General features: G+C 43.9%; 1 protein-coding gene across 4 annotated transcripts; it reads right to left on the bottom strand.

Annotated features, from left to right (window-relative positions):
• Nucleotides 1-5,645: 5,645 nt before the first annotated feature.
• On the bottom strand, nt 5,646-43,741 carry LOC132761613 (squalene synthase-like). Of its 4 annotated transcripts, none has more exons than XM_060754640.2 (9): nt 43,570-43,741; nt 32,903-33,032; nt 27,642-27,739; nt 20,602-20,785; nt 18,949-19,077; nt 13,951-14,142; nt 9,170-9,346; nt 7,310-7,462; nt 5,646-6,236 (listed from the first exon to the last, which is right to left on the bottom strand). In XM_060754640.2, the coding sequence occupies exons 2-9, from the start codon at nt 33,002-33,004 to the stop codon at nt 6,015-6,017; spliced, it is 1,257 nt and encodes a 418-aa protein (XP_060610623.2). In that variant the 5' UTR covers nt 33,005-33,032; nt 43,570-43,741; the 3' UTR covers nt 5,646-6,014. The 4 variants fall into 4 exon arrangements, with proteins under 4 accessions (XP_060610623.2, XP_067318849.1, XP_067318850.1 ...); XM_067462748.1 differs by lacking the exon at nt 43,570-43,741 and adding an exon at nt 38,613-38,708; XM_067462749.1 differs by lacking the exon at nt 43,570-43,741 and adding an exon at nt 38,527-38,578.
• Nucleotides 43,742-62,131: the final 18,390 nt, after the last annotated feature.

Here is a 62,131-nt window from a genome sequence, read left to right as displayed (position 1 = left end):
TAATGAGATATCACCAAGATATCTCATGTATATTTTTAAGGGATACGCAAATGTGGAAGGCGGACTGTCTTGTGTATACAATTACCTTGAGGCCATGTGTGTAAGGTGTATAGGAAACATGAGTCTTGTGTTGGACATGGGATCCATCTCTGAGATACTTATAGAAACATAGTTGGAAGAAACCTCATGGGCCATCCAGTCCAACCCCCTGCCAAGAAGCAGGAATATTGCATTCAAAGCACCCCGACAGATGGCCATCCAGCCTCTGTTTAGAAGCCTCCAAAGAAGGAGCCTCCACCACACTCTGGGGCAGAGAGTTCCACTGCTGAATGGCTCTCACAGTCATGGAGTTCTTCCTCATGTTCAGATGGAATCTCCTTTCTTGTAGTTTGAAGCCATTGTTCCATGTCCTAGTCTCCAAGGAAGCAGAAAACAAGCTCCTTGTGACTTCCTCTCACATATTTATACATGGCTACTTCATTTATTCTGTCTTGGTCAGAAAACACTGGAATCACACTGTGTCCAATTCTGGACACAACAATTGAAGGGAGATATTGACAAACTGGATGTGTCCAGAGGAGGGTGACTAGAATGATCAAAGATCTGGAGGACAAGCCCTATGAGGAGCAGCTTAAAGAGCTGGGCATGTTTAGCCTGAAGAAGAAAAGGCTGAGAGGAGTCATGATAGCCATGCATAAATAAGTGAGAGGAAGTCATAGGGAGGAGGGAGCAAGCTTGTTTTCTGCTGCTCTGAAGACTAGGATGCAATGGAACAATGGCTTCAAACTACAGGAAAGGAGATTCCACCTGAATATGAGGAAGGACTTCCCAACTGAGAGCTGTTCAACAGTGGAACTCTCTGCCTCGGAGTGTGGTGGAGGATCCTTCTTTGGAGGCTTTTGAGTCCATCTGTCAGTAGTGCTTTGCAATTTTCCTGCTTCTTTGCAGAATAGAGTTGGTCTGGATGGCCCACGAGGTCTCTTCCAATTCTATGATTCTATGTATATGCAAGGATTAATTAAGGGATACTCAACCTGTATTTAAGTGACTTTGGGCTATCAGCTAGAAAACTGGGTTGTTGTAGGTTTTTTCGGGTTGTATGGCCATGTTCTAGAACAGGGGTCCTCAAACTAAGGCCCGGGGCCCGAGTATGGCCCTCCAAAGTCATTTACCTGGCCCTCGCTCAGGGTTAACCTAAGTTTGAAATGACTTGAAAGCACACAACAGCAACAATCATCTCATCAGCCAAAAGCAGGCCTACACTTCCCATTGAAATGCTAGTAAGTTTATATTGGTTAAAGTTGTTCTTCATTTTAATTATTGTAGTGTTTTTTGCACTACAGATAAGATATGTGCAGTGTGCATAGGAAGTTGAAGTCCAAAACATCTGGAGGGCCCCAGTTTGCCCATGCCTGCATTAAAGCATTCATGTTTTTTTCTCAAATTATAATTCGGTCCTCCAAAAATTTGAGGGACTATGACCTGGCCCTCTGTTTAAAAAGTTTGTGGAACCCTGTTCTAGAAGCAGTCTTTCCTGATGTTCGCCTGCATCTGTTGCAAGCATCCTCAGAAGTTGTAAGCTAGAAAATTAATCGTCCAGAAATGTAACTTTTGCAAGAGGCATGAGGTTTCAGAACTGCTGCAATATAAACCCAGTTACAGGCTGGAAGGCAAACTAACTGTGAAGATGCTAAGTATCTAGCAGTATTGGCTATACAACAAAGTACATGTCACAGGGAACGCTTTTGATAGGTCAACCAAAAAGTTCACAAGACACATTAACTTTTGGAAAAGGCAAAGATGACAAAATCGCACAAAGGTAGAAAGTATGTGTGAATAGGACAGGTGTGTATCTTGCTACATCCCTTATTTGCTTTCATGGCTTGAAGTGTGTGTGCGCGCGCATCTGTATCGTAGAATGAATGCAGTTTGACGCCACTTTTAACTGCCATGGCTCAATGCTATGGAATAGGCATGGTTAGGTAGCGTTGGAATACTTGTAATTCAGAATAAAGTTGGAAAAGCTACCTTTTTGAAGCGATTTTGAAGATATTTTAAAAACGATGTTTTGGAATGGCAGCCATTGCGCTATATAAAGTGCAGCACGTGGCTTAGAGGCTCATTCGGAGCCAGGAAGGGAATGGAAAGGGAAAGAGAAAGGGAAGGGAGGTTGTGAAGGGTGGTTGGAAGAAGAGTGGTTGGAAGAGCAGGGCAAGCAGAGAAGGGTTGTTGCCTGGCTGTGCTGCCTGCTTTGATGCTTGTGTGTTGTTGCTGTTGGGATTTGCGTGGGTGGCCAATGTGTGGGTGGGTAATATTGGGTTGTGAGGGTGTGTGGCATGGGTGGAAGGAAAAGCATGGAGGAAACAAAACACTGTTTGAAAAAGCCCCAGCGTTGTAGCAGGTCTCTCTGGCCTGGCCTCTGTTGTACATTGCTTCAATAGAATTAGATCTCCCATCAATTCAAGCCACTCTTTGAACACAAACTATCCTTCCTAAAGGTGTGAAATCAACTTCCAAAACCACTAAGTCCTCTCTCTCCTGTTTGTTTCCTTTGTTTGCCTTGCGTTGCCAAAAAAGGCACTGCAAATCCCATATAGTCAAAATATTCTTCCTAAAGGTATGTAATCAACTTTAATGAAGCAATTTGGAAATTTTGGAAAGTTCTGAAAATTTTTAAGGAAAAATTTGGAATTTAATTCTGAATCGAACCACCAGCGTCCCCTACATCCGAAAGAGGGTTTTTTTGTGATAAACCAAGCCTACTATGGAATCCTGGGAGAGAAGATGGAAACCCTTGCAAAACTACAGCTCCCAAAATGCTGTTCTTTCTCTTATAATTCCATTCACATTTTACCCATAAAGCCTTTGTGTAAGCCATTTAGGCAGGACAGAAAAAGAACTCTAGTAGGGCTGGGTGCATTTCAAAGCAAAGGGGCACCCAGTCTTAATTCAAGGTGCAGGTGCTTACCTACAAAGCCCTAAACGGTTTAGGACCTGCCTACCTGCGTGACCACATCTCCGTTTATGAACCCACGTGCTCTCTTCGTTCATCCGGAGAGGCTCTGCTCGCGATCCCACCCGCATCGCAGGCGCGTTTGGTGGGGATGAGGGACAGGGCTTTTTCTGTGGTGGCCCCCCGACTCTGGAACACCCTCCCTAAAGACATCAGACAGGCCCTACGTTGGCAGTCTTTAGGAAGAATTTGAAGACCTTGCTGTTCCGATGCGCCTTTCCAGTATAGGAAAACTCCAGTAAGCACTTTATCAGAGTCCCAGAAGCACTTTATTTAGAATTTTAAGTTTTCTGCACATTGCACTTCCTTGAAATTCAATAGACCATCTATCACACCCAGCACTTTTAACCAGTACCCTTTACTTTGGCCCGGCCCTGTTTTTATTGTGATATGGTGTTTGCTTTTGTTGTTTATTGTTATTGCTTTGATGTCTTGATTTTTGTTTGATTTGCTTTGAATTGTTTTGTTATGCTATTGTTTTGTGGAGGCCTTGGCCTTTGTAAGCCACATCGAGTCCTTCGGGAGATGCTAGCGGGGTACAAATAAAGTTTAATAATAATAATAATAATAATAATAATAATAATTGGGATCCAAATCAAATTGGAGAATCGGCTCAACAGGAGCTAGTGTCTGTTTCCAAAGAAAGAACTAGCATAACTGCCTCGGAGTATTCTTTGCCTTGAAAAACCCAGTGAAATTCATAGGGTTGCAGTAAGTCGACGGGCAACTCAAAGGCACGTAACAATGATAAGGGTGAACTAATCTGTGCGGGAACTCTTAAGTATATAGGCTTGAACAAGAGTGTTGTAACAAAGTTGAGCAAAGTCCACACATCTCAGCAATTCTGTCCTTTCAAGAATCCTAGCCGTCAACAACCTATTTAAGACCAAAGGGCAAATCCTTACCCCTCAAGGCCTATCCGAGACGTGACTGCAGAACATAAACAAGGCTGCTCCATAAGCCCCTTTAGATGATATAGAAAATGTTGATCCAAAGGAAATCACACGTATCTTGTGATTTTAAAGTAGGGATAAGAAGGGTGTGATCCTCCAGATCTTGATGGATTAGAACTTCTGAAACATTGATGGGGGCTGTTGAGAGGTGGAGTCCAACACTTCGAAGGCTGTGTCTTGCACAGACAAAAGATTGCATGTACTTGCACAATAGTATGCAATGTGTGATGCACCATTTAACAATGTATAAAGCATGCATAATTCCACTTTCGTAACCTTCAATTGGAGAGCCAGCATGGTGTAATGGTTTGAGTGTTGTATTAGGACACTGGAGACATGGGTTCAAATCCCCACCCAACCACAAACCCATTGGGTACCCTGGAGTAAGCGGCACTCTCTCAGCCTCAGAGGGAAGCCAAGACAAATCTTGCCCAGAAAACCCCATAATAGGATTGTCTTTAGTCAGAAAAGACCAGAAGGTAAACAGCACCCATCTTGCCCCAAAATACAACCAAATACACCTGTGGTTCTCAACCTTCCTAACGTACCCTAGGACAGTCTCCAACCACGCATCCCAAGCTTCCATAGCAGTGGTTCTCCACCTTCTTAATGCCGTGACCCCTTAATACAGTTCCTCATGTTGTGGTGACCCCCAACCATAACATTATTTTCGTTGCTACTTCATAACTAATTTTGCTACTGTTATGAATCGTCATGTAAATATCTGATATGCAGGATGTATTTTCATTCACAGGACCAAAATTGGAACAAATAAGCGATACACCCAAATTTGAATACTGAGGTTGGGGATTTTGTCATTTGGGAGTTGTAGTTGCTGGGATTTATAGTTCACCTACAATCAAAGAACATTCTGAACGCCACCAACGATGGAATTGAGCCAAACTTAGCACACAGAACTCCCATGACCAACAGAAAATACTGGGATGGTTTGGGGGGCACTGACCTTGGGTATTGGAGTTGTAGTTCACCTACATCCAGAGAGCACTGTGAACTCAGACAATGATGTATCAGGACCAAACTTGGCACGAATCCTCAATATGCCCAAATGCGAATACTGGTGGAGTTTGGGGAAAACAGACCTTGACATTGGGGAGTTGTAGTTGCTGGGATTTATAGTTCACCTACAATCAAAGAGCATTGTGAACTCCACCAACGAAGGGATTGAACCAAACTTGGCACACAGAACTCCCATGACCAACAGAAAATACTGGAATTGTCTGGTGGGCATTGACCTTGAGTTTGGGAGTTGTAGTTCATGTACATCCAGAGAGCACTGTGGACTCAAACAATGATGAATCAGGACCAAACTTGGCACGAATCCTCAATATGCCCAAATGTGAATACTGGTGGAGTTTGGGGGAAATAAACCTTGACATTGGGGAGTTATTACTGGGATTTATAGTTCACGTACAATCAAAGAGCATTCTGAACTCCACCAATGATAGAATTGGGCCAAACTTCCAACACAGAACCCACATTGAAAATACAGTGTTTCCTGATGGTCTTTGGTGACCCCTCTGACACCCCCGAGACCCCCTCCCAGGGGTCCCGACCCACAGGTTGGGAAATGATGACATACATCACATACATGACATACATGAAGGAACTTATATAACAGGATGCCGGTCAATGCACCAATTCAACAGCCCACACTTGGGTCACAGCAATTTTGTTTTTTTACTGTCAAAATTAACAAGCAATGAAGAGGCACCTTCCAACTTCCTAGTTAAAAAATATCCTACATCAGAAAAAAAAAGAAAACAAAAACCGCAGATCAAACAGTCTGCAGAAAACAAAACATTAAGACTCAGAAAGAGACAAGTCCATAACCAGTCCGTCCAACAACAGGAAAAGGGAGAGTGAGGGGGTCGTCTCCATTCAGGAACCTCAGTTTGTTAGCAGCTGCTTCTAGAGGTGAAAGCTTCCAGTCCAAACAGGTTTGCACAAATTCAAGGTTTCAAGTCCCGGGACTTTTGTCAAGTCCTCCTAAGTCTGAATGTCTCTCCTTTCCAAAATGCAAATCTGTCTCAGTTCTCTCCCGTGTGAACGAATTCCTCCGCCGCCTGGGACACCGTGCTCAGATACTGCCAGCTCAGGGCCACCAGAAGCATGACGCAGGACAAGTAGATGGGGGAGTAATGGGTCCGAGAGACCAGCTCCCCCCCGGGCAAACTCATCGAGCGGACAGAGGCGACGATTTGCTGGGTTCTGCTGGAGGAAGGGTCTGTGCTGGGGATCTTCTGGTAGATCTGTCAAGAGAAGAGTCAACAACCAGTAATAATGATAATAATAATAATAATAATAATAATAACAACAACAACAACAACAACAAACCTTTATTTATACCCCGCTACCATCTCCCAAAGGACTCGGTGCAGCTTACAATAGGCCGAGACCCAATACAACAATGAAAGACAACAGCAATACATCAGTAATTAAAAAATCAAACAGTAAAAATTAACAATAAACACGACACAATTAAAACCAATGTCAGGGCCAAATGTAGTGGTTAAAAGTTTTTAAAAGCTGGGCATGACCGGGTAAAATGGATAGGTATTTGGCGAATAGGTAGGGCATGCGGACAGACGAGAAACCCAACCTTGCCACCAAAGTAGGAAAGAAACCAATAGCCAGACAACAAGAGATTGAGAACAACAACCTCCATGAACCCTTTACACCTATTGAATTCGACATGGCTCTCAATAAATGTAAAAATGGCAAAGCAGCTGGCCTGAATGATCTACGGATGGAACAAATCAAGAACTTTGGTCCCTAAGCAAGGCGCTGGCTGCTGGAGCTGATGAACAACTGCACTGCATCCTGTCAGATCCCCAAAATCTGGAGGAAAGCAAGAGTCATCGCCATCTTGAAGCCAGGCAAAGACCGTAATGACCCAAAAAGCTACAGACCAATATCCCTGTTGTGCCACCTCTACAAAGTTCTGGAGAGACTTATTTTGCATAGAATTACGGAAAAAATAGACCCCTGTCTGATTCCACAGCAAGCTAGCTTCAGGAAAGGCAAAAGCTGCACATCGCAAGTGCTGAACCTGACTCAGCACATAGAAGACCTAAATCTCTAGTAAAGTGCATTTGGGACAAAGTGCTTGTAGTTTCCTATTCTGGGAAGGCACACTGAATCATACAATCATAATGTTGGAAGAGACCTCATGGGCCATCCAGTCCAACCCCCTGCTAACAAGCAGGAAATCTGCATTTAAAGCACTCCCAACAGATCTACTCTCAAGCAACAGGATTCCGACTGAAGGATTTACTAGAAAGTTTTTTAAAAAACATTATCCTGTCCCTGACATCCAACTCACCTCTTCCACATACTGGTACATGATGGCTTTGACAGCCTGGATGTTGGTGGCATCCATCATCAATGTGACGGCTTGCCCCTTCCGGATCTTCACCACCCCTCGGAAGACCTGCTGGTTGTTGTAACAGGCTGCCAAGGTGGCAATGGCCATTACCTAAAACAGAAAAGAGATGGACATCACATAAAAAAGAGTCCAGCCAGGCATGTAGTTTGGGGGGGGGGGGGGGGCTTTCCCTCCAGCGCCTCCTCAATTACTTCTGGGGACCAAGTCACAGCAAGAGGCCCAGGGGCAACAAGGTGCCTCCTCCGCTGCTTCTGGAGCAGTAGCAGCCGAAGCCCGAAGGAGGAAGGTAAAGAGGGTGAGGAGGGAAGAAGAGCGGCAAGCGGCACCAAGAGGTCCAGGTGGCGACGAGGTGTCCCCTCCGCCGCTTTTGGAGCAGCAGAAGCAGCAAGGAGGAGGAAGGTAAAGAGGGTGAGGAGTCAGTGAGAGGGGGAGGGAGTGTCCCTACTTCGTGGAATTTTACTTATTGCGGGTGGTCCTGGAACGTAAGACCCGCGATAAGTGAGGGAACACTGCATAGGTGTCATGATGTCTAATGATGAGGAACAAAGTTGTAGTCCAGACCATATAAAATGACATGATGGGCTGGATTTCACCCACAAGCCTGGGTTTGAAGGAAGTGGTCTCTAGGCCTTCCAATGTCACTTCAATTCAATACCATTTGTTATTGTCAACAGTCTGCGTATCTATATAAGTCTGGGAATGTATCCTCCCTGGATATGGAGATCATACCATATAGTAGGTTCAAAGCTCCCTTATGATAAGAGTAACTTGATATAAACTTCAGACTGTTGTTGATATTCCTCTTCATTTGGGCATCTCAGAAAGTTAGGAGGACGGGAGATGCCGAGGGAGTGAAAGATAGCTCCAGCTACACCGCCATCTTTCCATCTCCCCACATTGTAAAATGCTTAAACTATTTCTGTTATTTAGACATTGTTCCTCTAATTTAAAATGGTCTGTACTGATTCCACCACAATCCACCCTTGATATGATACAACAAGTGGCATGATATAACTATTTGGCTGACATTGACATATTGCAATTGCAGTGAGATACATATGAGTAACTGCTCTGTATTAAGTAAGATTACATAATCTTATAAAACTATGCAAATTGTCTGGCCCCAGAACCCACCTTAAACAGCCAGCAGCCTGATATGTTCAGGGGCAATCAGGATACAGACAGAAGATGGTATTTCCAAACTGCTCCCACTACCAAGCGAGTCCACAACAATCAGAATAAGAACACCTGAGCTTCCGACCAATTTGTATAGCTTGCTGTCGACCTTTGCAGCCCAAAAGACAGCTGTATCTGTCAAGTAGGAAATTTAGGTACCACTTATGTGGGGAGGCTAATTTACGACACCATAAAAATCTCCAGCAAGCATGCAAAGAATGAGGAAGTGCTTCATCAGTGTCACAAATGGTCAGTGAAGCGACAGCTCCCCTGGTGGCCAGAATACCCTCATGAAAAAGCTGGGATGTTAAATTGCCTGTGTGTCTGTCTATATATGTTGTGTGTCTATGGCATTGAATGTTTGCTATGTATATGTACATTGTAATCTGCCCTGAGTCCCCTGTGGGGTGAGAAGGGAGGAATATAAATACTGTAAATAAATAAATAAATTCATGCCACGAACTTGCTTACTGGCAAGAGTGGGTTGGATCATCGATTCATCCTGAACATACCCTCCTTTGTGTGATCCAGCTCCTGAGTGTTTAGGTAGGAATGGAGGGGAGGGTTGGCAAAGAGGTCTTAACTATGTTGCAAAGACCTTCAGAGAGCACCCCAACCTACCTGGGGGATGGCACAGAAGTTGAAAACGCTCTGGTTCTTCAGTCGGGACAAGTATGTCAAGACGTCAGGGACGTGATGCAAGGCGTTGGTGATGAGCTCATTCATGCACTGGACGGCTTTATCGATGTTCTCGGGCTTGGCCAGATCTGACACCTTCTTTGCGTACTTGCTCCACACCTGGGAACACCCAAAGCATTAGGAACACCTAGCAAGCAAGGGTGGGTGGGATGTGGCAATGCCACACCTAGAAGTTTCCCACTCCACCCCTTCCCAAAAAAGATTTGAGAAATTCAGCCATTCTGATTTGCAGGCATGACTGCTGCAATTGCTGCATTATTCTTATATACATTAAAGCAGATTTATGGTGGATCTTGTGGCGATTTCTTCGGAGGTTTGCCATGCTGAGTTGCTGAGTAAGATTTCAACCCTGGTCCTAGTCCAATGCTCCAACAACTAAACCTGGATGGCCAAAATGCAGCTCTTGGACATGAGCTCCGAAGCCCATGATGGACCCTGCCACTTCCCCAACATCTCACAACTCTCAAGAAACATTTCTTTTTCATAGAATCATAGAGTTGGAAGAGACTTCATGGGCCATCCAGTCCAACCCCCTGCCAAGAAGCAGGAATATTGCATTCAAAGCACCCCTGACAGATGGCCATCCAGCCTCTGTTTAAAAGCCTCCAAAGAAGGAGCCTCAACCACACTCCAGGGCAGAGAGTTCCACTGCTGAACGGCTCTCATTAGAAAGTTCTTTCTAATGTTCAGATGGAATCTCCTCTCTTGTAGTTTGAAGCCATTGCTCCATTGCATCCTAGTCTCCAGGGAAGCAGAAAACAAGCTTGCTCCCCCCTCCCTGTGGCTTCCTCTCACATATTTATACACGGCTATCATATTTCCTCTCAGCCTTCTCTTCAGGCTAAACATGCCCAGCTCTTTAAGCCACTCCTCATAGGGCTTGTTCTCCAGACCCTTTATCATTTTAGTCGCCCTCCTCTGGACACATTCCAGCTTGTCAATATCTCTCTTGAATTGTGGTGCCCAGAATTGGACACAATATTCCACGTGTGGTCTAACCAAGGCGGAATAGAGCATGGGGAGCATGACTAGACACTATGCTCCTATTGATGCAGGCCAAAACCCTATTGGCTTTTTTTGCCGCCACATCACATTGTTGGCTCATGTTTAACTTTACAAAAAACTAACCCAAATATTAGGTTTTTTGCTCCTCCCCCCCCCCCCCCCCGAAATATGAAAAGCCTACTAAATATAATGAAACACTCTTCAGATACTTCTCCTCCCAGCTCAGATACCTCTCAGATACTTCTCCTCCCAGCTTTTCTTCCAAGTGTTCACAGAATGTAAAGAGACCCCAAGGGCAATCTGATTCAGCAACATTCCGATATATCAGTGGTTTCCAACCTGTGGTCCGTGGACCATCAATGATCTGCAAGAATTAAAATATGGTCCGCGGCCTCACCATTACTACACCATTGCAATGAGAGCAACTGGTCTCATGAAACCCTCTTATAGTGCCGAGGCAATAGGGATGTCAGGAGGGGAGAGGCTACCCATGAAAGGCTTGACAACGACCCTCCTAACTGCTGCTTCTCCTCCTCCTTCCTCCACATGGAACCGTTCCATCTGGTCCTAGGCCTGTTCCTGGAGTTATTTGGGGTTCCGATTCAGGAAATTTCATTGGTAAAACTGCTTCAGCTCTAGATTATTTAATATTATTTTGTATTTATTTATTTATTATTCAAACTTATATGCCGCCACTCCCCTGGGGCTCGGAGTGGCTTACAAGAACAGGCTAAAATTGAACACAATTTAAAAACAATCAGAGATCAAAGCCCCGTCGAAATAGATAGGTCTTACATGCCCTGCGGAAAGCTGATAAGTCCCGCAAGGCATGGACTTCAGGTGGCAGAGTATTCCAGAGTCATGGTGCCACTGCTGTGAAGGCTCTGCGTCTGGTTGCTGTTAGACGCAAGGTCTTGACACTGGGAATTTCCAATAGATCTTGGTCCTCAGAACGGAGGGATCTCTGTGGTTGGTAGGGGGTGAGGCGGTCCCTCAGGTACATCAGCCCCAGACCATGCAAGGCCTTAAAGGTGAGTACCATCACTTTGAAAGTGATCCGGTGCTCAATTGGTAACCAATGCAGCTGTAGTAAGATTGGTGTTATGTGGCATCTCATCGGAATTCCCGCAAGAAGCTGAGCAGCTGCATTTTGTACCAGCTTGAGTTTCCAGATCACCGACAGAGGAAGGCCAATATAGAGAGAATTACAGTAGTCCAGTCTTGAGATGACTGTGGCCTGGATCACCGTAGCTAGGTCGTCCCTGGACAGGGAGGGGGCCAGCCGTCTAGCCTGCCGCAGGTGAAAGAAGGCGGTTCTGCTCACAGCGGAGACCTGGGCCTCCATCGTCAGCAGAGGGTCCAAAAGGACTCCCAGACTCTTTACCAACGATGACGGGCGTAGCGCCTCGCCATCCAGGGTAGGCAGCTGGATATCCCCACTGCCTGGTTGACCCAGCCATAGGATCTCCGTCTTTGCTGGATTCACCCTCAACCTGCTGGAATGCAGCCATCCAGTCACGGCCTCGAGGCACTGATGGAAACAATCGGGTACAGAGTCCAGTCGGCCTTCTATCTTCAGCACAAGCTGAGTGTCATCAGCGTACTGGTAACACTCAAGCCCAAAATCTCGAACCAGCTGAGCAAGTGGTCGCATATAGATGTTAAATAACAGAGGGGAGAGAATGGCCCCCTGAGGAACCCCACAAGATAGAGGGGTCCTCTCAGAGACCAGGCCTCCCCTCTCCACTCGCTGTCCACGGTTGTGAAGAAAGGAAATATGGTTTTTTGTGGGCAAGCAGATGGCAACTACTGGATGGCATATATTCCGTATCAGAAACTAGAGCTGATGTGGTTTATCCAATGCAGTTTTCTGAATTAGCACCCCCAGATAACCAAACCAAATCTAAAGTTGACCAAAAACTGATTCGTAACCCTTTTGGTACTAATATTAGAGAGTAGTCCCTGGTCAATGTGGTCACTGGTCAAAAAAAAACTTGGGAACCATTGCTATATATAAAGCCATGGCCAATCCACATCCATCTTTTTCCTGCTCCTCCAAAATCTGCCCTTGCTCCTGGCAATGGCCAAATCCCGACTCCTCTGTGCTCCTATGCACCAAGATCAACGAATTCAGAAGAGGGAACCTGGTTCCGATCCGCATCCTTTCTGAGTGGCTCACCCAGGTGAAATAAATGTATCAAAATAGCAGGTATTGTTTCTGCACTTTTGTAAGGGAGGAAAAAAACAACAGTATTGCTACTAATGCTCAACTGCAAACTATTTTCCTGTACTTTAGTACCTTTAACTTGGTTCTACCCTCTGTGCAGGAAAGAACAAACATGCACCCTCCCTCTTTTTGACAGTCCTTGAGATATTTAAAGAGTAAAGGGTACACTCCGGTTCTGGAAATCCAATGTGACACAAGTGATTGGAATGCTGGACTAAGACTCTGGAGATCCCCCTCAGCTTTGGAAACCTCTGGGCAATTTTGGGAAGGCCACACTCTCAATCCCAGAAAACCACACAAGAGGTTTGCTTGGCTCTCCATAAGTTACAAATGACTTGAAGGCACAACAACAAACTGTGCTATCACTCTGACTTCTTCAGTTTTAGATTGTTTTGTTGTCGAAGGCTGTCATGGCCAGAATCACTGGGATGCTGTGAGTTTTCCGGGCTGTATGGACATGTTCCAGAGACATTCTCTCCTGACGTTTCACCCACATCTATGGGAGGCATCCTTAGAAGTTGTGAAGTCTACTAGAAGCCAGGAAAATGGGGTTTATATATCTGTGAAACATCCAGGGTGGGAGAAAGAACTCTTGTCTGTTGGAGGCAAGTGTGAATGTTGCTAATTAGCCACCTTGAGCAACACTCAAAAAACAGGAATTTCAGACAAGAAACAATCAGGGCCAGCTAACACCTCCCAACAAAGGTTCCCCCCCCCCCCAAGGCAGGAAGCAGACTGATTTTGAAGCTGAAAGGCCATTCAATGCTAACGAAGGTGGCCAATTTGCAACATTCACACTTGCCTCAGGCCAGCCCCCCCCCCCCCCCGAAATTCTCATGGTGGTTCGCGTAAAGGCCTTACTGGTGCATTATTTAAACTGTTATGTTTATTCATATCATGATCTGATCACCATACTCAATATACACCATATGGATGGGGGTATTGGGGTAACGATACAAAAGGTTTGCTAGGGTAGACCCTCTTTCACTCAGACTCACCCCCCCCCCGAAACAAACTCAGCCCCCCCAAAACAAAATACTGGCTACGGATCTGCCTCAGGCAGACAAGAGTTCTTTCTCCCACCCTGGATATTCCCCAGATATATAAACCCCATTTGTATAGTTTCCAACAGACCTCACAACCTCTGAGGATGCCTGCCATAGATGTAGTTGAAACGTCAGGAGAGAGTGCTTCTGGAACATGGCCATACAGCACAGAAAATTCACAGCAACCTTCAATTGTTTTGTCTGACTTTCCCTCCCGGCCTGACTTTTTTCTCCAGCTCAGGTCTTAAATCACTGTCTTCTGGGCAATACCATTGTTTTCAAATTAACCGAATAAGCAAGCCAGCGATTAGAGATGATGGGGACTGAATTCAATCTACCATCTGCCACTCAACGGTGGTCCTTTCCCAGCTCAAATGTCATTTGCCTCTCTTCCCTGGCATTGGTCCAACCCTTACTTTCCTTACCTCCCGAGGCCAAAACTCTCTGCCCACGAGTTGGTCTTCATAGTAATCCCGGATGATGTTGGTTTTCTGCAGGAAAAGCCCCATGGAGTTTGCGAGCTCCGTGTCCTGGCCAACAATAGGGTCCTCCAGCTTGGATGCAGAGAAGAGCTGAGAGAGGCCGATCCCCACCAGGCCGGCCACGTAGTGACAATACTAGAGAGGTTCAAAAATGCCAAGAGTTAAGGTATATAGGCTGGGCAAAGTGAGACCCTAGAAATACTTTTGTTTATAGTTACACCTCCTCACTTGTGGGGTCAACTTTTGCTATTTTGATAGTTCATGGATTTGAGTAATATGATCTTCCTAGGAATCTCTATAGCGCAGGGATGGGCAAAATTCAGCCGCTCGGGTGTTTTGGACGTCAACTCCCACAATTCCTAACAGCCTACCTAAAAATAAAATAAAATACCAAGATACTAATTTTTTTTATGGCTCCGGCCCAGTGTACCTGTCCGAACGTATTTCCTTCTACGTCCCGCCTGGGAATTTAAGATCTTCTGGAGAGGCCCTGCTCTCAGCCCTTGTCACAAACAAGACTGGTGGGGATGAGGGACAGGGCCTTCTCAGTGGTGGCTCCCCGCCTGTGGGGAAATTAGATCATCACAATCCCTCCTCTCTTTTAAGAAGGAAATTAAAAACATGGATATGGGACCAGTCCTTTGGGTGATCTGGCAGACTGACAACGACAATGACGACAAGAGCTATGGAAACGGATTATGATAAGCCGAATGGATTTATGAATTACAGAACTCGGCGAAACGAGGGCCACCAGGCTGGTTTCTTTTCTAGTAGATTTCATTGTATTAACTCAATGTTTTAATTATTTATAATTACTGTTGTTGTGTATTTTATTGTGTTTAATTGTAGGCATCGAATATGTGCCAGCTGGAAGCCACCCTGAGTCCCCCCTAGGGCGTTGAGAAGAGCGGGGTAAAAATACCCAAAATAAATAATCATATCATCATCATATCATATTTAATTCCTTTAACTCCAACGGTGCCGTTTGTGTTTCTGCCTGGCCTGGGTCTTGACATAATTACTATTTAATCGCTCTCCATCCGAGAATGCTCTAGGCAATTTACAGCTAAATTGTAAAAGATAAAATACATACATACAGAAATTAAAAATTTACAGAGATCTAATGCTCTAGTGAAAAGCCAGGTCTTAAGTGCTAGAGTAAAAGGCCCTAAGTCACGCATGGCTCTCATGTAGGGTGGCAAGTAGTTCCATAAGGCAGGGGCAGAAATAGAAAAAGCCCTGCATCTGGTCCTTTCCAAGTGCACTTCTCTAGGACCCGGTATATAGAGTAAGTTGTGCTGAGCTGGTCGTTGCGACCTCCGATGGTGGGAGAAGGAGAGGCGGTCCCTAAGGTACGATGGACCCTGGCCATAAAGAATTTTAAAGGTCAGAACTAACATCTTAGACAGGCCACGGTACTCAGTTGGAAGCCAATGTAAATGTTGGAGCACTGGTGTTATATTTCATGGGCATTCTTGTGAGTAACCTGGCTGCCGGATTCTGAACAATACGGAGCTTTCAGGTCGTAGACATAGGAAGGCCAGCATACAGGGTGTTGCAATAGTCCAGCCTAGACGTGACCGTGGCGTGGATGACAGCTGCCAGAGCCTCATCAGATAGGTAAGGTGCCAGTTGCCTCGCTTGTCGTAGATGGAAAAAGGCCTGTTTGCTGGCAGCAGCAACCTGAGTTTCCATTGTCAGCGGTGAATCCAGGACGACACCTAAGCTCTTAACTGTGGTCGATGGAGATAGGGCAGCACCATCGAAGGTGGGTAGCAAATGGGTCAGACCTGCCGGGCGGCCATGCCAGAGAATCTCAGTCTTCGCCTGGTTCACCTTCAGCACGCAGTCAGTTCGACAGAGCTTCCAGACATAGGGTGAAATTGTCTGGAATTGACGTTGCCCCAGGAGCAGAAGGAGTTGGGTATCGTCCCGCATATTGGTAGCAGTCCAAGCCGAAACTCCAAGCCAAACTAGCAAGGGGTCTAACGTAGATGCTGAAGAGAAGAGGAGAGAGAATTGCACCTTGGGGGACCCCACATAGGAGGGGGGATCTATCGAAGACTTGATCCATGTACTATTACCATCTGGAATATTGTGTCCAATTTTGGGCAGCACAATTCAAGAGAGATATTGACAAGCTGGAATGTGTCCAGAGGAGGGCGACTAAAATGATCAAGGGTCTGGAGAAAAAGGCCCTATGAGGAGCGGCTTAGGGAACTGGGCATGTTTAGCCTGAAGAAGAGAAGGCTGAGAGGAGATATGATAGCCATGTATAAATATGTGAGAGGAAGCCACAGGGAGGAGGGAGCAAGCTTGTTTTCTGCTTCCTTGGAGACTAGGATGCGAAACAATGGCTTCAAACTACAAGAGAGGAGATTCCACCTGAACATGAGGAAGAACTTCCTGACTGTGAGAGCCGTTCAGCAGTGGAACTCTCTGCCCCGGAGTGTGGTGGAGGCTCCTTCTTTGGAAGCTTTTAAGCAGAGGCTGGATGGCCATCTGTCAGGGGTGATTTGAATGCAATATTCCTGCTTCTTGGCAGGGGGTTGGACTGGATGGCCCATGAGGTCTCTTCCAACTCTTTGATTCTATGATTCTATTATTTATTTAATAATAAATAAATGCGTTAATTGAGGTATAATTGTACTAATGTGGGGAAGAAATAAACTAAAAAAGCATCTTTCCTAACGGGTGGCAGGTTTTGAAATCTTTTGGCTTGATCTCTCTGTTTGGATCCTTAACGAATGCTGCTTGGTTGCTGGAAAGTGGTTTGCGATGCAATCTCTTCCCCTTGGCATCGCTTTCAGAAGCCTTGTTTCTCTGGGCGTACAATGGGAGTAGTTTTTCCCCCTGAGGACAGGTGTGTGCAGATAGGCACAGTACCTGCCTGAACCTGCTTGAGAATGCCAGCCCAGGTATTTATTTGCATATATACTTGGCATTCCACAGGTGCTATTGGGTTCGCTGCTCCTGCCTTTCACCCCCTTTTTTCCCCTTTCACTCCCCCTCATTTGTTTTCTCCTTTCCTCCCTCCCTATCTGCTCCTTTTCCTTCTTTTTCTCATTCTTTTCCCCTTCCTTCCCTTTTCTTTCATCTCCAGTTCTGAGACGGCCAACCTCACAATGTCTCGATGGCAACATGACTCTGTTTGTGATTATTTCCTTCCTCTCTCCCTCCCCTTCATACACATGTCACCTTTCTTTCCAAGTGACACCAGCAACAGCCAATCCATTGATATCAAGGTGTTACTTATTTATTTACCATATTCCTGTCCTTCCCTATCTCACCCCAAGAGGGTCTCAGAGCAGTTTACAGCTTGTCACAATTCGATGCCACATCAAAACATAAACATAACAGATTACACATACATTAAACATTAAATCATCTATATAAATAAAAATGTAATGTTCGTTTGTGGGATTAACAGAACTCAAAAACCACTGGACGAATTGACCCCAACACCTAACAACCCAATGTATGTCCTTCACTCCAAAAAATTGATTTTGTAATTTGGGAGTTGTAGTTGCTGGGATTTATAGTTCACCTACAATCAAAGAGCATTCTGAACCCCACCAACGATGGAATTGAACCAAACGTAGCCTAACAGGACTCCCATGACCAACAGGAAGCACAAGAAGGGTTTGGTTAGAATTGACCTTGAGTTTGGGAGTTGTAGTTCACCTACATCCAGAGAGCACTATGGACTCAAAGAATGATGGATCTGGCCCAAACTTGGCACAAATATTCCATATGCCCAAATATGAACACAGATGGAGTTTGGGGAAAATAGACCTTGACATTTGGGAGTTGTAGTTACTGAGATTTGTAGTTCTGCATGTTCCAGAGTGGGCAAACCAGGCAATCACCACATTAACACTGACAAAGAAACAGCAAGAAATAGTATTTACCCACAAGCATCAAGACATTACATATATTAGAAACCAACACTTTCTCATTATTTTCTTTTCCAGAACACCAGACAGGGCCATAGCAACGCGTGGCAGGGGATGGCTAGTTAACCATAAAACAGTAACACATAAATACAAATTAATACAAATTAAAACAGGATTTAAAACAGCAATTAAAACAACCACAGAGTCCGTAATTAGAGCCCATGAGCCGTTCCAGTCTATTCCAGTCAAATTTCAAAAAAAATAAACAATACCTTTCTCAAATAACTCGGGCACCGCCGGGCCCCCAGGTTGGTAAATAATAAGGGAAAGTCCTCTTCTGAGGATTGTGAAGCTTCATTATGTTCACGTAAAGGGAAATAGTATTTCAAATAGGCATGAATTAAGCCAAACTACAAGCCTAATTCTTCTTTTATTCTATCTCATGAGAATTTTTCACTACAGACATAAGTTCGAAGTAAGCTTCCAACCCCATTCTGACCCCATCTACAGTACCATATAGATGAGGTCCAAGTCTTTTCGTCTGGCAGGTGAAGACAAATGTGTTGTCTTCACCTGTAGCTATGACAGCTAGATAGTAGCCAGATGCATTAAATCACTACAGATCGAGAGGTCATGAGTTCGAAGCCAGCCCGTGTCAGAGTGAGCTCCTGACCATTAATAGTCTAGCTTTGCTGTTGACCTATGCAGCCCAAAAGACAGTTGCATCTGTCAAGTAGGAAATTTGGGTACTGCTTTATGTGGAAAGACTAATTTACGACATCATAAAAACCTTCCAGCAGCATGCAGAAGAAAAAAGAAGTGCTCCATGAAAGGACTCAGTGTCACAACTGGATGGTGAAGTGGCAGCTCCCCCTGCGGCCAGAACGGAGCATACCCTCATGAAGCCGGAAAAAGCTGGAATGTTAAATTGCCTCTGTGTCTGTCTATATATGTTGTATGTCTAAATGGCATTGGATGTTTGCCATGTATATGTGCATCAGGAGTTGATATCCACCATGAACATTTTCCTGGGGAAAGCACTGACCTTGTCCCATTCTTTCTCCGATTCCACCTTCTTCTCCAAGAATTCGGCCATCCCGAGGCCCATCTTGTGGCAAATGTCGGCGATCACATCCCGATAGACCTTGGCCAGGTTCCGAAACTCCAAGGAGATCTGGGGCACAAAAGGAAAATAAACTAAATCTCCAAACAGATGCAGGACAAATACAGTTCACGGATGCTGGCTGACACTTTTATCTGCAAAGCCCAAACAGGGCATTTCAAAAAGTTGGAGCCAATTTGAAATCACTGTATCTCTGAAACCATATACCACTCATGAATGAAACTCTTACCACATGAAAGGGTGAGGCATTGAGCTTCAAATGATTATTGCAAGATGCCCAAAGCCATTCACAATATGAGGCATTTTGTGTTTAGCAAGACTGAATCCGTAATTGCAATGCAGCATATGTTGCAAAAATATTTGCTCATTGATCTTGTACCTTTTTGTGGAATTGTATCATGTTTCCATTATGAAATATACTGCTTTGAAATTGGGTCAATCATTTTGAAACACCCTGTATAATCCTAGACTACTTTAATGTTAAGTAGACAAGTCCACTCTGTTGGTGGGGCCAAGTCAGCCTGTTGGACCACCCATGGTCTGTTTGGGCTGTACAAAATCAGGAAAATATAAAATAAAGTGCCTGGAAATCCACTTCTGACTGGGAAACACCCTATCTATCTATCTACCTATATATTCCACAGTACAGTGAGTCTTTGGCACAGGTATCTGCTAGGTTTTGGTTCCAACACACACACACCGCGGACATTGAAGACCAAAAGTATATAATCTATATAAATAAAAATGTAATGTTTGTTTTTGGGATTAACATAACTCAAAAACCATTGGACGAATTGCTGCCAAATTTGGCCAGAAGATACCTACTAACCCAAGGAGTGACCATCACTCAAAAAAATTGATTCTGTCATCTGAGAGGTGTAGTTGTGGGATTTATAGTTCACCTACAATCAAAGAGCATTCTGAACCCCACCATTGATGGAATTGAAGCAATCTTAGCACACAGAACTCCCATGACAAACAGATAAGAGTGGGCCACAGCAACGCGTGGCAGGGGGCGGCTAGTAAATAAATAAATATCCCTGTTTTCCTCTGAAGTTCCTCTTCAGGTGGCAAAAGGAAATAAGACTGTTTCACTTCACTCTAAAAGGGACTGTGGAGGTCAGTGGAGGTATTTGGGCACAGAACACACTAATCCACACAATATCCACAGTATTAAAATACACAACAATAATGCAGAAGAGGAGTGATGCCGCAGCTGTGCCATCGGGACCATTGCACATGAAGCATGACTGTTTCACAAGTTGAGGAAAAGGCTCCCCTAGGATAATGGGAACGCAAGGAAAGAGGGCAAAGGCCCCAGAAAAAGCCATGGCACATTGGTAATCCAGATTGGAGGACATGTGTGCCCCAAGTCAAGCAGGAAATATGTCCCACATTTTGCAGTGCTCTGCTGTGCTGTGCAAACCCCATTACACAACATGGTATCTTGTGTAATGCTCTATTGTGCATTGTTTTACTCCTCCACTCCCAATACAAAAGCATGTGGTGATGATTGGAGAATATGGTAAACAAAGCAAGCATATACACCGAAGATCAGAGCAGGCGATGGCTCACCGTTGGGAAATCTTCCAGCACTTGCTTGTCCTTCTCGTTGCTCTCCATGAACCGCCAATCCGGCTGATAAAGGTAGGAGTGGAAATTGTGCAACATGGGGACCTTGGTTTCCAAGTTGATCGTCATGTCATCCTCCACTGTGTCTAAAGCCCGGAGGACCAAATAGAAGATGCAAACGGCATGGCTGTAGAGACAGGAGAGAAGAAGGTCATTCGTGACTTGGATGCCAATGGGGAGGAAAGAGAATAAGCCTTTCCCTTGAAGCCCAATCCAAGAATTTCAAGCCACTCAAAATACAATGGAACAATTCTTAGTAAGAAGGCCTGTACGACCTGTGGGACAAAGTCTGTATTATTAAACCATGACCCAGTGAAATGTCCTAGGTCTTAATAGAAAGATGGGTTTTCGCTACTGTAGCATCCACTGGGTGAAATAATCTCCCCACTTAAATCACTGCAAAATGTTTCTACAAGTAATAACTTACATTAGAAATTTGAAATTGAACATTTTAATTATTTTATTATGATTTTTTAAAATATTATTTGAATAATAAGATATCTATATTTGGACAAAATTAAAGGAAATAGAATAAGTATGGACAGGACAAGGAAACGCAGGGAACTGACCAAGAGGCCTCTTGAAGCTTTACCCACAAAACATAACGCAAAAAAAATCCAAATAGCAGGCAAAATTACCTGCTCAAGTATGCAGGGAAAGTCAGGACTAAACTGAAAGATACAAACCGAATATATCACCAGTCCAAGATGATATATCAGGTTTCAAAAGTATATCAATAACCAGAACTTCAGATCCTCATGTCCCAGGACAGCGTAGAATCCTAGAGTTAGAAGAGACCTTGTGGGCCATCCAGTCCAACCCCCTGCCAAGAAGCAGGAAAATTGCATTCAAAGCACCCCAGATAGATGGCCATCCAGCCTCTGCTTAAAAGCCTTCAAAGAAGGAGCCTCCACCACACACCAGGACAGAGAGTTCCACTACTGAACAGATCTCACAGCTTGTTTTCTGCTTCCCTGCAGAAATGCAATGGAACAATGGCTTCAAACTACAAAGAGGAGATTCCATCTGAACATGAGGAAGAACTTCCTGACTGTGAGAGCCGTTCAGCAGTGGAACTCTCTGCCCCGGAGTGTGGTGGAGGCTCCTTCTTTGGAAGCTTTTAAGCAGAGGCTGGATGGCCATTTGTCAGGGGTGATTTGAATGCAATATTCCTGCTTCTTGGCAGGGGGATGGACTGGATGGCCCACGAGGTCTCTTCCAACTCTTTGATTCTATGATTCTATGATATTTACACATGGCTATCATATCTCCAGCCTTCTCTTCTTCAGGCTAAACATGCCCAGCTCCTTAAGCCGCTCCTCATAGGGCTTGTTCTCCAGGCCCTTGATCATTTTAGTCGCCCTCCTCTGGTCACATTCCAGCTTGTCAATATCTCTCTTGAATTGTGGTGCCCAGAATTGGACACAATATTCCAGGTGTGGTCTAACTAAAGCAGAATAGAGCATGGGGAGCATTACTTCCCTAGATCTAGACACTATGCTCCTACTGATGCAGGCCAAAATACCATTGGCTTTTTTTGCCTCCACATCACATTATTGTCTCATGTTTAACTTGTTGTCCACGAGGACTCCAAGATCTTTTTCACATGTACTGCTCTCGAGCCAGGCATTGTCCCCCATTCTGATTCTTTGCATTTCGTTTTTTCTGCCAAAGTGGAGTATCTTGCATTTGTCACTGTTGAACTTCATTTTGTTAGTTTTGGCCCATCTCTCTAATCTGTCAAGATCGTTTTGAATTCTGCTCCTGGGGAGAATCACCCTCTGGGTTTTTTCACTTAAGCAATTACAGATCCACTAATCGTAGTTTTGCTTAGCCCACATTTGAATAGTTTGTTTGCCAGAAAGTCGTGGGAGACCTTGTCAAAGGCTTTACTGAAATCCATGCTAACCATGATTAATACCTTGGCTTTGCTATCCTCGAGTCTTGCTTTCTTCTTGCTTTCTTTAAGCCCGCCAAATCACTGCATCTTATTAAGACGCAGTCATGCAGCAGGCTTGCTTTCCAGGATTAGCAGTCAGGGCAGCTCTGCCCGAAGCACCTTTCTCACTTCATTTTAATACAGATTAAGAATCTGGCAAGAGAAATAATTATTTCTCTTGCCAACTTGTTAATCTTCATTAAAATTATCATAATCCAGAAATCTTGCCCTGAGTGTTGTTCTTGGAATATGTAACTGATCCCCTTCGTGGGCCAGATCTAATTTCATTCTTTCGGTTTCAACAACTCACTCTGCCTTTGCTTCTCAATTAAACCCTGCATGGATTGGACACTTGGGCCTCAGGTTGACCCCTTACAAGTGGATTGTGGTTGGGTTGTTGTGGTTAAAGTGACAGACCCTACACATACTTGACAGGGACAGAGGGAGATGGCACATGTAATATACCAGTATAAATCATTGGCCTTACAATCAGTTGCTGCTCTTACATATACTATAATTGGTTCTTTCCTCTCAATGACTACCCCATCTCTATTCCAGCTCTTTCCCTGTCACTGTTGAATCCCTGTTTTTGTTACACTGCTTTCCTTTTGCAGCATTCACCGTCTTCTGCTGCTCCAGGACACAGATCCATGGAAAAGTGTGAATTTAGGAAGATATTCCTGACAATTAGAGCTGTTGAATAGTGGAATACGCTGCCTCGGATGTGGCAGAGTCTGCTTCCTAAACAAAAGCTGAATGGCCATCTGCCAGGAGGGCTTTGATTGTGTCTTCATACATAGCAGAATGGAGTTGGAGTGGATGGTCTCTTCTAACTCTAGGATTCTATAGTTCTTTCTTTTGTTTACCCAGTCCCTCCTCTTTTCCTCCTTGTTCTCATTCCTTGTAAAAAGAAAACTATATATGAATTATGAGGATGTTGAAGACATAGTTTCTGTGACTACAGTACAGGCAATGAAACTTCATCGCAGAAAGGCATCAGACACTCCTCAGCTGATCCTACACAAACAGTGTGGGCATGCCTACAACAGGCAAACTAACAGCAGCTGCCTCTGTAACTTGTTACTGGACCCTTCTACAATGGGCCCTTCCACACATTATTATTTATTTACAGCTTTTATATTCCGCCTTTCTCACCCTGCAAGGGGCTCAGGGTGTACATATATATGGCAAACAGTGTACATATATATGGCAAACATTCAATGCCAATTTGACACACAACATATACAGACATACACAGAGGCTATTTAACTTTTTCCGGCCGCCAGGGGAGCTGTCGCTTTCATCATCCATCTGCGACACTGTTGAAGTATTTCCGCATTCCCCGCATGCTTTTTTGCTGGAGTGCTTTGCTGGAGTCTTTTTTATGGCCTCATAAATTAGTTAATTTAGCCTCCCCACACAAGGTGGTACCTAATTTTCCTACTTGACAGATGCAACTGTCTTTAGGATTCCAAAGGTCGACAACAGGCTACACAATTGGTTGGAAGCCCACTCCAACCCGGGCTGAATTATGAGGATGTTGAAGACATAAAGAAAAACAGACTTTCTGTGACTACGGTACATGCAATGAAACTTTGTCTTAGAAAGGCATTGGACACTCCTCAGCTGATCCTACTCAAACAGTGTGGACATGCCTACAACAGGCAAAGTAACAGCAGCTGCCTCTGTAACTTGTTACTGGGCCCTTCTACAATGGGCCCTTCCACACAGCCCTATATCCCAGAATATCAAGGAGGAAAATCCCACAGTATCTGCTTTGAAGTGGATTATCTGAGTCTACATTCAGATAATGTGGGATTTTCTGCCTTGGTATTCTGGGGGCCTTCCACATAGCCCTATATCCCAGCTGTATAAAATCCCACATTATCTGCTTTGAGCTGAGTTGAATGGTAGTGTGAACTCAGTTAACCCATTTCAAAGCACATATTGTGGATTATCTGCTTTGTGGAAGGGGCCTAGGACACAATGGAGAAATTCAGATAATAGAATCCTAGTTGGAAGAGACCTTTTAGTAATCTACATTTTCGCACCCGGCACCAACTGCTATTCTGGGCCAGAGTGAAGAGACAGGGGCAGAAAACATCTTGTCTCCTGTGCTTTGCTAATAATATAATATATTGTATATACATATAATATTTATATGGAGGCTAATATTTATATGGAGGAGCCCCCGGTGGCGCAGTGGGTTAAAGCACTGAGCTGCTGAGCTTGTTGATCGAAAGGTCGCAGGTTCGATTCCGGGGAGCGGCGTGAGCTTCCGCTGTCAGCCCTAGCTTCTGCCAACCTAGCAGTTCGAAAACATGCAAATGTGAGTAGATCAATAGGTACCGCTCTGGCGGGAAGGTAACGGCGCTCCATGCAGTCATGCCGGCCACATGACCTTGGAGGTGTCTACGGACAACGCTGGCTCTTCGGCTTAGAAATGGAGATGAGCACCACACCCCAGAGTCAGACATGACTGGACTTAATGTCAGGGGACTACCTTTACCTTTACCTTAATGTAATACAATATAATACTTCCAAGAAGCAGGAAAATCACATTCAAAGCACCTCCGACAGAAGGCAATCTAGTCTCTGCTTAAAAGCCTCCACCACATTCAGGGGCAGAGAGTTCCACTGCTGAATGCCTCACAGTTAGGAAGTTCTTCCTCATGTTCATAGAATCATAGAGTTGGAAGAGACTTCATGGGCCATCAAGTCCAACCCCATTCTGCCAAGCAGCAGGAAAATTGCATTCAAAGCACCCCTGACAGACGGCTATCCAGCCTCTGTTTAAAAGCTTCCAAAGAAGGAAACTACCACACTGCAGAGTAGAGTTCCACTGCTGAACGGCTCTCACAGTCATGAAGTTCTTCCTAATGTTCACATGGAATCTCCTTTCTTGTAGTTTGAAGCCATTGTTCCACGTCTAAGTCTCCAGGGCAGCAGAAAACATGTTTGCTCCCTCCTCCTTATGACTTCCTCTCACATATTTATAAATGGCTATCATGTCTCCTCTCAGTCTTCAACTTCTGCAGGCTAAACAAGTCCAGCTCTTTAAGCCGCTCCTCACAGGGCTTGTTCTCCAGACCCTTAATCATTTTAGTCACCCTCCTCTGGACACATTCCAGCTTGTCAATATCTCTCTTGAATTGTGGTGCCCAGAATTGGACACAATATTCCAGGTGTGGTCTAACCAAAGCAGAATAGAGCATGGGGAGCATGACTTCCCTAGATCTAGACACTATGCTCCTATTGATGCAGGCCAAAATCCCATTGGCTTTTTTTGCCGCTACATGACATTGTTGGCTCATGTTTAGCTTGCTGTCTATGAGGACTCCAAGATCTTTTTCGCATGTACTGCTCTCAAGCCAGGCATCGTCCCTCATTCTGTCTCTTTGCATTTCATTTTTTCCTCACAGGGCTTGTTCTCCAGACCCTTGATCATTTTAGTCATCCTCCTCTGCACAGCGTACCTGTTCGAACCTCTCCTTCAACGTTGTGTCTAGGAATTTAAGATCTTCTGGAGGGGCCCTGTTCTCAGCCCGGCCCTTGTCACAAACGAGACTGGTGGGGACGAGGGTCAGGGTTGATTAGCATTTGATGGTCTGGTAATTTTTTGGTGTGGCTTGTTAGTGCCTGGTGCAATATTTTGTTGAGAGGTGATTAGCTGTCCCTGATTATTATTTGAGAACACAGAAATGCTGGACCACTCGAACAACCACCATGTCAGACTACACAGAGAAGCCACTGAAATCCACAAGCATGTGAATAATTTCAACAAAAAGGAGGAAACCATGAAAATGAACAAAATCTGGCTACCAGTATTAAAAAAAAACTCTAAAATTACAACAGGAAACAATCAGGGACAGCTAATCATCTCTCAACAAAAGATTCCCCCAGGCACTATCAAGCCACACCAAACAACTGCCAGGCCATCAAATGCTAATAAAGGTGGTCAATTGAAACATTCACATCTACCTCCAACAGACAAGAGTCCTTTGTCCCACCCTGGTCTTTCCAGAGATATATAAACACAATTTTCATAGTTCCAACAGACCTCACTACCTCTGAGGATGCTTGCCATAGATGCAGGCAAAACGTCAGGAGAGAATGCCTCTAGAACATGGCCATATAGCCCGAAAAAAAACCTACAACAACACAGCAGCTATTGTTTGCAGGTGCAACTGGTTCTCAAGGCCTGGAAGAATGGGTTCCCCAGATGACAACACTGGGAAGGGTTGGATTGCAGAGCATGCTGGGAAATGTTGCCTAAATAAAAAAGGGGAGGCAACTATGGGAGGTGGCAAGTTGGGGAGGATCTGGAAACGTTGAAATCCCAAAATTGCAAACCCAAAAAAGGGCCCCTTGGATCCCAGCTCCCCAGGGACTCTCCTTCTCTCCCAAACCAACCAACCCCAAACTCACCCCAAATCCTTCTCTCCCAAACCCAAACAAACCAACTCCAAATCCTTCTCTCTCAAACCCAAAAAAACCAACCCCAAATCCTTCTCTCTCAAACCCAAACAAACCAACCCCAAATCCTTCTCTCTCAAACCCAAAAAAACCAACCCCAAATCCTTCTCTCTCAAACCCAAACAAACCAACCCCAAATCCTTCTCTCAAACCCAAACAAGGAAACCCCAATCTCACTCCAAATCCTTCTCTCCCAAACCCAAACAAACCAATCCCAAATCCTTCCCTCCCAAACCAACCAACCCCAAACTCACCCCAAATGCTTCTCTCCCAACCCCAAACTCACCCCAAATCCTTCTCTCCCAAACCCAAACCAACCAACCCCAATCTCACCCCAAATCCTTCTCTCCCAAACCCAAACCAACCAACCCCAAACTCACCCCAAATCCTTCTCTCCCAAACCCAAACCAACCAACCCCAAACTCACCCCAAATCCTTCTCTCCCAAACCCAAACCAACCAACCCCAAACTCACCCCAAATCCTTCTCTCCCAAACCCAAACCAACCAACCCCAAACTCACCCCAAATCCTTCTCTCCCAAACCCAAACAAGGAAACCCCAAACTCACCGCAGCTCTCCGTCCAGGGCCTGGATGACGGCGGCGAAGCTTCGGCTGGTCTGGTTGAGATACTTGTAGCAGAGGCGGAGGCTGTGGCTGAGCGAGTCCTGCAAGAAGAAGAGCGCAGGAGGAGAAGGAGAAGGAGGAGGAGAGGGCTTGGCGGCTGGAGGCGCCTCGCTCAGGAAGCGCGGCCGGGAAGGGGAGGCGGCTTGGAGGCGCACGAGGCTGCCCCCAGAGCCCAAGGAAGACCCCGGCGCCCCGTGGCTGCAACGCCCGGACCCCCTTCCTCCTCCTCGGGGCGGGGACAGGGCCAGCGAGCGCTTAAAGAAAGAGACAGCCGCCTTGGAAGCGGTGGCCATGGAGAGAAGGAGGAGCAGGGCGCGCCGTGCGTAAAAGTCGCCAGTGCGTAAAAGCGAGCAGGGCGCACGGCCAAGGCGCACGGCCAAAGTGGGCCTCCCAGGGCTGCCAAACAAGCCCAAGTCCCCGGGAAAACGGCTCCAGGGGGAAGGGGAAGCCCTGCCCCACCCCCTCGGCCCTTTCCCCGCTTCCTTAGTTCGCGAGAGAAGGGGAAAAGGCCTCCCAAACGACGCCCTCTTTTTCTGGAAAGCAACCCCTCTGCGCCCCAGCAGCAGCAGCCACTTGGACCCTCGCCTTTCCAAGGCTTTCCCAGCCTTCAAAGATGGGTCTGGGGGGCAGCCAGGGGGCGGGTCGTTGCGGACTACAACTCCCAGAACCCTCCGCCCCAAAGTGCACTACAAAGGGGGAGGTTCTTCTTCCATTAACTGCTTCTGGAAAGCTAGAATTCAACATCAACAATAGAAGGCATTCTGGGTTGTTGTAGGTTTTTCCGGGCTATATGGCCACGTCCTAGAGCAGTGGTTCTCAACCTTCCTAATGCCGTGACCCCTTAACACAGTCCCCTATGTTGTGGTGACCCCCAACCATAATATTGTTTTCGTTGCTACTTCATAACAGTCATTTTACTACTGTTATAAATCATAATGTAAATATCCAATATGCAGGATGTATTTGCATTCACTGGGCCAAACTGGGCAAAAATACCCAATACGCCCAAATGTGAATGCTAGTGGGATTGGGGGAGGATTGATTTTGTAATTTGGGAGTTGTAGTTGCTAGGATTTATAGTTTACCTATAATCAAAGAGCATTCTGAATTCCACCAACGATGTATTTGAACCAAACTTGGCACACAGAACTCCCATGACCAGCAGAAAGAAACACTGGAAGAATTTAGTGGGCATTGACCTTGAGTTTGGGAGTTGTAGTTCACCTATATCCAGAGAGCACTGTGGACTCATGCAATGATGGATCTGGACCCAACTTGGCATGAATACTCAATATGCCCACATGTGAACACTGGTGGAAAATAGACCTTGACATTTGGGAGTTGTAATTGTTGGGATTTATAGTTCACTACAATCAAAGAACATTCTGAACTCCACCAACGATAGAATTGGCTCAAACTTCCCACATGGAATCTCCATGACCAATAGAAAATACTGTGTTTTCTGTTGGTCCTTGGCGACCCCTCTGACACCCCCTCGCGACCCCCTCAGGGGTCCCGACCCCCAGGTTGAGAAACACTGTTCTAGAGGCAATTTTTCTCCTGATGTTTCGCCTGCATCTATGGCAAGCATCCTCAGAGGTAGTGAGGTCTGTTGGGACTAGGAAAAATGGGTGTATATATCTGTGGAATGACCAGGGTGGGACAAAGGACTTTTGTTTGCTGGGGCTAGCTGTGAATGTTTCAGCTGATCACCTTGATTAGCATGTGGACAATTTCAACAGAAAGGAAGAAACCATGAAAGTGAACAAAATCTGGCTACCAGTATTAAAGGACTCAAAAATCACAACAGCAAAACAACAGAGGGGAAACAAACAGGCACATAAAATTAGGTTCTTGTAGGTTTTTTCGGGCTATAGGGCCATGTTCTAGAGGCATTATCTCCTGACGTTTCGCCTGCATCTATGGCAAGCATCCTCAGAGATAGTGAGGTATATTGGAAGTAGGAAAAATGGGTTTATATATCTGTGGAATGACCAGGGTGAGACAAAGGACAAATGGCTTGCCCCACCCCAGGCATTCCACAGATATATAAACCCATGAACCCATTGTCCTAATTCCAACAAACCTCACTACCTCTGAGGATGCTTGCCATAGATGCAGGCGAAACGTCAGGAGAAATGCCTCTAGAACATGGCCATATAGCCCGAAAAAAACCCACCAGAACCTAGTGATTCCAGCCATGAAAGCCTTCGACAATACAAAGGACTTTTGTTTGCTGGGGCTAGATGTGAATGTTTCAGCTGATCGCCTTGATTAGCATGTGGACAATTTCAACAGAAAGGAAGAAACCATGAAAGTGAACAAAATCTGGGTTGTTGTAGGTTACCAGTATTAAAGGACTCAAAAATCACAACAGCAAAACAACAGAGGGGAAACAAACAGGCAAATAAAATCACTCTCAATAAGGGATTCGCCCCGGGCACTTCCAAGCCATTGAATGCTAATCAAGGTGATCAGCTGAAACATTCACATCTAGCCCCAGCAAACAAAAATCAAGGAACATGAAAGGCACTGCAGACTACTTCAACCAGAGAAGTCAGCCATAGCAGAGCACCTGATGAACCAGCCTGGACACAGCATATTATTTGAGAACACAGAAATGCTGGACCACTCCAACAACCACCATGTCAGACTACACAGAGAAGCCATTGAAATCCACAAGAGGCATGTGGACAATTTCAACAGAAAGGAGGAAACCATGAAAATGAACAAAATCTAGCTACCAGTATTAAAAAAACTCTAAAATTACAACAGCAAAACAACAGAGGGGAAACAAACAGGCACATAAAATCACTCTCAATAAGGGATTCCCCCCGGGCACTTCTAAGCCATTGAATGCTAATCAAGGTGATCAGCTGAAACATTCACATCTAGCCCCAGCAGACAAAAGTCCTTTGTCTCACTCTGGTCATTCCACAGATATATAAACCCATTTTTCCTACTTCCAACAGACCTCACTACCTCTGAGGATGCTTGCCATAGATGCAGGCGAAGCGTCAGGAGAAAAATTGCCTCCAGAACATGGCCATATAGCCCGGAAAAACCTACAACAACCCAGTGATTCCAGCCATGAAAGCCTTCGACAATACAGAAGGCATTCTGCTGATCCAGATGGCACCAAAGGGGAAGGAAAAGCTAAGATCCCAAAAGGACAGGATCCAAAAGGCTTCAGCAGGCTTTGGGCAAACGTAGGCCCTCCAGGTGTTTTGGACTTCAACTCTCACAATTCCTAACAGCCGGTAGGCTGTTAGGAATTGTGGGAGTTGAAGTCCAAAACACCTGGAGGGCCCACAGTAGACTGTTAGGCAGGGGACGGCTATTAATAATAATAAAACTTTATTTATATCCCTCCCTGTCTCACGGTAGAGACTCAGGGCGGTTTACAACAATTATCGACAAACATTCAATGCAATAAGGTACTAGACAAAAAAATAAATAACCAAAACTGCCCAAATCCCACAAATCAAATCAACATTTCCATCAATGTTGAAATAAACTATTTATGGTGTCAGAGTTCAGGGGAAAATATTACATATACGTCTTGCAATTTAACACTCAGGGACGATGCTATTAACCAATCATGGCACTCATCTGTATTTTCCACTGAAAAAACAGCTAGCCCTTCATGTTTCAAACGGCTGAATTTCATGTTTCATCATGCTTGAATTTATTTAACTTTCTAAAATATTTTATTTTTACAACATTGCACTCTTACATTTTCCCTGCATCATGTCACATTCATTCAGCTATGTTTTATACCCTGAATTTGTCATTGTTGGTGCGATGGCTGGGTGGCCATCTGTCAGGGGTGCTTTGAATGCAATATTCCTGCTTCTTAGCAGAGGGTTGAACTGGATGGTCCATGAGGTCTCTTCCAACTCTAGGATTCTATGGTTGCTCTTATATTCTGCTCTGCTGTGTTCTATTCTGTTTTATGCTGTTGTTTGTGTACTTCAGTGTGTAGTATTTTAATTACATTGATCAGGCTTGTCCCCATGTAAGTCACCCCAGGTCCCTCTGGGGAGATGGCGGCAGGGAACAAAAATAAGGTTATTATTATTATTATTATTATTATTATTATTATTATTATTATTATTATAAATCACCTTTTGCGTACATAACGGATGTACACAAAAACATATGAAGTCATGCAATTTTATGGCAACAAAGTTGGACAGAAGGGAAATCCTTTAAGCACCCTTGACTCGTGAACCACAACTACCTCTAAGCCCTATACCAGGGGTCCTCGAACTTTTTAAATAGAGGGCCAGGTCACAGTCCCTCAAACTGTTGGAGGGCCAGATTATAATTTGAAAAAAAATTAATGAATTCCCTATGCACATTACACATATCTTATTTGTAGTGCAAAAAGCACAAACAATACAATAATTAAAATGAACAATTTTAACAAATATGAACTTATTAGTATTTCAATGGGAAGTGTGGGCCTGCTTTTGGCTAATGAGATAGGACTGTTGTTGTTGTTGTTGTTGTTGTGGGATAAAGGGCTGTGTGGAAGGGCCCTAAGCAGAATTGATTCAGTATAAAGACTGCAAGGCCACAGACTAAGGCCCCTTCCACACAGCTGTATAAAATCATAGAGTTGGAAGAGCCTCCACCACACTCCAGAGCAGAGAGTTCCACTGTTGAATGGCTCTCACAGTTAGGAAGTTCTTCCTCATGTTCATAGAATCATATAGTTGGAAGAGACCTCATGGGCCATCCAGTCCAATCCCCTGCCAAGAAGCAGGAAAACAGCATTCAAAGCACCCCCGACAGATGACCATCCAGCCTGTTTAAAAGCTTCCAAAGAAGGAGCCTCCACCATACTCTGGGGCAGAGAGTTCCACAGCTGAACAGCTCTCACAGTTAAGAAGTTCTTCCTAATATTCAGATGGAATCTCCTTTCTTGTCGTTTGAAGCCATTGTTCTACGTCCTAGTGTCCAGGGCAGCAGAAAACAAACTTGCTCCCTCCTCCTTGTAACTTCCTCTCCCATATTGGCTATCATGTCTCCTCTCAGCCACACTGAACTTGATTATATGGCAGTGTGGACTCAGATAATCCAGTTCAAAGCAGATATTGTGGATTAACCGCCTTGGTTATATGGCTGTCCCTAAGAACCAAACTGAAAGGGGAGGAAAAGAGGTGGGAGCAAGGTGAAACAAAAACACATGAACTTACCTGTTCCATCTTGGGCATCACAGTCTTGTAACCTCCCATCTTGAACTTCACCAAGTTGTAGAGCTCTTCGGGGTGACCCAGCCATTTCTTCAACACCTCCATGGTCTCAGGTTGGCAAAGTTTGGGCAGGCTGGAAAAGTGAAAGCAGCAGCATGATTCAATCTGATGGGGAATAATTCCCTAAGTCATCCTTTCCCAGCAATACCAACTGCCATTCCTTTTAATCATTCTATTCTTAGAGTGCAGCTACACTGTGGAACTCATGAAGTTTGACTCCATTTGGCTTAATGCAATGAGAGTTGTAGTTTAGTGGAAGGAAAAGCTAAAGACCAGGAGCCACATGGCTTAATGCAACGAGAGTGGAAGGAAAGGCTAAAGACCAGGAGCCACATGGCTTAATGCAACGAGAGTTGTAGTTTAGCGGAAGGAAAGGCTAAAGACCAGGAGCCACATGGCTTAATGCAACGAGAGTTGTAGTTTAGCGGAAGGAAAGGCTAAAGACCAGGAGCCACATGGCTTAATGCAACGAGAGTTGTAGTTTAGCGGAAGGAAAGGCTAAAGACCAGGAGCCACCTGGCTTAATGCAACGAGAGTTGTAGTTTAGCGGAAGGAAAGGCTAAAGACCAGGAGCCACCTGGCTTAATGCAACGAGAGTTGTAGTTTAGCGGAAGGAAAGGCTAAAGACCAGGAGCCACCTGGCTTAATGCAACGAGAGTTGTAGTTTAGCGGAAGGAAATGCTAAAGACCAGGACCCACATGGCTTAATGCAACGAGAGTTGTAGTTTAGCGGAAGGAAAGGCTAAAGACCAGGAGCCACATGGCTTAATGCAACGAGAGTTGCAGTTTAGCGGAAGGAAAGGCTAAAGACCAGGGGTCCTCAAACTTTTTTAACAGAGGGCCAGGTCACAGTCCCCAAAACCGTTGGAGGGCCAAATTAGAATTTGAAAAAAGCATGAATGAATTCCTATGCACACTGCACATATCTTATTTGTAGTACAAAAAAACACTTTAAACAATGCAATAATTAAAATTCAGAACAATTTTAACAAATATAAACTTATCAGTATTTCAGTGGGAAGTGTGGGCCTGATTTTGGCTGATGTTGTGTGCTTTCAAGCCATTTCAGACTTAGGTTGACCCTGAGCAAGGGCCGGGTAAATGACCTTGGAGGGCCGTATCCGGCCCCCGGGCCTTAGTTTGAGGACCCCTGGCTTAATGCAACGAGAGTTGTAGTTTAGCGGATGGAAAGGCTAAAAACCAGGAGCCACATGGCTTAATGCAACGAGAGTTGTAGTTTAGTGGAAGGAAAGGCTAAAGACCTTTCCATTGCACTAAGCCATTGAAATTTAAAGTGGTGTCAAACTGCATTAATTAATTCTACAGTGTACGATTCTACAGATGATAGATACACTCCATCATCCCAATTATTATTGTTTGTTTTGACTATATTGTACCCCGCCTCAAGCCATTAGAAGAGGCAGGTAACAAATAAAAATCATTATTAATAGTATTAATCAGTATCAATACTTTCTGATTTTACTATACATGGTACTATACAACTAAAAGAATAACATTAAAATATTGTCTGTTTTTAATTGTGAGATGCTTTGTGTCCCAATATGCGTCCTAACAACAATAACAATAATATTTTAACAGGGTTTATGTGTAAGTTGTAGATTTTAGATTGTTTTGATTTTAATGCGTGAGCTGCTTTGTATCTCAGTCAAGAGATAAAAAGTGAGCTATTATTATTATTATTATCATTACGTATCAGAAGCAACCTGAGAAACTGCAAGTTTTCTGACAAGGAGCGACTTGAGGATTGCTGACCGAAAGGCCGGCGATTCGAATCCTGGTAGTGGGGTAAGCTCCTGTCTGTCAGCTCCAGCTTCGCATGCAGGGACATGAGAAAAGCCTCCCACAGGATGGTAACACATCCGGGCATCCCCTGGGTAACGTCCTTGCAGACGGCCAATTTTCTTACATCAGAAGTGACTTGCACATTGTTATCACTACTTAACATGTTATCTGCCACAATCAATGAGGAGAGACAATAAGGATTGCCAACATCAACAAAAACAACAAATATCTCACACCAGAGGCGACGTGCACATTATCATTACTTAACATGTTATCTGCCATAATCAACGAGGAGAGGCATTGAGAAAGGATTACCAACAACAATAAAATCAATGCAACGTTTCCCACCTCCATCAAAAGGGAGATGAAACATAAAATCACAATTGATCATAGAATCATAGAGTTGGAAGAGACCTCATGGGCCATCCAGTCCAACCCCCTGCCAAGAAGCAGGAATGTTGCATTCAAAGCACATATCAGTAATGATAACAACAATAATAATAATTTAATATGTTGTTTCGCATCGCAGGTAATGGGGAGATGAAATAAGAAATCACAATTAATAACCTAGATAAATAAAAATGTAATGTTCGTTTCTGAGATTAACATAACTCAAAAACCACTGGACAAATTGCTGCCAAATTTGGCCACAAGACACCTACTTGTGGCCATCACTCAAAAATTGATTTTGTCATTTGGGAGTTGTAGTTCTTGGGATGTATAGTTTACTTAAAATCAAACAACATTCTAAACTCCACTAACGATGGAATTGAACCAAACATGGCATACAGGACTCCCATGACAGAGAATACTAGAAGAGTTTGGTGGACATTGACCTTGAGTTCGGGAGTTGTAGTTCACCAACATCCAGAGATCACTGTGAACTTAAACAAGGATGGATCTGGACCAAACTTAGCACGAATCCCCATATGCCCAAATATGAACAAAGATGGAATATGGAGGAAATAGACCTTGACATTTGGGAATTGTAGTTACTGGGATTTATAGTTCACCTGCAATCAAAGAGCATTCTGAACCTGACAAACGAGAGAATTGGGGCAAACTTCCCACACAGAACCCCATGACCAACAGAAAATACTTAAAGCCATCAAATCCAACTCCCTTCACCAGGGCAAGAAAACCTAATCAAAGCACTCCTGACAAAGAGCCATCCAGTCATAGATATGGATAGATATAAATGATTCACACACGAAGAGAGATATAGTATCATAGATTTGAAAGGGAACCCTAAAGAAGGACAATTATATGCTGCATGTTCCAGAGTGGGCAAACCAGACACTCTCCACATCAACACTGGCAAAGAAACAGAAAGAAATACTGTTTACCCACAAGCATAAAGAAATTACATATATTAGAAACCAACACTTTCTCATTACTTTATTTTCTACATCACCAGAATGGGCCACAGCAACGTGTGGCAGGGGATGGTTAGTCTATATAAATAAAAATGTAATGTTCATTTGTGAGATTAAAATAACACAAAAACCACTGGACAAATTATTATTATTATTATTATTATTATTATTATTATTATTATTAACTTTATTTGTACCCCGCTAGCATCTCCCGAAGGACTCGATGCGGCTTACACAGGCCGAAGCCTCAAAACACAATACAGTAGAAACAACACAACAATACAAAGCAAATCAAAACAATAAGCAAAATAACGACAATGGCGATACATCAAGACATTATTAAAAACTGGTTCGGCCGGCGCAATGGGGTACAAGGGTTAAAAGTGCTGAAATGGTAGGAGGCACGTCGGATTAAAAGTGCGGTGTGCAGCAGCGATTAGTTATGTTAAGGTGCTACTAGGACTTGGGTGGGAATTCCTAGTCTGAAAAGGCACAACGGAACAGCCAAGTTTTTAAATTCCTTCTGAAGACAGCTAGAGTAGGGGCCTGTCGGAGATCTTTTGGAAGGGCGTTCCAGAGTCGGGGGGCCGCTACAGAGAAGGCCCTGTCCCGTGTCCCCACCAAACGCGCTTGCGATGTAGGTGGGATCACGAGCAGGGCCTCCCCAGATGACCGGAGCGAGCGTGTGGGTTCGTAGATGGTAATGCGGTCACGCAGGTAGGGTGGTCCCAAACCGTTCAGGGCTTTGTAGGTGAGCACCTGCACCTTGAATTGGGCCCGGAAAATAAATGGCAGCCAGTGGAGCTCCTTGAACAGGAGGGTTGACCTCTCTTGATAATGAGCCCCGGTTAGCATCCTGGCTGCTGCCCGCTGGACCAATTGAAGTTTCCGAGCCGTCTTCAAGGGCAGCCCCACGTAGAGCGCATTGCAGTAGTCCATTCTAGAGGTGACCAAGGCGTGGACCACCCCGGCCAGATCAGCCTTCACGAGGTATGGTCGCAGTTGGCGCACAAGTCTGAGTTGCGCAAAGGCCCTCCCGGATACCGCCGACACCTGAGCCTCAAGTGTAAGCGAAGAATGCAAGAGGACACCCAAACTGCGGACCTGTGGCTTTAGGGGGAGTGTAACCCCGTCCAACACAGGTGACCACCCTATACCCCGATCCGGTTTACGATCGACCAGGAGGACCTCTGTCTTATCTAATTGACACCAAATTTGGACACAAGACACCTATCAAGGAATCAAGTGACCATCACTCATTAAAACAACAAATACTCATAGAATCATAGAATCAAAGAGTTGGAAGAGACCTCATGGGCCATCCAGTCCAACCCCCTGCCAAGAAGCAGGAATATTGCATTCAAATCACCCCTGACAGATGGCCATCCAGCCTCTGTTTAAAAGCTTCCAAAGAAGGAGCCTCCACCACACTCCGGGGCAGAGAGTTCCACTGCTGAACGGCTCTCACAGTCAGGAAGTTCTTTCTAATGTTCAAATGGAATCTCCTCTCTTGTAGTTTGAAACCATTGTTTCGTGTCCTAGTCTCCAAGGAAGCAGAAAACAAGCTTGCTCCCTCCTCCCTGTGGCTTCCTCTCACATATTTATACATGGCTATCATATCTCCTCTCAGCCTTCTCTTCTCTTCTCCTTAAGCCGCTCCTCATAGGGCTTGTTCTCCAGACCCTCAGTAGAAAGAACTTAAACCTCCAAAAAGACATTACAGCGCATACACAAAAACAACTCCCTGGCACCACCATCCTCCATTTTTACTTGAGCTAAGCGTGAATGTTGCAATTGCCCACCTGGATTACCTTTGAATAGCCTTGCACCTTAAAAGCCTGGCTTCTACCTGCCAGAAGGAAATATTTGGTGGGAGGAGTTCCCTAGCCCACATTGCTCCATGTCTGGAAATCTGTTTTTTTTTTTAGGGCCACAGCAACACATGGCAGGTACAGCTAGTAATTTAATATATTATTTCCCATCCCCAGTAATGGGGAAATGATAAAAATCAATTATTATTATTATTTCATTGAAGCAGAGGGCATTGTATTAAAATGTAACATATACAATCATTGTAAACATATCAACATATATACAATCCAGTTTTGAAAGAAGTTTAAAAGTACATAGACAATTGAACCATATTAAAAACAACCAGTACACCATCTAAAATTCATAATATAGTATCATTAAATATGATTTTGCATGTTATACCTATTCACATAATCCTCCCCCTGTCTTATTTACCCCCTTTTGCCAATTCAAGTTCCTAGTCCCCAATGAGGAGGGCCAACATTACCTGCAACCAGTACATAGGCAATTGATCCATATTAAAAACATCTAAAATTCAGAATATAGTATCATTTCATATGATTTTGCATGTTATACCTGTTCACATAATCCTCCCCCTGTCTTTATTTCCTCCCTTTTGCCAATTCAAGTTCCTAGTCCCCAATGAGGAGGGTCAACCTTACCTGCAGCCTCCCTCTCCAGATGCTCAGCCCATCTAAGACATCCTCCCCTTTCATCTTCTCCCTGTCAACCCACGTCACCTAGCAGCAGCCAATGGGAGGCCGGCGCGCCATGCACGCCACGCTGATAGGCGGGCCTCGGCGGCCGCGCGGTACTCGCACCAGGAAGAGGGCGGCCAATCAGGTTCCAACTGGGCTGGTGTGACGGGCCCTCGGTGCCCCGCGATTGGCTGGTGGGAGCCCGGGAGGCGGAGTCAGAGGACCCAGCAGGGAACAAGTCGCCGGGTTTCTTAAAGGGGCCGAGCACCTTTGGGTGCCATTGTTTGCAAACGTCTCTTCGTTTTCTGGGTTTCAGCCTCACAATTGCAAGAATTGCAATTCACATGTGGATTGCTGCAGAACGGTTTCTGCTTCTGCATATAGTAAAATAATTGCATATCTAGCTATCTATATAATATTGTAATATAATATTATTGTAATATAATATTATAATACTGTTAGTATTATATAATATATTATATTATATCATAACTTGTTCAATATTATTGGAACATAATAATAGTAATATATATAATATTGATAATGTTGTAATATATTTTGTAATATATGGTATAATACAATATATAATATAATACTAACAGTATAACATACTGGTGTTATATGTATTGTGGTAATATATATATATATATCTTCTGCTTACAGCAAAATATCTGCATATCTAGCTATCTATATAATAGAATAATAGAATCAAAGAATCAAAGAGTTGGAAGAGACCTCATGGGCCATCCAGTCCAACCCCATTCTGCCAAGAAGCACCCCTGACAGATGGCCATCCAGCCTCTGTTTAAAAGCTTCCAAAGAAGGAGCCTCCACCACACTCAGGGGCAGAGAGTTCCACTGCTAAACGCCTCTCACAGTCAGGGAGTTCTTCCTCATGTTCAGATGGAATCTCCTCTCTTGTAGTTTGAAGCTATTGTTCCCTTGCGTCCTAGTCTCCAAGGAAGCAGAAAACAAGCTTGCTCCCTCCTCCCTGTGGCTTCCTCTCACATATTTATACATGGCTATCATATCTCCTCTCAGCCTTCTCTTCTTCGGGCTAAACATGCCCAGCTCCTTAAGCTGCTCCTCATAGGGCTTGTTCTCCAGACCCTTGGTCATTTTAGTCACCCTCCTCTGAACACATTCCAGCTTGTCAATATCTCTCTTGAATTGTGGTGCCCAGAATTGGACACAATATTCCAGGTGTGGTCTAACCAAAACAGAATAGAGGGGTAGCATGACTTCCCTAGATCTAGACACTAGGCTCCTCTTGATGCAGGCCAAAATCCCATTGGCTTTTTTTGCCGCCACATCACATTGTTGGCTCATGTTTAACTTGTTGTCCACGAGGACTCCAAGATCTTTTTCACACGTACTGCTCTCGAGCCAGGCATCCCCCATTCTGTATCTTTGCATTTCGTTTTTCCTGCTAAAGTGGAGTATCTTGCATTTGTCACTGTTGAACTTCATTTTGTTAGTTTTGGCCCATCTCTCTAATCTGTCAAGATCGTTTTGAATCCTGCTTCTGTCCTCTGGAGTATTGGCTATCCCTCCCAATTTGGTGTCGTCTGCAAACTTGATGATCATGCCTTCTAGCCCTTCATCATTCTAAGTCATTAGTAAAGATGTTGAACAGGACCAGGCCCAGGACGGAACCCTGCATTTTATCACAATATGGTGGTATAGTACTGTGCTGTCGTGCACTGGGCCTATGACAATGTCTGTTTACAGGACGTACTTTCTGTATGCCCAACGGTATGCCGGGGTGCCTCAGCGAAAGGGTCCCTTAGGTTTCCCAAAACAAAGTTCTGTAGAGGCTCAAAGTAAGTCCAACAAAGTTCTTTATTAAGGCTTAAATCTTCGAACAAATGCATAAAATGCCATATAATTACAAATGCATAAAATGCCATTTGCAGCAACCATAATAAAACCATTCAAAGTGCTGGCTTTGGCCTTTAAAGCCCTATACAGTTCTGCCCCAGCTTACTTGTCCAAACATAACTCCCTCTATGATCCACCTCAGAGCTTAAGATCGTCACGTGGGGCCCTGCTCTCGATCCCGCCACCCTCGCAAGCGCAATTGGCAGGGACGAGAGACAGGGCCTTCTTGGTGGTGGCCCCCCCATCTGTGAAAACACTCCTCAGTGAAATCAAGTTGGCCCCCTCTCTCCTATCCTTTAGAAAAAAAAGCTCAAATCATCGCTGGGGGACCAAGGATTTGGGAAGCAGGAAATAACTCATCGCAATAATTCATGAGAATTGACAATGGACAGGTCTCGGACTGGGACTATGGACGCTGAGCTGGATTTGGACTTGGTTGTGTTTAGAGGAATAGATTTATCTCACTTCCTGTTGTCCCACCCCTGTTGTTACATTCATCTAACCAAGCATTATTCTGAGTTCCATAAGAAAAGTTACAACTTGCAACCACACGCTTTGTGCTCAATAAACTTGTTAACTTTTGTTATGGAACTCAGAATAATGCTTGGTTAGATGAATGTTACACTCTTTCAGGTTATACAGTATCTTCTTGACATAGAGCACTTGCTTCGGACAAAGTATCAATACAGGGATATTTCCCTTATTTGATCCTTCCTAGATCAAATTCTAAATAAGCTATTCTTTAGCCTCTCCTTGGACTAAAGAATTCCGGCTATGTTTCGCCCTTTCGGCTACCCTAGCCAGAGAAACTTTCAATAGCCAGACCCGGCTTTCCAAAGCCTCGAAACTTTGCTTCAGAAGTCACTCAGCCACCTTTTCCTTTCCTTCTCTCTCAACTCCTCACTCTAACTCCTCACTGCTAAACCCTAACTCCTCACTCCTCGGAACCTAAAACCTAACTCTGACTGTTCACCCCTCTGAACCTAAACTCTAACTCTGACTGAACTTAAACTGTCGTTTTTCAAACTCTCCCCTCTAAGCTCCTCCCACTTCTCTGCAGCATCGTCTCCATGGTAACGCACTCCTCTCAGCTAGGCCGCTCCAGCATTAGTGCAACCAATCCAAACACAAATAGTTAAAATCATACAATTTATAATCAACTTCTGTACAAGCATAGTGTCTAGATCTAAGGAAGTAATGCTACCTCTCTATTCTGCTTTGGTTAGACCACATCTGGAATATTGTGTCCAATTGTGGGCACCACAATTCAAGAGAGATATTGACAAGCTGGAATGTGTCCAGAGGAGGGCGACTAAAATGATCAAGGGTCTGGAGAACAAGCCCTATGAGGAGCGGCTTAGGGAACTGGACATGTTTAGCCTGAAGAAGAGAAGGCTGAGAGGAGATATGATAGCCATGTATAAATATGTGAGAGGAAGCCAAAAGGAAGAGGGAGCAAGCTTGTTTTCTGCTTCCTTGGAGACTAGGACGTGGAACCATGGCTTCAAACTACAAGAGAGGAGATTCCATCTGAACATTAGGAAGAACTTCCTGACTGTGAGAGCCGTTCAGCAGTGGAACTCTCTGCCCCGGAGTGTGGTGGAGGCTCCTTCTTTGGAAGCTTTTAAGCAGAGGCTGGATGGCCATTTGTCAGGGGTGATTTGAATGCAATATTCCTGCTTCTTGGCAGGGGGTTGGACTGGATGGCCCATGAGGTCTCTTCCAACTCTTTGATTCTATGATTCTATGATTTTAAGCCCCTTCAAACCAGTCCTTTGGCATCAAGAGGAGTTCTTTGTGCCTTCAATATAGGTCATTGGACTGGGGTTGTGAATATTCTGACTTCATAGGCATTGAGATACAGGGAACTTGGAAAGCTTCTCAGCTGGAAAACTCCTTGGACCCAAGACTCCAGAGACTGTAATAGAATCATAGAATCATAGAATCATAGAGTTGGAAGAGACCTCATGGGCCATCCAGTCCAACCCCCTGCCAAGAAGCAGGAATATTGCATTCAAATCACCCCTGACAAATGGCCATCCAGCCTCTGCTTAAAAGCTTCCAAAGAAGGAGCCTCCACCACACTCCGGGGCAGAGAGTTCCACTGCTGAACGGCTCTCACAGTCAGGAAGTTCTTCCTAATGTTCAGATGGAATCTCCTCTCTTGTAGTTTGAAGCCATTGTTCCGCGTCCTAGTCTCCAAGGAAGCAGAAAACAAGCTTGCTCCCTCCTCCCTGTGGCTTCCTCTCACATATTTATACATGGCTATCATATCTCCTCTCAGCCTTCTCTTCTTCAGGCTAAACATGCCCAGTTCCCTAAGCCGCTCCTCATAGGGCTTGTTCTCCAGACCCTTGATCATTTTAGTCGCCCTCCTCTGGACACTTTCCAGCTTGTCAACATCTCTCTTGAATTGTGGTGCCCAGAATTGGACACAATATTCCAGATGTGGTCTAACCAAAGCAGAATAGAGGGGCAGCATTACTTCCCTAGATCTAGACACTATGCTTCTATTGATGCAGGCCAAAATCCCATTGGCTTTTTTTGCCGCCACATCACATTGTTGGCTCATGTTTAACTTGTTGTCCACGAGGACTCCAAGATCTTTTTCACACGTACTGCTCTCGAGCCAGGCGTCCCCCATTCTGTATCTTTGCATTTCATTTTTTCTGCCAAAGTGGAGTATCTTGCATTTGTCACTGTTGAACTTCATTTTGTTAGTTTTGGCCCATCTCTCTAATCTGTCAAGATCGTTCTTTACCCCCTTTTTGAAACATCAAGTTTAATGCCTCAGAAAGATAACTCCTTGTGAACAATAAAGCCTATTTCGAGTTATCTATAGTGTCTTGATCCTTGAGAGTTTCAATTCTCTAAAGGAAGGCAAGAAGCAATCCCCTGAGGAAAAGATGTCATGTCCACGTTTCTCTCACTAAGAACTATAGCCCCCAGGCAGTGACGGCATAGAGAGTAAGGGGAAATCCTGCCTTTCCCAGTCAGCTCATGCAAAAAAACTTGTGTATTGCAGCCTTTCATAGCTTACCTGTTCTTCCTTGTCAATCACTTTTCTCCTCTTGGCTCCACTCTGCAGAGGAAGATGGCCTAGAGCTGTGTCGATCGACAAGGCAGAAATCAATGCGCCTCTCTTGAGTTATAAATCTCCAAAACTTCTCATAAGATCATTCAGACTATCAGCAGCTCGTCGTTGGCTGAACAGAGTGAGAAGCGTAGCAAGTTTGCGTTGTTACAAAAGGGTGCCCATCTGAATGTTTGGCCTTTTATCTTGGCATCAAGGCAAGCTCATGATATCGCAAACACCAGGTGTCTAAAGCCGAGCCAACTATGCAAAACAGCAACCCTACCTGCAGCTTTCCATGGTTATTACATCGTCTTGGTTTCAAGCTTGCAACATCTAAAGAGATACTATTCTTGTGTGCCCATTTTATCAGTGCCACTGATTTCAATTTTTAAAAAGTTCTAATTCACAAGGTGCAACAAAAGATTATTTGTTTCCCGCGTAACCACCTTGTGAAATTAATCACAGAGGTTCTTATTTCGGGAATGAGCGAGTTAGTAAGAAAATACATGGGAATTAAAGAATGGGCAATTTAAGGAATCTGTGCCAGGAGATTTGATTCTTTTTCTTGCACTGTTAGTTTGCATGAATCTATTCAAGCTATGCTTTTTTTGCAATTGGGTAGTTTTCCCTAGGTTGCAATCATAGGGCCAACAACCTATCAATCATAATTAGAGCCTTTAGACCTGCCCCTTTCCTCAGGTTTGGAGGGAAAGGGGGACTTTTAGTTCAGTCTCACAGTTTGGAGCCACACAGTAGGGCTTCTTACAGCTCTGCTGGGGTCAAAGCTATAGATCAACAGTCAGCCTTTGCTGGGGAAAAAGGAAAACCTCTACAGCTTTGCTGGGGAGTAAAGTTACAGTTCCACAGCTTTGCTAGAGGAATACAGCCAGCTTTTTCTGGGCAAAGTTACAGTTCCACAGCCTTCGTGGAGAAACTAAAAGGACACCAGCTTGGCAGATCTGCAGCAACCATTGCTGAAGTGGTAAGGGACCACTAGGACTATCCATAATGCAGTTTGGAGCCGGGAGTTGGCGCCTCACGCCAGCAGGATTAAGAAAGATTGCCCAAGGAGGGGTCAGAAGGTTTCCCTAAAGAAGATAGGAACAGTTTATTAAGCAGTTGCCTGTCCCTTGTCGGCAGATCGAGAAAGCTACCAGTTTTTCAAGATGATATGGCATTTTATTCATTTTTTCGAAGATTTAAGTCTTAATAAAGAACTTTGTTGGACTTACTTTGAGCCTCAACAGAACTTTATTTTGGGAAACCTAAGGGACCCTTTAACTGAGGCACCCCGGCGTCCCGTTGGGCATACAGAAAGCACGTCCTATAAACAGACAGTGTCACAGGCCCAGCGCGTGACAGCACAGAATCTATATTATTATAGGAGCCCCCGGTGGTGCAGCGGGTTAAAGCGCTGAACTTGCTGGTCAAAAGGTTGGCAGTTCAAATTCGTGGAGTGGGATGAGTTCTACCTGATAGCCTTAGCTTCTGCCAACCTATAGGTATCACTTTGGAGGGACATGTATTATATGCGTGTGTATAAATGGAAGTCTCTGGAGCTCCACTCTTCTCTCCTCCCTCCTTCTCCCAAGGCTTTAAGGCAGTTTAAAAAACCTGAAATGGACGTCTCTGGAACTTGGATCTTCCCCTCTTCCTCCAAAAAACTCCATAACTTCCTTAAAGCATCAGAAGAAGAAGGGAGGAGAGAAGAGTGGAACTTCAGAAACCTCAGTTTTGTAGTTTTTGAACTGCCTTGCTTTCCAAGAGAAAAGAAGGAAGGGAAAATTAGCACCAAACGGGGCTGCGACTGTTCTGTGAGGAAAACAGAAATGCTAATTTTGGCACCAAATAAATGGGGATGCGATTTGTATGTGGTGGTGACTACTATGTGATGAAATACAGTGTATATAGATAAGTTTAGAAATGTGTGTCTGTATATGTTCATGACTGAAGCCCTGAAATTTTTCAGGTTAAAAAAAGCCTGTTTAACTCATGAGTTTTAACTGGTTAACCAAATCCCCACGGTAAATTTATGAGAAGCAAAAATTAAATGAGTCCCTCCAGAACTGCAAGCACTATCTCAAGCAAATTTTGCCAATTTATTCACAGTCATTACTTGTAGAATAGCTGATATAGTGGAAGCAACCAAGTTGGCCCACTCAGGGATTTGAAACTCACCATGAAAGAGACAAGAAATTTGATTTAATTAATTATATCAAATATAGAATGAATCATACTATTTATTTTGTCTTATGGAACTACTTCTCATGATTCACAAAAAAAAAAAAAATTCACCCCCCCCCCCTCCAATTTTTTATTATTATTATTTGGTTACAGGCTTGTATATATTGGTTACAATATATACAAGCTTGTAGCCAATATATATATACAATATAATAATGTGTGTGTGTGTGTGTATACACACACACACACACACACACATTATTATATTGTAACCAGCAGCAAGGAGAAACAGGTAATAAATCTGATATATATCACACACAAACACATTATTATGCTTATATGCAGATATCACTGTCTATATAAATGTATGTGCAATAGCTCATATAAAGTGAAATATTGAGTAGATGTGTGTGTGTGTGTATACTTTACTTACTTAGGTGATCCCTCGTTGGAGGAGCAGGATAGTCTTCCAGGATCAGTATTCTTGTGGGTCCGTAGGTGGCTGTGGAGCCCTATTCTTGATCTGCATCTTCTTCCGCAGTGAGGGCATTGGTTTCCAGGTAGAAGGCACTCTTGGTCGGGGTTGGCTTGACGCACCTTCCTCTTGGCACGTTTCTCTCTTTTCACCCTCCATTCGTGCCTCTTCAGTTTCTGCAGCACTGCTAGTCACAGCTGACCTCCAGCTGGAGCACTCAAGGGCCAGGGCTTCCCAGTTCTTGGTGTTTATGCCAGAGTTTTTAAGGTTGGCTTTGAGCCCATCTTTAAATCTCTTTTCCTGCCTACCTACATTCATAGAATCATAGAATCAAAGAGTTGGAAGAGACCTCATGGGCCATCCAGTCCAACCCCCTGCCAAGAAGCAGGAATATTGCATTCAAATCACCCCTGACAAATGGCCATCCAGCCTCTGCTTAAAAGCTTCCAAAGAAGGAGCCTCCACCACACTCCGGGGCAGAGAGTTCCACTGCTGAACGGCTCTCACAGTCAGGAAGTTCTTCCTAATGTTCAGATGGAATCTCCTCTCTTGTAGTTTGAAGCCATTGTTCCGCGTCCTAGTCTCCAAGGAAGCAGAAAACAAGCTTGCTCCCTCCTCCCTGTGGCTTCCTCTCACATATTTATACATGGCTATCATATCTCCTCTCAGCCTTCTCTTCTTCAGGCTAAACATGCCCAGTTCCCTAAGCCGCTCCTCATAGGGCTTGTTCTCCAGACCCTTGATCATTTTAGTCGCCCTCCTCTGGACACATTCCAGCTTATCAATATCTCTCTTGAATTGTGGTGCCCAGAATTGGACACAGTATTCCAGATGTGGTCTAACCAAAGCAGAATAGAGGGGTAGCATTACTTCCTTAGATCTAGACACTATGCTCCTATTGATGCAGGCCAAAATCCCATTGGCTTTTTTTGCTGCCACATCACATTGTTGGCTCATGTTTAACTTGTTGTCCATGAGGACTCCAAGATCTTTTTCACACGTACTGCTCTCGAGCCAGGCGTCCCCCATTCTGTATCTTTGCATTTCATTTTTTCTGCCAAAGTGGAGTATCTTGCATTTGTCACTGTTGAACTTCATTTTGTTAGTTTTGGCCCATCTCTCTAATCTGTCAAGATCGTTTTGAATTCTGCTCCTGTCCTCTGGACTATTGGCTATCCCTCCCAATTTGGTGTCATCTGCAAACTTGATGATCATGCCTTCTAGCCCTTCATCTAAGTCATTAATAAAGATGTTGAACAGGACCGGGCCCAGGACGGAGCCCTGCGGCACTCCGCTCGTCACTTCTTTCCAAGATGAAGAGGAAGCATTAGTGAGCACTCTCTGTGTTCGTCCACTTAACCAATGACAGATCCACCTCACCGTAGTTTTGCCTAGCCCACATTGGACTAGTTTCCTTGCCAGAAGGTCATGGGGGACCTTGTCGAAGGCCTTACTGAAATCCAGGTACGCTACATCCACGGCATTCCCCGCATCTACCCAGCTTGTAGCTCTATCGAAGAAAGAGATCAGATTAGTCTGGCATGACTTGTTTTTGATAAATCCATGTTGACTATTAGCGATGACTGCATTTGTTTCTAAGTGTTTGCAGACCGCTTCCTTAACAATCTTTTCCAGAATCTTGCCCGGTATCGACGTGAGGCTGACCGGACGGTAGTTGTTTGGGTCGTCCTTTTTTCCCTTCTTGAAGATTGGGACCACATTGGCCCTCCTCCAATCTGCTGGAACTTCTCCCGTTCTCCAAGAACTCTCAAAGATGGTTGCCAATGGTTCCGAAATGACTTCCGCTAGTTCCTTCAATACTCTGGGGTGTAGTTGATCTGGCCCTGGGGACTTGAACTCATTAAGAGCGGCCAGGTATTCCTGGACGACTTCTTTCCCAATTTGGGGTTGGATGTCCTCCAATCCCTCATCCACTCCATCTTGCTGAGGTTGAAGACTCTCTTTCCGTTTTCCGTTCTTGAGTTCGAAGTAGAGCAACTGCTTTGGGAGACGGTGGTCGGGCATCCGGACAACATGGCTGGTCCAGCGGAGTTGATGGCGGAGGAGCATTGCTTCAATGCTGGTGGTCTTTGCTTCTTCCAGCACACTGACATTTGTCCACTTGTCTTCCCAAGAGATTTGCAGGATTTTCCAGAGGCAGCACTGATGGAATCGTTCCAGGAGTTGAGTGTGACATCTGTAGACAGTCCACGTTTCGCAGGCATATAGCAGGGTTGGGAGGACAATAGCTTCAGAAACAAGCACCTTGGTATGCCTATGGATGTCCTGGTCCTCAAACACTTTCTGCTTCACTCAGAAAAATGCTGCATTCACAGAGCTCAGGCGGTGTTGTATTTCGGTGTCGATGTTGACTTTGGTGGAGAAGTGTCTGCCAACATTTTCTAATGTTACACCATTAAGCTGTATCTCTGGCATTGGAGAGGGATTGCCTGATGACTGCTGGAAGAACACTTTGGTTTTCTCGATGTTCTATATATATATTAGGCCTGGGCGGTTTCGTTTCGTTAATTCGTAATTCGTTAATAATTCGTTAATTTTTTCAATTACAAAACGATAACGAACCATTCTGGAGCAATTATTTAAAAAAACGAATTTTTAAATACGTTTTGTAAATGCTTCGTATTTCATTATTGTGTTCGTTTCGTTATTGTTTTGAGGTCGTTTCGTTATTATTTCCGCATGTCTGGGCCAGTTTTATGGTTTAATTAGTGAAAAAAAATTATAATATCACACCAACAGTCAACAACAGAGGGAGAGGGAAGCTTCAGAAGGTTTTGGAGGTTTTTTAGCGTATTTCGCGGTCGCGTCCGCCATTAACGAATCGATTCGTTATTGTTTTGGAAATCGATTCGTTAATTTTTTACCATTTACGAAATTTTGTAAATATCGAACTTTTTAAAGGGAAAATTTTGTAATTATTTTAAATATCGAAACAAAAAAACCCCCCAAATACAAATCGATTTTAGAAACAAATTTTTCCGTTGTTACCCAGGCCTAATATATATATAATGCAGATATTGGTATCTATATAAATATATGTGCAGATATTGCTCATATAAAGACAGCTATCAGCAGATAGCCCCTGCTGCTCCAGCAGGTTAAACTGCTGAGCTGCTGAACTTGCTGAGTGAAAGGTCAGTGGTTCAAATCCAGGGAGTGGGGGTGAGCTCCCGCTGTTAGCCCCAGCTTCTGCCAACCTAACAGGTTGAAAACATACAAATGTGTGTAGAACAATAGGTATCGCTTTAGCAGAAAGGTAACAGCGCTCCATGCCGTCATGCCGGCCACATGACCTTGGAGGCGTCTATGGACAACACCAGCTCTTCGGCTTAGAAATGGAGCACCTCCCCCAAAGTTGGACACAACTCGTTGCACCTCCGCCAGAGTCGGACACAGCTAGACTTAATGTCAAGGGGAAACCTTTACCCTTTAACTTATATTATTTATTTATTTTTATCCTGCTTTTCTGCCATGGGTGGGACTCAAAAAGTTAAACAATGGTTAAAACAACAGAACTTATACGACACAAAAGCACAACATCATGACGCCAAATAAAACAGATAAACAAATAACACATTGCATAAACCACTTATAACAAGCTTAATAAATGCGACATTTGCCACTAAAATCCCATGGGGCTCAGGCCACTAAGGTTGCCCATAAAACATTATACTATATGCTATAGACATCAAACTAAATTTTGGATTGCATGATTAAACAACAAGCATGATTAGCAGGCTTAGGAAAATACTTACAAGCATTCTGAGTATGCTACCTCTCAGAGTTAGCAGATGTGCTTAAAATAAAATAAAAATGTTTTAAAGGTCTTTGGGGAAAAAACCTTGAACTTCAGGTTTGTCAAGATGAGAAAATATGAAAATGACACTCTGCCCTTCAGCACTTGCAATGAAAAAGGACACTAGATAGAGAAATTGTACAGGTTTTGTGACTGGCTCCTATCTTAAGTGCTATTGCATTAATGTCTTGAGCAGGAATGTTGTTCGTATACTTCTGGAAGTGAAGATAAGGAGCGTCTTCCTGGATCAAAATGACCTGCTTACTCTTCCACCACATTACTTCTTTCTGTGGTGATCTTTGCAGTGCTGGGTGTGAGGAACATGGTTGAGACTTGAGGTTCATTGTTGAGGTTCATGTGCAGGCTCAGTGGCGTTTCAAACTCCATTGTGACTGCACACTACAAAATAAAAGTATTCACATAGAATCATAGAGACCTCGTGGGCCATCTAGTCCAACCCTTTCTGCCAAGAAGCAGGAAAATCGCACCCAAAGCACCCCCAACAGATGGCCATCCAGCCTCTGATTAAAAGCCTCCAAAGAAAGAGACTCCACCACACTCGAACAGAGAGTTCCACTGCTGAACAACTCTCACAGTTAGAAAGTACTTCCTCATGTTCAGGTGGAATCTCCTTTCCTGGGATTTGAAGCCATAGCTCCATTGCTCTCTCCTCCCTATGATTTCCTCTCACATCTGGATACATGGCCCTCATCATGTCTCCTCTCAACCTTCTCTTCTGCAGGCTAAACATGCCCAGTTCTTTAAACCGCTCCGCATAGGGCTTGTTCTCCAGACTCTTGATCATTTTAGTTGCCCTCCTCTGGACACATTCCAGCTTGTCAACATCTCCCTTCAATTCCAGTGCCCAGAATTGGACACAGTGTGATTCCAGATGTGGTCTGACCGAGGTAGAATAGACCTCGGTGGGGATGCAGGCCAAAATCCCATTGGTTTTTTAGCTGCCACATGACATTGGTGGCTCATGTTTAACTTGTCCACGAGGACTCAAGATCTTTTTCACACGTACTTATGTCGAGACAGGCATCGCCCCCCATTCTGTATCTTTGCATTTAATTTTTTCTGCCTAAGTAGAGTCTCTTGCATTTGTCCCCGATGAACTTCATTGTGTTAGTTTTGGCCCATCTCTCTAATCTGTTGAGATTTTTTTGAATTCTGCTCCTGTCTTCTGGAGTATTGGCCCTCCCTCCCCATTTGGTGTCATCAGCAAATGACTGATGACACCAAATGGGGATTATCATTCATTATCATTCCTTCTAACCCTCAGCACTCTTCAGTGACTAGCCAATCTACTTAGCATAGAAGCACAATTATTTCTTTCATAGATAAGTTAATATTTTTGTATGATTTTTTTTGTATAAAAAGAGTATTAGTCACAAGAGAATTAATGTCATGTGATAGAATATTCTTCTATGGCATGGCAGGTGTGTGTGTGTGTGTGTGTGTGTGTGTGTGAGGGAGGACATAACTCCATAACTCAGCTGCCCTCAGTCCCCTCTGGGAGAAAAGGCAGGGCAGGTTAAAAATAAAGATGATGATGATGATGATGATGATGATTATTATTTGAAACATAACAAGATTAGTACCCAGCAAACAAGATCACTGTGCTGGTTTTTGTATTTGATCACATGTCGAACTCTTTCCAAGTGTCTAGAACTGTGTGATGTATAGGCGAATAATGTGTGCAGATCCAAATAGGGTGTCCTTTTGCAGATAACAGATGGTGATTTTGTCAGAGCCAATTGTTTTTAAGTGCAGGCCAAGGTCTTTAGGCGCTGCACCCAGTGTGCCGATCACCACTGACTAGCTTGTGCCACAGTCTTTGCAGTTCGATCTTTAAATTCTCATATCGTGTAAACTTTTCCATGTTGTTGTTGTTGCTATTATTGTTATTATTAGGGCATGACCAAAAAAAAAAAAGAAAGGAAGGAAGGAAGGAAGGAAGGAAGGAAGGAAGAAAGAAAGACGAAAAAAGGTTGGGAACCATTGGTCTAGAGATTCCTAGAGAGGTATTAACTCAGATTTAAAAAGTTTTTGTGCTCATTTTTTCCACCTTTTGCAGGGGTCCAGCGCCCTCTACCGCCAGTGCATATGAAGAGCTGACTGTAATTTGCATCCTGCCCTTCTCCCAGTATGGAACCAGGGTGCTTCACAGCATAGACCAAAGACTGACGCCATTCCAGATCTCATGTATTCTCTACAACGCTCCTACTCGAAGTGATAGTCCTTGGATGGTTGAGAGTCCTGTTATGTTAGAGGAAAATTCTGAGAGTACCTTGGACTGCGAGAAGATCAAAGCAGTCCATACTCCAGGAAATAAAGCTTGGTTGCTCACTGGAGAGAAGGATATTAGAGGCAAAGATGAAGTACTTTGGCCACATCATGACAAGACAGGAAAGCTTGGAGAAGAGAATGATGCTGGAGAAAATGGAAGGAAAAAGGAAGAGGGGCTGACCAAGGGCAAGATGGGTGGATGGTATCCTTGAAGTGACTGGCTTGACCTTGAAGGAGCTGGGAGTGGCCACGACCACCCCCAGCTCCTATATACCTATAGATATGCACGTCCAGTAATGCCATTCAATTGCCCACTAAGTTGTACAACATAACCTCTTGATAACAGGATTCAATAGGACAATCCAAACATTAGCCCAAATGTGGCTATTGATGTTATCCAGCCCCAATATAGGACCATTCTAATATTATAAATCAAACCATGATTTTTTTTTGGCACAAATTTTATAGCAGAGTGATGCCTTTCTGTTTACAACAGAGATATATTCCTTACAAAAGCAGACCAAAGTTGCAGACTTATATTCATAGTCTACCCAGCTGGGCTCGCAAGATCCCCAGGAAGACATCTGCATGGGGACAAATGACCAAAATCTAAATTAAAGGAAGATATCACCAACACCCCTAAGAGTTTGTATTTTCCACATCCTCTAAAAAAGGACTTCAGTCTCTCAAAACCAGTGGTTCCCAACCTGTGGTCCATGTCCTACCAGTGGTCCACAAAATGGCCTCACCGTTACTACACCATTGCAATGACAGCGACTGGTCTCACGAAACCCTCTTATAGTGCCAAGGTTTATTAAATATGGTTTTCTGTTGACGAGCAGATAGAGACTACTATCTGCTCATCTGGATCAGAAACTAGAGCTGATGTGGTCTATCCAATGCTATTATCTGAATCAGCACCCCAAATAACCAAACCGAATTTAAAGTTGACCAAAAACTCATTCGTAATCCTTTTGGTACTTATGTTGGAGAGTGGTCCCTGGTCAAAGTGGTCCCTGGTCAAAAAAACGGTTGGAAACCACTGCTCAAGACCATTATTCCAAAACATCACAGAAGTCCCAATATCAATTTTTCCATTTTTTCAAGGTATTTCTGTGCTTATTACTATAAATTCACTAGTCCTCTCCTTCTGCTTCACATTGTATATATCCATGTCCAAGCACTTCCAGAGAGTAACCTTCACAAACATAAAACATCAAGAGGATTCTGGCTAATGGCTGGTACAGGTTGAGTCTCTGTTGTCCACAAATCTGAAATACTTCAAAAACGGACACCATTTGCTGCCAACTGCATGCTTCTCCATTTTGGGAAAGTGGGCTAGTCACACTTCCAGTGCTGGTTGGTCTTTTTCTCAAGAAGCCCACTTACACAAGGGCCCTGTAAAAAGCAGGCACCTCAGATGCTTCCATGCTCACCGGCAATCTGGCCAATGCTGGCACATGACAGGGCAGATGCTCTGGACATGGACCATGAGGAAGAGTGAGCAGTGACTCTACTGGATGCCACCTCTATCCACCCGAGAAAGAATGAATAAGACATATGGTGGTATTTTCCTTCCTTTGCTTTTGTTTAAAGGCCTATATATAAGCAGGACTACAAGACAGGAGATTCCACCTGAACATTACAAGACAGGAGATTCCACCTGAACGTTACAAGACAGGAGATTCCACCTGAACATTACAAGACAGGAGATTCCACCTGAACATTACAAGACAGGAGATTCCACCTGAACATTAGGAAGAACTTCCTGATTGTGAGAGCTGTTCAGCAGTGGAACTCTCTGACCCAGAGTGTGGTAGAGGCTTCTTCTATGGAGGCTTTTAAACAGAAGCTAGATTGAATTATGTGCCATCACACCCAGACCCTATAAAACTAAAACTGAGATGTGCGTTCTCTCTTTGTCTGGGCGGACCACTGGGGTCTTTCTTTAGAAGCTTGATATATTCAGCAACTGAGGCTATTACAGGTTTTAACATTAAAAAAAGGATATTTATTCTTCAAAGTTCTTGCAGACTTGGCACAGCTTATCAAGGTTACAAACAGAACAGTCAATAGGTAAAACCATAGAGATATTCTTTCTTTTCCTTCTCCTCCAATCACTGAGTTAACTTTTCCCCGGAAGGCAGAGAAGATCCTGGAATCTTTTCACCCTAACCCTAAGCTGTTACTTTTTAGAAAGACCAGGTCTTTCCCTATCTATGCTCATGGTTAGTTCTGGAGATAAAGAATGAAGCCTCTCTCTATATATCTATATAACTCAATTTCTCAATAGGCTTTTCTATCTATAGTATCTCAATCTTCAATATCTGTCTATAATATCTCAATCTTCAATATCTCAATAAGCTATAACTCAATAACTCAATCAAGCTTAGCTATCTATAGTATCTTAATAGTACTTACAATGATTTCCCCAGAGCTACCTTGACTAACTACCAGCACATCTGAAGTTCCTTCTCTAAACTAACGAGGCAGGGGAGATTCCAAGATGGAGACCTCTTCCCTGGGAAAAAGGGTGGTCTCTAAACCCCACAAAATACTTTCTAAGCCAATAGCTGTAAAAGGCCTGCAGACTGGCTTTCCAGCCTCTGAAACTGTTAACTTTCAGGACTCTGCAGGGCTGCAGCATCCCTGGGAGAAATGCAAGGGGAAGCAACTTCAAGCAACTGTAAGGTAATGCAAACCAGGCTCCTGGGAGACAGAACAAATTCAGTTTTCCTGCTTCTTGGCAGAAAGGGGTTGGACTGGATGGCCCATGAGATCTCTTCCAACTCTGTGATTCTATAATTCTAAGGTCCTTTCTCCATCCTTCTCTTCTCCGATCCCCATAAGGGCTCTGGGGAAAAGCTCAGTGGGTGATGGACATTTACCTAGGTCCCTTTCCTCCCATCCCTTATTCACTATGTATATGTAAACAGGTATTCCAGAGTCTGCAAAATATCTGAAATTAAAAAAAAAACCCTCTAATCCAAAGCATTTTGGATAAGGGAGACTCAAATTGTAAAAGGAGATTATTCATTGCCTTTCACTGCATCCACATCTATTCTCCCCCTGTACTGCTTAGCTGCAAATCCCACAAAACATAATCCATGTGGCATAAAAGAGTAATGGAGAAGTGTTTTTTTTATTTTGCAGCAGTAAAGCATTCCTTTGCGGCACATTGCGGTTGAAGCCTCATATTCATCTTCAGCTCAGGTTTTCTTGCACTTTCCTAAAAACTTCTTTGGTTTTGCAGCATTGTTATCTTTAAAGGGAACAAAGAAGTAAATCTAATCCCTGCAGAAATGAAGAATCAAATGACAAAAACATTTTTTTTGTCCAGCAACAGCATTCCATTGCATTTCTCACAAACTGTGGAAAGTAGAGTTTAATTTCTCACCATATGACTCTGCAGAGTTGTGATGCCTCACCAAACTATAACGCCAATGATTTCATAGCATAGAGCCATTGTGATTAAATTGTCATGATTGTTTATTTATTTATTTATTTATTTCAGGATTTTGTCCCAACAGACTCAAAGCGGCTCTCAACATCATTAAAAAAGTAATTAAAATAGGCAATGTAACATAATCCATCTATTTAAACAGACTATAAAACCAAAAAAGTTGCAAGGATGCTCCATAGCATCAATCATATTATAGGTAAAGGTTTCCCCCTGACATTAAGTCCAGTTGTGTCCGACTCTGGGAATTGGTGCTCATCTCCATCTCTAAGCCAAAGAGCCAGTGTTGTCCATAGACACCTCCAAGGTCATGTGGCCGGCATGACTGCATGGAGCGCTGTTACCTTCCCGCTGGATCTACTCACATTTGCATGTTTTCGAACTGCAAGGTTGGCAGAAGCTGGGATTAACAGCGGCAGCTCACACCGCTCCCAGGATTCGAACCTGCGACCTTTCGATCAGCAAGTTCAGCAGCTCAGTGCTGTGCCAAAACATCTCAGCCGGCATTTGGAAACAATAAACATTGACAAAATCACAATCTGTCAACTGTAAAGAGCCGCCGTACTTGGATCTGTGCGCATCATTCAAAAATACATCACACAGTCCCAGATGCTTGGGAAGTGTTCGACTTGTGATTTTTTGATATGAAATCCAGCATATAGATCTTATTTGCTGTGTCATACTGTGTTTTTGTGTCAGTAATTTAATAATAATAATAATAATAATAGTAATAATAATAATAATAATAATGGGAATGTTCTGGATGCCAACAAAAATCTGGCATCCAAATGGAACAGAAGTCTTATTGGAAGAGCAAAGTATGTTTGAAGAATGCACACAGTACAAGCTATTAATGACTTTAATCCCAATGTTCATACAAAATGTTCCTTTTTAATGTCTTACTTCATTCTACACACACCTATCTCCAAGGAAAGCTAATTTTTTCTCATATGTATAGAAAGGTCGCTAGAACATCTCTTTTTTCTGTTTAGAGGTTTTACATTACTTCTCCTCCATTTGGAAGGAGCTCTACACTGAGAACCAACCATCAAGAACACCAGTGAGTAGTGCAATTCCTTCAAGGAGGGAATGTCAGCATGCTGGAAGAAGCAAAGACCACCAGCATTGAAGCGATGGGCTTCCGCCATCAGCTCTGCTGGACCGGCCACGTTGTCTGGATGCCCGATCACCGTCTCCCAAAGCAGTTGGTCTACTCCGAACTCAAGAACGGAAAATGGAATGTTGGTGGACAGGAAAAGTGAGTTAGAGATGAGTTCAAAGCCAACCTTAAAAACTCCGGCATAAACACTGAGAACTGGGGAGCCCTCGCCCTTGAGCGCTCCAGCTGGAGGTCAGCTGTGACCAGCAGTGCTGTAGAATTTGAAGCGGCACAAATGGAGGGTGAAAGAGAGAAATGGGCCAAGAGGAAGGCGCGTCAAGCCAACGCCGACCGGGACCGCCTTCCACCTGGAAACCAATGCCCTCACTGCGAGAGAAGATGCAGATCAAGAATAGGGCTCCAGAGTCACCTACGGACCCACCACACACTGCACACTGACCCTGGAGGATCATCCTACTCGGATAACGAGTAAAAGTAAGTAAAAAATGAATTGCTGGCTGAATCTCATTGCCATATAATCCCAAAAGCACATTATAGAATAACTTCATTTTATCAACTCACGCACATAGTTTGAAAGACCTCCTAATCTAATCAAGCAACTTAAATGTGAAATATTTCTATTGCTCCTATTTAAATCTTTCTTCCTCTTCCTCCTCCATCTCCTCCTTCTTCCTCTTCCTCCTCTTCCTTTAGAAGCCCAATTCTTCTTGATAAAACAAAAAGGTTTTTCATTATTTGAATTCTATGGCATACTTGTATTTGCTTTGAGAAGTCATGATCTTGTGATCTCTTCCTCACACAACTTTTTTTTTACAGCAGTAGATGTGGGAGACCACTTGGCATGTTATTTTTGACCCTCGCTCTTCATCTGTTGCACACTTTTCCTTGCACGATCCAGGACAGAACTTGACTGGGGTGTATCCTGGGTATATATCACATAAAAAGAGAGAGAACACAGTTAGAGTTGTGGTTAAGAATTATGCTTGTTCTGTCGCGCGCTGGGCCTGTAAAGAATTTCCTTTAGGACAGTACGTGCAACCTTTGCCCAGCGGGAAGCCAGGGGGCCCAAAGAGAAGTTCTCAGAGGTTTTCTACCACAAATGATCTTTAGATGACTTGTGAAGTATAACAAAGTGTTTTATTAATGAACAATCAAACAGAAACCTTTTTGTCTTCAATAAAGTTAACCAAATGCTTCCAGGCTTTTATGCAACAGGTGGCTTCCTAAACTTGCCCACGAAGGACAGGCAACTGTCTTCAATAACTTCTTCTTTACTTTAAAGGAAAATCCCCTTTTTAACTTCTCCCAGGCTGACTGTAATCTAACCCTTATTGATGTGGGCTCCACTACCGGGTCGAACTGCGTCTCGAAGCACCGAGTGGACCTACCAGTAGAGGCTTAGATATTCTCCAGCTGGAGTTCTTTGGTCTTCCAAACTGTTACCCTCTGAAATTCTTCAAAGCTTTAGGACTGTTTCCCTGGAAATCTTTAGAGTCTTTGGAGGCTCTTAAGAATGTTCTCCCCCGAAAAGTCTTAAGGGTTGAAGCTTTTGTACAGGGGAAGCTTGCACACGTCCTGTACATTAGCTTTCCTTGCTGAGATTAACTATAAAATGGCTCCCTTCCCTATTGCCCTGAGCAAGGGGCGGGACCAAAACTTAACGATTATGGACAGGTGACTTGCCCTACGACTGCAACCAAAGGAAGCCACTTTTCTGCAGAACCCCTGAAACCTAGGACTGCAGGCAAACACTCAATAGGTTCTTGTAGGTTTTTTCGGGCTGTAGGGCCATGTTCTAGAGGCATTTCTCCTGACGTTTCGCCTGCATCTATGGCAAGCATCCTCAGAGGTAGTGAGGTCTAGAAATGCCTCTAGAACATGGCCCTACAGCCCGAAAAAACCTACAAGAACCTAGTGATTCCAGCCATGAAAGCCTTCGACAATACATTAAACACTCAATACAAAGCAAAAAAATGTGGAGCTTCTGGTACAGCCATACCAGCACAATGCTAGATCAGGCTTACATTGCTTGTGGTGTTTTGGACTTCAGCTCCTGACCACTGGACAAGCTGACTAGGGATTCGGGGAGTTGAAGTCCCAAATACCTGAAGGGCCGTAGGATATGCAGTCCTTCTTTAGAAGCTGATAGTTCAAACTTCCCCCAACTATGTCTTCCCAACACACATTTTGTGGTGACAAAAAGAGTATTACCCTCAAATCTGATTTGTTGACTTTATTTTGATATTGTGTCTTTGTAAAACACCATGTTGTGTCAGACTCTCCTTCAGTCCAAGTCAAAGAGTCTGGTCTTGAAAATGTTACAAGAAAAATTTTGGGTGCTCTGAGCAAAGTTGTGTGGATGAGTTAAGTACTTTTACCTATTCTGGATTGTGAACTGTGACTATACTATTTGTTTCATGGCAAAATATAGAGGTGTCTCAATGTTCAGGAAACTGCAACTGGAAGTAATAATGCAGTGGCAGAGATCACATAACTTATCATTGGACCCTATATCACAAGTTCAATTCCAAAATATGTCAGTTTGGGTCAGGAAATTCTGACCCCATCTACAATACCATATAGATGAGGTCCAAGTCTTTTCTTCTGGCAGGTGAAGACAAATGTGTTGTCTTCACCTGTAGCTATGACACAGCTAGATAGTAGCCAGATGCATTAAATCACTACAGACCGAGAGGTCATGAGTTCGAAGCCAGCCCGGGTCAGAGTGAGCTCCTGACCATTAATAGTCTAGCTTTCCGTTGACCTATGCAACCTGAAAGACAGTTGCATCTGTCAAGTAGGAAATTTAGGTACCACTTTATGCGGGAAGGCTAATTTGACTAATTTACAACACCATAAAACCTTCCAGCAGTGTGCGTAAGAATGAGGAAGTACTCCATCAGGACTCAGTGTCAGAAGTGCACGGTGAAGCAACAGCTCCCCCTGTGGCCGGAATCAAGCACACCCTCATGAAGCTGTAAAACCGGAAGGTTAAATTGCCTCTGTGTCTGTCTAAATATGTTGTATATCTAATGGCATTGAATATTTGCCATGTATATGTGCATTGTAATCCTCCCTGAGTCCCCTGTGGGGTGAGAAGGGCAGAATATAAATACTGTACATAATAACAAATAAATAAAATAAATGTTTGCTACCATTCAGATAAATCACCAAAGGAAAACTTTGCAAATTACCTATTTAAGATGGATAGAACTTATGATTTATCGTTCAAATGTAGCTGAAAAATGCAAGAGATGTTCCCATCTCCATTGCACCCTACCCATCATTACGCAATCCTGAGTTACTCACGTGGAGTCCATACATATTTGTTCTTCCTTGATATAAGATGTTCATCTTTGAGTTCTCTCGGCCTCGTCACTCTTCTTCGCATTGCGGTCTCCTACAAATGTTTGCCATAAATTAGAATAGCCAAGAAAATAATTTATAACTGGACCTATGGTGGGTTTCCATTTCAATTTTCAAAACTTTCAAAGATGGCTCACTTTTTAAAAGGTCCTTAGAAGACAGCAGGTCCTAAAAGAAGCTGGAAGGAACATTAACATAAGTAATACAATGTTCATAAACACTCCCTCCTCCCCTCAAAAATCAACTTTCTTTTAATTAGATTGAACCAAACTGAATTCTTTGTAGGAGAGATGCGGTGGCACCTTGATATCTACTGAGGTTTGGCTCCAGAGTGATGGATTCAACCACCCATGGATTCAACCAACCACAGCTTGGAAATGTCCCCCCAAAAAGTCCAAAAAGCAAACCTTGATTTTGCCATTTTGTATAAGGGACCACCATTTTACTATGCCATAGTCTATAATGGGGCTTGAGAAGCCACAGCTTTTGGTATCTAAGGGAGGTCCTGGAACCAAACCCAGCAGATACCAAATAAAGGAGCCATTGTGTTACTGGTTCTGACACAACATGCCATTAAATATGTCTTTAAACCTTACCTCAGAAGGAAGGAGGAGGAGGAGGAGAAACCATAGGTAGAAGCACCTCATGGCTGCTTAGATGCACTTGAAATGGAGATGGAGGTCCTTCCTCATTAGGAAAAATCTTCTCCCTAGAGGAACCTGGGAAAACGCCGGATTGAAAAACCATGACAATCAAAAGATTTTGTGGTTGAAGCACAAAGAGTAGACCAAGGAAAACTAGACAAAACCTAAGCGAATTGGATTGTGAACTGTCCATTCACCATACAATGTAGGATAAGTTGTGCATCCACTTTCAATGCCTTCCACTGATTCATCAAACCTGGAGCTATCCTCACAGTTAAGCAAGGAAGTCTCTCTGAGCCCTGATTTTAGTAGGTTTCAGTTAAAGTGTGTTTTGTTTGCAAGACTGACAATTACCAGAAAATAATGGATCCGTCCCGTGTCCTTTTAGATGCAAACAACATATCTGACTACTGGCTTATGACTGTTCTATTTCATCAGGCATATATAAACATCCCAGTAGAAAGTACCTACCAATAAACCATGGCAGTCACAATAAAATGGAGAATAAAATGTCCCCTTAAATGAATGTATGATATTCAGAAATGCTCAGTGTAGCCATGCATTTTGTTCTTGTCCAGTTCTAAGCTGAGAAGGAAAATGGTTTATGAGTTATAAACCAGAATTGATTTGTATCAGGCTGCAAATCAACCATGACATTCAACTGAAGAAGAAAAGTTGGAGCCAGAAAGGATGACATGTATGATAGCCTCCAAATCCTTGTGGGATCACCAACCACCATGTACAAACTTTAGAGTTAGCCTCCTTTATACACAGATTCCTCATCCATTGTTTCAATGGCCCTTTGAAGGGCTGATGTGGCCCTTGATGAGAATGCGTTTGATGCCCTTGCCATAGAGCAGTGGTTCTCAACCTGTGGGTCCCCAGATGTTTTGGCCTTCAACTCCCAGAAATCCTAACAGCTGGTAAACTGACTGGGATTTCTGGGAGTTGTAGTCCAATACAGCTGGGGACCCACAGGTTGAGAATGACTATCCTAGAGGATTCAATGAACAGAATGAGAGGGTTGAAGTTCAGTAACATGGTGTTGCACTCCAGGACAGGAGAAGCCCTCTGACTTTAAACACCACACCGTTGGATAGGGAAACAATTCTTTTATTGAAGATCATTAAAAAGCAGGAAAGTAAAAAGCACTTTAAAGAAACAGGTA

Source organism: Anolis sagrei, chromosome 1, assembly GCF_037176765.1.
Source record: "Anolis sagrei isolate rAnoSag1 chromosome 1, rAnoSag1.mat, whole genome shotgun sequence".
In the NCBI taxonomy this organism is placed as follows: Eukaryota; Metazoa; Chordata; class Lepidosauria; order Squamata; family Dactyloidae; genus Anolis; species Anolis sagrei.
Note: the sequence above shows the minus strand (reverse complement) of the source record. Positions and strands in the feature narration are given on the sequence as shown.

Bases quoted from the DNA above. Each gene is read 5' to 3' on its own strand.
- LOC132761613 (XM_060754637.2), bottom strand. From the start codon at position 27,991: ATGGCCACCGCTTCCAAGGCGGCTGTCTCTTTCTTTAAGCGCTCGCTG. The intron at 19,078-20,601 runs GTGAGCCATCGC...TTTGTGCCCCAG, and splicing joins TGCTGGAAGATTTCCCAACG to ATCTCCTTGGAGTTTCGGAA. The intron at 6,237-7,309 runs GTGAGTTGGATG...TTCTCTTGACAG, and splicing joins TGTACCAGTATGTGGAAGAG to ATCTACCAGAAGATCCCCAG.